Source organism: Ambystoma mexicanum, chromosome 10 (assembly GCF_040938575.1).
Source record: "Ambystoma mexicanum isolate Mex_15411 chromosome 10, UKY_AmexF1_1, whole genome shotgun sequence".
NCBI lineage: Eukaryota > Metazoa > Chordata > Amphibia > Caudata > Ambystomatidae > Ambystoma > Ambystoma mexicanum.
In genome coordinates, this window is record NC_090932.1 from 121265587 (window position 1) to 121337675 (window position 72089).

At 44.0% G+C, this 72089-nt stretch overlaps 1 pseudogene; it reads left to right on the forward strand.

Moving 5' to 3' along the window:
- The first annotated feature begins 35916 nt into the window (after nt 1–35916).
- LOC138492828 (small ribosomal subunit protein uS15 pseudogene) lies at nt 35917–43479 on the forward strand (annotated as a pseudogene).
- Nucleotides 43480–72089: the final 28610 nt, after the last annotated feature.

Below are 72089 nucleotides of genomic sequence, written 5' to 3' on the forward strand. Positions count from 1 at the left end.
TCTGAAGCCAGACTGAGTGTGGTCGAGGAGGAGGTATTCAGAAAACAGGCAATGCTGGGAGCAAACCATTCAGTCAGTAAGTTTGGCTAAGAAGCGGTTGTTAGAAATAGGTCTGTAGTTGGCTGATGGGGGCTTTAAGGGAGTGTTTTTAGAGGTGGGGTAGCCTTGAACTTTTCTGGGACTATGTCTGAGGTGAGGGAAGATGTAATGATAGATCTTGCAATGCCAACTGCAAAGGATGAAGAAAAGATGTGTTTGAGGAGGTGGGAAGGCACAAATCTCTCAGGGATCCAGACGGGTGGTTGCTAGCAATTACCTTCAGGAATTTTGGTTGAGAGATGGGAGAGAAAGAGGAGAAGATAGGGCGGAAGGTGGGAGGGTTAGAGGGGTGAGGCAGGGGTGTAGGTGATCGTGTTGGGAGTGCTGCTAGTTTCACACTGATGGTGCATTTTCTTTCTTACTGAAACGTTGTTGAAATGGTCTAAGAGGGCATCACAGAGGACTTGGAAGTTGAAAGTGAGGGGGAGTGCAGAGAGGGGCTTGAATTCTGAGATGATCTTATCGCGTTCCTTGCTGCTATTACAGGTGTTAGAGATTCTGTTCCAGTAGAAGGATTTTTTGATGTTCCGGATTTCTGCCTTGTAGGCATGGATTTGACAGGCGTAGGCTGCTCAATTATGGGAAGATGGGTCACATTGCCATCTGCGTTTGAGGGTGTGGTTGAGTGTTTTGAGGGAAGTGGTGAACCATTTTGGCAAAGGGCCTTGTCTGTGGGAGTCCGATCTGGAGGGAGGGAGAGGTTTGAAGGGGGAAGAGGGTAGACGTTCTATGGTATTCAATTGGGGAGGAGGGATAGGAGTCAAAAGTGAGAAGAAGATGGCTGCGTGCTTCATCTATATGAGTGGTCAGGGTGATCGTGGAGATAAGGTTGGAGGAACTGAAAATTGCATCTAGGGTATGTCCTGGAGTGTTGAGTCATGTTGAGCACTTCCAGGATGTCCTGGAGTGGTCATGTCATGGGGTTGTGCAGGGCATAAAACCATATGTTGAGATCTCCTGGCATGACGAGGGGGGTGGGCAACCAGGATGACCACTAGGGAGTTGCTTAGAGGATTAGCAAAGTATCACGTGGTTAACCTTAGCTGTAATGTTAGGCTTAGAGTTGAGATCAAGGGGGTGTAGGGAGAAGGATATGGGATAGAAAAAAAAGTTGTTACAAGGGGACTCTCACTGTAATGATGAAGTTATTGCTAGGAGAAGTAAAATACAGAAGTAAAGCTATGGAGAAGTAAAAGTGAAAAAAATGTGTGGCAACGTGAATGCATGGGAAGAAAAGACATACATTTAATTGTACTGTTGTTGGCATAGTTACCGTTTGGGACCCTCCAGGCATTATCGGCTACATGACATTTGGACACCCCACCTCTATCCCCAGATTTCAGCCCCTTCACACATAAAACGGTTGCCTGAAATCGATAAAACTTCAATGTGTTTGTAGAAGGACAGGATAAAGCTAATTGTAAGCATCCCAATGCAGGAAAAAAACGCAAGGTAACTATCGGGCCTTGAAAACCATGTTTCAAGTCCCTAGGACATATTGGGCCTCATTATGAGTGTGCCGGCCCAGGAACAACTGTGCGGGTACGCCTACCGGCATCGTTGTGTCTGGATATGATATGATATTTCATTTATATCGCGCTCGTACACAAGTGTTTCAGAGCGCGACCAGGCAAAGGGAGGGGAACAGGGGAGAAACAAAAACAACTATCTTACTAGGCCCAGTGACATTGAGAACGTGCAATTGCATGGGCAGGTAAAAGGGGGCATGTGCATGGAAGGGGGAGAAATTGGAAACTGCAGAACATAGGAGAGAACAAAATAAATAATAAGTCAAATAAATAAATAAAGGTGACAAACAGTGGTTGTGCAGTTGGTAGGTGACAAAGTGCTAGGTTAGTCAGATTGGGTGTATCTGATAAGTGCAGAGGAAGAGTGGGTGGGGGACTGTATGGGTACAGATACAGGCCCCAGTGCAAGGGGTGGCCCGGAGGCAGTGCAGGAGGGTGGCAGGGTGAGCAGGTACCTGGGCCCGAAGGACAGAGGGTGGCCAGGTGCACAGTGCCGAGAGAGAAAGCAGATTAGCAGGGGAGAAGCAGGGCAAAGGCAGAAGCGAAGAGGAAGGTCTTGAGGAGCTTCCGGAACCGTAGATGGTTCTCCTCAAGTTTCATGGTGGCAGGGAGGCAGTTCCAAAGGGAGGTCCCCAGCCGACGACAGAGATCTACCCCCAGCTTGTTTCTTTGAAAAATGACTGACCCTGAGGGAGGTAGATGAGCGAAGAGCTCGAGAGGGGAGGTATTTACAGAGGGATAGTTGAAAGTATTTTGGACCCAGGCCCCAGAAAGCCTTGAGGATAATGCAGAAGGACCGACACACTACGACTCTGCAGGGGGGTGCCGTCCCGCCCGCCAGGGTCAGACATAGCGGGCAGAACGGCACCTGCCAGCAGAGTTTCGCCGAAGCACCAGCACCATTATTAACGGTGCCGGTGCTTTTGTGGTCCCCATTCCCTTGGGAATGGGGGCTTACAAAATTACCGGCGCTTGACTTCCCGGCCGCCGGGCTTGTAATACCCCGGTGTTACAGAAAAGTCAGGCGCCAGTAATTTGTTTCGAGTCTGGTGGCCACCAGACTCGAAATGAGGCCCATTTCTTCTGGTATATTTGCACAACAATGAACTGTACTACACCAGATACATTTTAAAATCACTTTACAGGTTGCTTGTGAGTACGTGTAAATAGAGAAAGAAAAGATAATTGATTTCCAAAAATTGAAGGGAGTGTTTCTATTTCTATCTATAGAACTCGTGTAGAGTATGGGTACTTTTTGCTTTCTTTCTTTCTTTTTTTCTTTCTTTCTTTCTCTCTCCATGGGCATCTAGGTGCAGGTAACATTTTGGGCGGCACAAGTGGGAAGTTAAAAGAGTCTGACACAAGGATGTGGTTCTTAAAACAGTAACATCTATTTACACAAGAAAACAGAAGATGGTTTCTGCACCAAAGAATCATGAGCAAATTAAAGTTATTTTACACCATTCTTCACTTGGGTCCGTTCTGGCTTCACTGCAATATGCATTGGAACACCCTGGTATTTTTCTTCAGGTTCCAGGCTTTTATGGATGGTACAACTGTTGCCATGGGGTACGTTGCAATGGCCCTCTGAGGCCAAGAGATCAAAAGCTCAGCAAATATTTAATGACGCTTCTAAACGTAGTGGGCAGAGATTGATTGATTGATTGATTGATTGTTTATTTATTTATATAGCGCCTATACACAATGTGTTTCAAAGCGCTTCAAAGAGGGAGGGAACATAGGAAAATACAGTTACATTCAGTAAAAGTCCTTGAAACAATACAGAATGTGAAAAATAACTATCGTAATGGGCCTGTCGACATTCCTGATAGTGCAAGTGCATAGAACAAGTAAGGCAAGAGGTAATGGAAAAGAAGGAGAACAAAGCAAGCAGTAACATTACTATGTCTGACGACAATTGATGTAGTGCAGGTGGTATACAGGAGGAGGGGTTGGAGGGGGGCATGGGGGGGTATGAGTGGGGAGAAGGAGATGGACAGGGCACGCTACTGAGCAAATTTGTCAGTGACAAATTTAAAAAGCATGGAGGGGGGAGGAGGAAGTAGAAGAAGGTGGGGAGTCAAGGGAACAGATGATAGGAGTAAGTGCTAGGAGGGAGAAGGCTGAGAGGAGGGAGAAATAAGTAGAATGGGGCCTAGGAAGATAGAAGAGGAGGGTATTATGGAGGGGGGAAAGGGGTAGAAGGCAGGAAGGGGGTGCAGGGGGGTACACAGACACTCGCGGGGGGGCATGGGGGCACACAGACACTCACGGGGGCATGGGGGTACACAGACACTAACGGGGGCATGGGGGTACACAGACACTCACAGGGGGCATGGGGGCACACAGACACTCACAGGGGCATGGGGGTGCACAGGCACTCACAGGGGGCATGGGGGCACACAAACACTCACAGGGGTCGGCGATCCGGCGTACTGTGGTGGACAGGGGTAGACAGGGCCTTAGGAGTGGGCCTTGTGAGGAGGGCCAGCCAAGCCTGCCGGCCTTCCCATTGGCCCAGATGAACAGGGCTACAGCCAATCAAAGCCCCCCAGCAGCACCATGCCCAGCACTCCAGTGCAGGCATATAACACGGCCATCTTGGAATGGCGAATTTAGCAAAAACAAAATAAGGCACACAGCAATAGCAAACAAAGGATTCCAATAAAATGCACCCCAAAGATTGATCTTTCCGAGACAATGCCCACTTTCTCAGGAATCTGAGGATGGACTTGGGGGCCACCCTGGAACCTAACCATCCCATTGTTCAAGGTCATAGTTCCCACAACGGTCCACTCATTGCTATGCCTGATTTAGCCTCTCTGTGCCTTTGTGAGCTTGCACTATCTTTTACCTCCTGGCACCTCTAAAGTGTGCCCTGGACTGACCTGGTCCTTCAGAAATCCCCTAGTGTCTTTGGCTAATAGGGGTGTTTGCTCTCCTCCTGCCTGCTCAAGTCTTAAAACTCTCTTTCCGACGCTTGTGTGTCTCCTCCCCCCCTCGCCAGATAGTCAGTGTTCTCACATGCTCCCAATGTCTCCAGTCTTCCTCTCCAAGTGATACCTCTCTCCTTCCTTATTATAAATTTCTCAGGATGGCGGTAACTCTATTCCACTAAAATCCTCAAAATATCTCTCTCCTGAAGTTAACGCTACTCCTCCACTGTAAGTTCCTCCTTCCAAGTTTCAACAATTTCATCCTTTCTCACCATTTCATGGAGCTCTCACTTGCCAATAATCTCCAAACTGCTTCCTTCAGCTCTTTCTTGAACATTTCACACACTCTGACTGAGCAGAATAGCTTCTATGCTTTGTATCTCCTCCCCTTGTGGGGGATCAGAGACAAGTGCTGAACCTGTGCAGTGAAAGTGGGTATTTTCTCTCATGCACCTGTGGTCATGTGGGCTGTAAGGGATTTGGCCTGATGCCATCTTAGACATGTGTGAGGTCCCTCTACCTTACCTTTGGAACCTTGTTTAAATTGCCTGCCTTGTACTGTGTTCCTCTGTCCTCTCAGCATGTACATGAAACACCAATAGACCATTTGGTAAGCAAGGGAAACGGTTTGTCTACAGAGAGGGATCTTCAGTTGCAGGGAATTGGCAAGTTTGTAATTCCTGCAACAGTAGCAGGATTGGGAGAACTGTAACTTGTTTGGTTTGTACCTTGCACATGTAACACACGTATGTTCCACTTCATTTGTTAAACTCAACTCTCAATCCGCGGGGCTCTTGCAGTCAGTGTGAGTCTGACTCTTTCATTAATGTCCCCTACAGCAGCTGTGATAGATAAAGACATGTCCTTCCACACCTGACAGTGAATTCCAAACGCTGGAACTCTTTTTCCTTAAAGGGCAGGGTATTCATTTCGACCCTAGATGTTTTGGTCTCACTAGGTGGCATGAACGGAGCTGTCTAGAAAACACAGTTCTATGATTAGAGGGACCCTTCCAGGGGCAGGGTGTGTTGGGGGGGTGGGAGCCTGACGCATTTACCATCACTGTTATTGGTGTTTTTAGGTGGTGTAATGTTCATGTGACTGCCACCTGCCTTAGTGTGGGGACCCAGTGGTTGGTCAGTGGTATACCTGCCACCTGTCTGCATTAAGTAGCTTGGGCCAGCCGCGGCCTCTCTTAGCACCCCAGTGTCAGTTCCCCGGGTTCGACAGTGGATTTTGTTACACAATTTATTTTTTGCAAGTTGTTTTTGCTCTTTACGTGCTTAGAAATGACACCAGGAAGCACAGTGTGTGACATCATGTATGAGACCCACCGGAGTCTAGAAAGAAGGTCCATCTTGTCTCTGAGACTTATTTTGACTGAAAGGCATAACACCACAGAGCCCCTTTCCTCCTGGACCCTGCAGCCTTTGTACTGACGGTTTCTGAAGGTAATGACGCCAACGAAGGGAATGTTTGCAAATTTGATATCATTTTGATCACAGCATGGAACAATATTTGATGACTTCATGTTGATATTTTCATTTCGGAAATGCTTTTGTTTTGACTGAAAGACCACAATCGATATGCTACACAGATGTGCAAAACCCCCAATCCGTTGGGACGCCATCAGTTAGGCCTTTCTGGAAGTTCCTCAGATTCTTTGCTGAATGTGGACAGTTTTGGGATTCCGTTGAAATTTGGGAATATCCCAGAATCCTTTGCGGTTGTGGGTCACAGTGCTGTGCCTCATAACCCTTTGAAAACACCCAGAAATGTTTGGAACAATGTTAATCATATCCTTATAACTGTCACACACAGGCGGGATGCAAAGTTATGTTCATTCTTTCAATCATTACACACACACTATACACACACACATACACACAGCCAACCCCTCCTCCCCACACACACATACACACCCATCAGGTGATAGTGTACACTACAAAACAGGAGCGTTTCATGTTAGTCGAATTCTGTTGGTTTGTTTGTTTTAATATTTGTAGTGCGCGCCAGAGCCCTGGGTATCTTGGTTACATTGCTGTACCTTAGTTTACAATAAGGAATAGACATAGAAATAAAGAGGGCTTAATATACAATGAGGAATAAACATAAACGTAAGGAGGGATCCATATAATATATACGGCGAATACAAGTCATATGTACAGGATGCAGGGAAGAGTGTCAGTGTCGCATTAGGGGCCATTGTGACATAGGTCATTAAATGTGTTATCAGTTGTGCTAAAACGCTGAACTGCACAGTCACACTCCCAGAGTGAAAGTTGTATGCATGCTCAGTTACTCCATATGGGGTAATATTGAACCATCTATAATAACCTTGTTCAGTTCGGTGATGTTGGTAAATAGGCATTCATTCAGAATAACCTCAATCACCTCCAATACAGGCAACAGAGAGCCTAATGCACAGGCTCTCTTATCTGATGCCACAAAAGAAACATCTGTAACTAGACGTCAAGGGATAGTTTTAAAATATTAGGAAGCGTTGAAGGCATTTTCAGGTTCAGTTTTAACAGAGCAGATCATGCTTTCTTCATTCAAAATATCCCATTATTGTGCACTGTGCCTGGTGTTTACTTATTGAGGTTAGAAGCCAGACTTTGAATGGCGCCTTTGTTTCAAGAAGAGAAGAGCCCGGCCCTTGGGGATGTATGAAGGCGGATGCGTGAGATCGCTGTATGGTCAGGGCATCGGAAGTGTGGCCTGGCTGACGCAGAATGAGAAGTCATCCAAGTTCCGACGCTGATTCCAATGCGCACCTCATCCTGTGTTAGTGTCCAGCAAATTGTCAGTGTACATACACCAAAAAAGAGGTATGCCCATACCAAAAATATGAGACATGATTAAATAGTCGACACAGTATCCTTACACTAATTTTCAAGAAAGACAACCTGCAACAACGATCCATTCATTGGGGGTCATTAGGAGTTTGGAGGTAGCCTTGGCGCTATTAGCGCCATGGCTGCCTCCAAACCTGGGTCTGGGTCCGGTCTCACTGAATGGGGACATACCGGGTCATTCCAACCTGGGAGGACCAGGTAAATCCTCATTCAGTAAACCATTCCCCATTCCCATTTAAGCCCACATAGGGCTCAATGGGAATGGGGAAGGAGCAAATAACGGGCCCGCTAATACCGGGCCCGTTATTTGCTCCAAGGTCCCTTAACGGGTCCCGCTAAGAACGGGCGGTGAGACCAGCTGTTCCTGCTGGGACCCGCTAAGGGACCTTGGAATATGGCTGTAGGGGCTTAACAGCACTGCCATCCTTAACGGTGCCGTTAAGTCCCTACCGCCATACTTGTAATGACCACCAGTATCCTGGGAGGAAGATGTCAGCCTCCCAATCTTAGTGAGCTCAGTAAGTGTTGTAAAGCAAACTTTCCGAGGTCCTTTATTGACTAGGAAGTCGCTTGACCACACTTGCTGGGTGCTAATCCGATATACATCCTGTATGGTCTGCATCTTGGATAAATATCACTGCTGCCAAAAGAATATCATGAACTAGAATAGTAACCTCAATGGCCCTACACAGGAAGTTGGAGGTAACCATGCCGCTTTTAGCGGCATGGTTGCCTCCTTACCGCATTCCGGGCCCGGGTTCCTCAAATGAGGACTTACCGGGCCATCACAACCTTGGCGGACCCGGTAATTCCCCGTCCAAGGAACCCGGACCCGGTGCATCCCCATTCCCATTCGAGCCCCCGTAGGGCTCAATGGGAATGGGGATGGAGCTAACAACGGCCCGTTAATAACGCGCCCGTTGGGAGCTCCCTGGTGTCCTCGCGGGACCCGGTATGGACGCCGGGTTTTTCCAGGCGTCCATTGCGGGTCCTGCAAGGAGATCTCGTGGTAGGGCGGAATGGGTTTACCGGCACCGGCACCTTTACCGGTGCCGGTAAACCCATTCCGCCAACCTTGTGATGAGGGCCAATGTGTCCCAAATTCAACAAGCATGAGCAAAGCCAATAGTGATGTGTTTACTGCTGTTCTTTGCATTTTGCATTTACTGGGACCAGGGTGCAAGAAGGAGAGTGCAAAGTTTTAAAGGCGGATGTGTACGAGATGCAGTTGTGAAAGCGAATGAGAAGGGGAAAAGAGCAAGGGAGGAAGCCAATGAGAAAGGGTGCATTGATAATGAGCAAGAGGAATTATGAGCGAGAAGGGGTGAGAGTGAGAGGGTAAGAAATAAAGCTAAAGTGTGAGCAGAAGGGTGACAGGGGGTTGAGTGGCTGGGGGAAATGGTTTTTGGGGGGTATAGAGAGGGGGACAGGGTGGGTGGGGGTAGAGATTGGGCATAGGGATGGTGGGGATAGAGAGAGGGCAGGGTGGGTGGGGCAGAGAGAAATGTTATTGGGCAGGTGGATGTAGAGCGAGTGGGGGAGATGAAGGTTGGGGTAGAGTGAGTGTTGTAGAGAGAGTGGGGTAGGGTTGGTGGGTGAGGATTGACAGAGTGGGTGTGTTAGGCTGCAGGTGTAACGTCCTAAACATGAAGGGAAGTACATGTTATTTACTCACTACACACTTTTTGCACATAGATCGAGAAAGAAGGGGGTCTCAGAACAAGATTGGCTTGCAACTATGTGCATCGTAGTTGGGTTATATATTCAAAGTGCTGATTCCTGTCCGTGTTCTATTGCTTATTCTTCTTTGGACCTGCCAGCTGGTTATGGGTTGTTGCAGAAAGTTGGGGGCCAGTGGAATGTCTATGATGTCACTTAGAATAGCGAGATTAAGCATTGCATGGTTAAAGTAGAGCAACCGATTGGTCCACCAGGAGGACGTTCTGATCCACCCCCCAAAACAGAGAACCATTGGGAAGAATACATTGGGCCTCATTACGAGTCCGGCGTTAACCGAGGCGGTAAAACCGCCTGGTTAACGCCGGACTCGTATTACCATTCCGCCTCCGTGATTCCCGGAATTACCGGGGCATCACAACCCCGGTTTTCCGGGAATCACGGAGGCGGAATGGTGTAAATCCCCATTCCCATTGAGTCCTATGGGACTCAATGGGAATCGGGATCATGGAAACACCGGCAGCATCTTGTAATGCTGCCGGTGTTTCCTTGTCCGCCTGCAGGCGGGCGGTGTTAAACCCGCCAGGTCAGACCTGGCGGGAACATCACCTCCCGCCTGCAGGGGTCGGGATCAGGCGGTCCGGAAACAACGGTGGCGGCGGGTTTACCGCCACCGTTATTTCCGGACCGCCACGGTCGTAATGAGGCCCATTGACTGCACCGGGGAAGGAGATTGTCGTTTTTTGACGTGTACCCCAGAGGAATATGCAGAGCAAGGAGGCAACCTTTGAATGTTAGTAAGGTATGGGTATCAAAAATGGATTTTGACAAAATGAAAGAAGCGAGTAAGGTAGTTTGAATAAACTAAAGGGGAATGTTAGGATGCTGGTGCAATATCCCAAACGTGAAGGGAAGTACAAGCTGCGGAAATTCTATTAGCATGAAGATCTGGTCCTTTTTAGTGCCAGTGTTTCTGTCATTTGTCGCAGCATTTCAGCCATTTTCGAATTGAATTTAGTTTTGCCAAATTTTAGAGAGTACTGGGCTACCGAGTATGTGGTGGAATGATACACAGCAAAGGATATTGTTACTGGTTACCATTAGCACAAGGGCCTCTTTCCACATTAGCCAGAGTCCTGCCATATTGAACTGGGCCCCATCAGAATGTGTAGATTTCTGTCATTTGCAGCACTAGGCCACAGTTCTGCGCCTCTGTCTTTCCATTTCATTAAACTTTTTTCCTGCTTCCCCCAGCGAGTGTTCAGCATGCCAAGGTTCTTGGCTGAAGGGTGAGGGGCAGCACACATATTACTTATTGTTGTAGGGTATAGCGGTTCTCAGGAAGATTGAGCGAAATGTAGAATACCGGTTTGTGTTCTTGATGATAGATAAGTACAATAGTTGTGAAGGACATATTTTGGTGTGAATGAAGCTTTGATGTGGAGACAGTGCCAAAGCGTCAAACTAGATTGTGGTTATACTTCCCCCTAGAGAGTGTTGGGACAGTTGGGTCTGTAATAGAATGACTTGGTAGTAGAAATAAATATGAGAAATTAATTTCCAAGGAGTGGAGCTTCAGTTCTGCTTTTTTTGAGCCACCTGGTTCCCAAGAGATAGTCGGAAGGATGTGTACCAGGGATACCAACATGTTTCAAAATGGGATTTGCAAAAAGTTTTTCGGAGTAAAACTCCTATGAGTCCTGAGAACTGTCTGGAGTGCCAAGTTGGCTTAGCTCATGGGAGAGGATATTTCTGTGTGTAATTTGGTGGCTTCACTGTCTACCCTCCCTACATGATTGGGTCATTTTGGTGGGACTGCACGTCAGAAGTTACATGAACTTGTTTAAACCAACAAGGGTATGCCTTTTTGGTAAATGTTAGATGTATAGCTTTAGCCAGTCAGGATGATGTATTTTCTGCTGACTGCACAATTAGGTCATTCGTAGGGGGGGCTGCACTGAGGATGGGCACGGGTAATGTACTAACCAATGAAGCATACTAATATATATTATTTTTAGATTTCTATATAAGTAGGAGCCAATAGGGAATGTGAAATAATCATGCACTTGTACAGTATTCAAATGTTGTGGTTTTCGTCTCTTTAAATAATGTAACTCAATGTGGGCAGATCGAGAACAATGTCAGTGTCATTTGTAAGGAGCTGGCTTCCCTCCCAGCTGTAATTTGCATGTATTATACCTGTTTTTCTTACACATTGTGCAGTCCATTATTGCTTCTTTGGATTCATTTTTCCAATCAGTTTTTGGGTGCACTGTATAGGGATAAGGTGGGGATTTAGGGGTCCAGAGAGTGGGGTATGACTGATTGAGCGTAGCCATGGTGGGGTTGCCATGGGTAGAGGTAGAGAGTGTGTGGGTGACATAGAGAGAGTGGGTGGTGGTAGAGAGAGTGGGGTGCAATGGGTGGGTGCGGAGAGAGAGAGAGAGAGAGAGAGAGGTGGTAGGGCAGGTGGATGGTAAAGAGAGTGGAGTGGGTGGATGTTTGTAGAGAGAGTGGTGGTAGGGTGGGTGGGTGTAGAAGAGAAAGTGGGGATAGGGTGAATGGGTAGAGAGAGGAGGAAGGGTGGGTTAATAGAAAGAGAGAGGGGGTAGTAGGTGGGTAGGGAGAAAGAGCGAGGGGTTAGGGTAGGTAGGTGTGGGTAGAGGATGTGGGGGTAGGAGGGTATCTGAGGTTTTAGAAAAGGAGGTAGTAGGTGGGTGGGGGTAGAGAGAGTGGGGTAGTCTGGGTGGGTGTGAGTAGAGAGATTGGGGGTAGGGTGGTTGGTTGGGGGTGGAGAAAGGGTGTCTATGTAGAGAGAGTAGAGTGAGAGTGGGGGTAGAGAGCCTGGGGGTGGGCTGGGAGTTGATAGGGTATGTGGTTTGGAGTAGAGAGAATGGGGCTACAGTGGGAGGATGGGATAGAGAGAGTGGGTGTTGGGTGTCAGGGTGGGGGTATGGAGAGTGGGGGTGAGGTGGGTGGGGATAGGGACAATCGAGCGGTTTGGGTGGGGCTAGAGCGAGTGAGGAGTGGAATTGGGGTGGAGCTCGGATTAAAAATAGTGGGTGTTTAGTAGTAGGGTGGGGGTACAGAGAGTGGGGATAGGGTGGTTAGGTGTGACTAGAGGCAGTGGATGGGGTTGGGTGGGTTGGTAAGTGTTTAGAGATTTGGGGTGGGTTGGGATAGAGAGAGCAGGATGGTGGGTGAGTGAGTGGGGTAGAGAGAGTGGGATTTATTTATTTTTATTTAATTTATGAAAATCACAAATGAAGCAATACATTTTTGACACAAAAATGCTTACAAAATGTACCAGTGATAACAGAGTGTAGAGGACATGGCTCCTTTACAATGGGGTGCGAGAATTTAACTTAAAGACCAGATGTTGCAGGGGAAGATGGAAACATAAACCAGGGATGATGACAGACCAGACTGTCATAGGAACAGGATATGATATTATGTATTTATAATGTGCCTATGTACAAGTGGGATGGTGGAGGCATTGTTAAATTAAGGATGGAGAGTGAGGGAAAAGTGCTGTAGGGGTGGCTGTGAAGGGTATAGAGAGAGGAAAACAGGGTGGTGCAGTAGTGTATTGTGCTAGGAAACAGGTTCTTCAGATAAAATGAGGACTTTGAGGCTGGATTTAATTAGTGGTAGAGTTGGAGTAGTACACAGAGGGAGAGGCTAAGCATTCCAGGGTGGTGGTAGCTGGTTGGGGTCAGAAAACATGAAGAACAAAGCAGCCATTAGGAGGACTGTCAAAAGTAGCCCAAAATAGCTCAAACAAACCCCAACCAGTACACATAATGGGGGTGGGGTGGGTGGCTGGAGATAGAATGGGAGTGGAGGTAGAGAGAGTGGGGGTAGAGAGAACAGGTGTGTGGTTGGTTGGTGGTGGTAGAGAGGGGTAGGGTGGACCGGTCTGGGTAGACAGAAGTGGGTTGGGTGAGTGGGGATAGAGAGGTGAGGGCAGGGTGAGTGGAGATAGAGAGAGTGGGGGAGGGGTCATTGGGGTTAAAACGAGTGGGTATGTAGAGGGAGTAGAAGTATTAGGGTACAAAGTGTGGGGGATTTGTGGGTGGCCGGGGGTAGAGAGTGCGGGGCAAAGTAGAGAGTGCGGGGCAAGGTAGAGAGTGGGTGGGGTAGGGAGAGCGAGGTAGGCTGGGTGGGGGGTAGAGGGAGTGGTGTAGGGCTGGTAGGTGGGGGTAGAAAGCGTGGAGATGGTGTAGATGAGTGGGGGTAGAGAGAGTTTGGGTAGGATATGTTGCGGTAGATCGAGTGGGGGTTGGCTGGGTGACTGAGGGTAAAGAAAGTGGGGGTAGGGTAGATGGGTGTGGGTAGAGAATGTTGGGTGGGTGTGGGTGGAGGGAGTGGGAGTAATGTGGGAGGGTGCAGGTTTAGAGACCGAGGGTAGGGTTGCTTGGCAGGGGGTAAAAGGAATGGACATAGGGTGGGTGGGCTATAGAGAGCACGTGTAATGTGGGTAGAGAGACTGGGGGCCTCATTACGACCCTGGCGCTAAGGGATTACCGGTACCGGTAAGGGTACCCGTACTGGTAATCCCTTAGCGCCTGATTACGAGATTGCTTTGGGGGGTCCCACCTTAACGGCTGGTTTTACCAGCCGTTAAGGAATGGACCCGCAAAGGGACCTTGGTGCTAATTACGGTACGCCCTATGGGGCAAAAATGGGAATGGGGAAGGGCCATGGAGGAAGGGGGAATTACCGCCCCGCCAACCTTGTAATGGGGTGGTAATTCCCCCTTTCTCCATGGCGGAGTCGGTAAGTTACCGGCATGGACCATGGTGCTAATAGCAGCATGGTCCTCCGCCTGGGTCGTAATGAGGCCCTGGGTGTAGGGTGAGGTGGGATAGAGAAAGTGGGGGTGAGATAGATGTGTCTATGTGGGTAGAGAGAGTGGTAGTAGAGTGAGTGAATGAGGATAGAGAGAGCGGGGGCAGGGTAAGTGGGTAGGGGTCGAGAGAATGGGAGTAGTGTGGGTGGGTGGGGGTGGACAGAGAGGGGGATAGCATCGGTGGGTGGGAGTAGAGAGGGGTAGAGTGAGTGCATGTAGGGTTGGTGTATGTGGGTAGGGAGAATGTGGTAGGATGGGCAGGTGCAGTAGAGAGAGTGGGGTAGGAGGTTGAGTTGGGGAGACGAAGGGGGAGTATGTAGAGAGAGTGGAATGATGGTGTGGGTAGATACAATGGGGGTAGGGTGTGTGGTTGAGGGCCGAGAGAATAGGGTAGGTTGGGGCAGAGATAATGGCGTATGGAAGAGAGAGTTGAGGTTTGGTAGAGGGGTAGAGATTGTGTGGGGTGGGAGGGGTAGATAGTATGGGGTCAGTGGATGGGTAGAAAGAGTGGGGGGTTGTGTGGTAGTAGAGAGAGTAGGTAAGTGGGTGAGTGGGTGGGGTAGGGAGAGTGGGGTGGGGAATGGGAGTGACGAGAGTGGGGGTTAGGGGTGGCAGTAGTTGGTTGTGGGCAGAAATCATGAAGAACAAAGCAGGTGCAGGAACACTTGTCGAAAATAGTCCAAAATAACCCCAAGCCCACTCACACCTATAATTTCCCACACTGTTTTTTAGTAGCCCATTGTGTGTGAAATAGCCCAATATAACCCAATGTTGCAACTTTACAAATCACTGCGCAGCTTGGAAAGGGAAAGCCTGGCACCCAAACTCCTCACTGGTTGGTACAGCAGAGGTGTTTGGAAAAATAAAATTTTGTGATTTAGCATGTCATGCCATGGCATTTCTGGTTGCTATGCCAAACAGATATTCTCAGTTCAGAACCCTCTTACACTCTCTCTTATATAACAATGGTTTCAGCCATTTAAAAAAATTATCCAAAACTAAACATATAGCCGTGTCAATACTGAAAAGCAAAGGAAAGCGGGATGACTGGTAGTGCAATGCTGTGAAGCCAATGGTGTATAACTTGACAGAAGGGAAAACTTGCATGAATACGAGATCAAGCCTGGTGCATATCTTTGTAAGATCCATAAACAAGTGAACAGTCATTTTTGAATTGGTACCCTAAATATCATGAGATTGCAAACTTAGGCGGCGGCCATACTTGAACGGGTAAGGAAAACTACAAGATTAAGTAATGAAAGACCATGAGAGGATGAAATAATGTGGCGGCCATCTTTAACATGTGTGAACAATGAACGACGGGAAACTAGAGCTAGGGGCAATACAGGAGCAGCCTGCTTTCATGAGAAGTGGTGTAACAGAATATTTCAGTATAGGAACCACCAGGAAACAGCAATACATGCAGTGGGCAAAGAGAACAAAATGAATTAATACATTAATACTGCAGAAGGAACAGGAAATGAATGAACAACCAAGTAAACCAAACATATAAAACACTAAATGCAAAAGTGAAAGTGAAAACAAAAACTAATGGACAGAATGTAAAATCAATATTCCATCTTCCAAGATGTCAGACTCATTTAGCGAGCACATGTAGGCATTCCACCAATCACGACCATCTGGCATGTTTGACAAGTATTTGCAGGTCCCAAAGTAGCAAAAATGGGTCAGAAGGTTTTAAATGTGTTGAGACTCAGCAATACTGAGGAAGAAAATGGCTCTTGTGAACACGACAAAAAAGTTTCTGTGTGACCCTAGTGAGAGATCATGTAGGTAGAGACCATTTCACAGGAAACAAGACACAGACAAATCTATGCTTTGCTAATCGAAGATCTAGGCTCACCGTTTGCCCCCTCTGCCCCAAAGCAACATTGCCAATGAAGAGTACTCTTTTAAATCTGCTTTCCAGCTGCCTGGGGAGTCAGTGGATGTGTTAGTAACACAACTGCGCAAGCTAGTACAATGCTGTGACGTCCACATTTTTTTCAAAAGGTATTGCGTGTTCATACGGTAAGTAAAATTACTTCTTTGGGATCCTTGATGCTCATCCACATCCTCCTGATAACCATAACAGAAGCGAGAGTAGATTCCCAAGCACAGATAGAACAAGCATTGGCAATGCCAAGAGTGTTGGCTTTTGTGTAGCTATGGGAAAGGTATTGGCCAAAAATGGTCATAACGGTTCTAACTGGTCATTAATGGTAGCAGCTTGAAAATGGTGCACCTACCTGGGCATATGATAGCAGTGCCAGGCAAATGCCTGTGTAATAACTATACACAAGCTGAAACTATTGGCTTTGTTAATGTTAATGCTATTAACAGGAGTTCTGTGATGGACACACATACTTGCTTACAAATCAAGTAGCTAAAGGCAGACCCGGTTAAGACATTTTTATTACACCAGTAGTGTTTACAGCACCAATTAAACCATTAGCTCTCAGAAGACTGCTTTGAAAAAACCCTGCCAGACAATCCGAGTACACAGTTTGATTTTATGTCTTGATAAAGTGAGCTCAAAGAGAACACAGGAGGGTGTGTTTTTGCCGTATGGGGCAGAACGTGGGTTGGAATGGACATAGCAATTAGCCTGGCCATGGGCAGTCAATGAACAGGTAAATAACCAGACAACACCTACAAGCTTTGTGTTCTTCCTCATATGCCATATCCCCCTAGCTGTACTAACCAAAACTAAAAAGCGGGGGACATGACTATGCAAACAAGTGCTACAGATATTAAGTAGTCAACGCGAGAAACCAAAAATGCAGAGTATCGGCATGACATCCAATGGCCAAAATATCAGTAGACAGGGTGAAGGCAGCAGTTTCCACACGAGTGGCCGTGCCCTGCCATGGGGCACAGTTGTCGCCACTGCAATAGAATAAATCACTGCACACGTTTATGCAAATCAACTAAACGGAAGAAAAGGGATTGCAACAGGAAACAGGGTAGATTCACAGCGTAGAAACTCAAGATAAGGTAAAACATTACAAGGATCAGAAATGGACAACAACAAAGCAGAATGTGTCTACATGAAGAGAGAAGGAGGAGGAGAAAATAGATCTACTTACCAGAGACCACTCTGCCAAATGTGTAACTGACATGGGGCCAACAAGAAACATCATCTTCTGAAACTGGCTGAACAATGAGTCCACGATGAAGGTGCTATTACTAAGTTTTAGGCTCGTTTCACCTGCGATATGGGTACATCAAGCCTTTTGTCTTTTATTACTATCAATTAAATTTGTCATTTTAAAGAAAGTTCCTGATACCTGAGGGTTTGGCGCGCTTCACACATAAACATACAATACAGTACAATGGGTCTCATTACAAGTGAGGCGGAACGGGTTAACGGGACCCGCTAAAGGAGGCGGACCCGTTAAACCCGTTCCGCCTCATTACAAGCTCCCCTTGCGGGACCCGGTAAGTAACGCCTGGTCAAACCAGGCGTTCTTACCGGGTCCAGCGAGGGGAAGAGGGAGCAAACAACGGGCCGCTCGTAATGGGCCCATTGTTTTCTCTCTCCCCCATTCCCTTTCAGCCCTTTGGGTGCTGACATCGGAATGGGGAAGGTCCGGGCCCAGTTTCCTGGAGGGAGGAATTACCGGGCCCTCCGAACTCGGAATGGCCCGGTAATTCCCCATTCTGGGAACCCGGACCGGATTTTGGCGGTAGCCATGCCGCCAATAGCGGCATGGCTACCGCCAGTATCATAATGAGGTCCAATATCTTATTTTTCTCGTTTTTAAAACCGATTTTGATTCTGTTAATCATGATGTTCTGTGGTCCATTTTAGCCAAATGTAAGGTTCCTGCTGGAAACCTAACCCCCATTCATAGGCTTTATGAGTTCAACAAAGCGGTAGCCAGATCTGGTCAGAGTGGTGAGGCAACATAACCGTTCCCTGTCCCTAGTGGCATCCACCAGGCTAGCATCCTCGCTGCGTTACTTTTTCGCATAGACATGAATGACTTTGCGACCATATTTAAAATTTGAGCATAGACTCCCCTTTGACCGGCAACAAAAAGACTGCTACTCTTTTGGATGTGGAATGTGCAGCCCTTATGTCCAAGATAAGAATGATTCTGCAAAAACAACCTCGACAACAACTGCAACACATTTGTACAAGGACAAATGTCTCACTATCAACAGACAGAAATCTATTTCGGTGGTCAGCCGCCCTGCACTTAGTTATACGACTAGGTATCATCCTCGACCGACTAACCCTACAGGTGGTACATATTTATGGTTATCTTGGCATGGGATTAAAAAATGATATCAAATGGTCTAATCAAATAACCAAAGCAACCATACACTGGCATGTCGCAAAAATGCACTCTGCACTTTAAATGACTGTTTTGGGAATTGTGGGCCCTTGAGGCTTACAGAGCTCAGGCAATTCCTACCACACTCTCTGGGTGTGAGCTTTGGGGAACGAACAATATGAACCATCTAACAAACACTGAAAACAAATTCATAAAGCATATGTTTACCCTTCCCAATTCCCTCCCACAATTTCTTTACGCATCGAGGCTGGATTGTAGTCTATACATTTTAGTGCACAATGCAAACCTTTCCTCCACTGGCTCTCTATACATAAGGTTGCCAAATTATCTCACCATAAATAAATATTATGGGATTTCTAGAGTAACCAGAAAGTAACTCCTGGATCTAGTTCTGCCATGTTTCATCTACGTTGGCTATACTAAGGTCTGCAATTTACTAGACAGAAATGTTACTATAACCGAGGACATGCCTAGGGACATCAAGCAAAAATGTGATATTCTCAACATTGAAAAAGAAACGCTTGCAACTGTATCCCTGTCTAGATTTCCTGAATATATTGCCCACAAAACTACTTGTAATCTAGAAATCCTGTTTTTAACTGAGTATTATATACCAAATTTTGCTTAAATAATTTTCTATTTGCCTAGTTTTCGTATACATGGTCTGTAAATACTTCAAAATGCTGTCCTTCCTTTCCTGGTGTTATATTATCTACTCTGCCCTTCCTTCTGGCTTGTCCTCAATATTTTATCTGCAGAAAAGGTGGATCTTTCCGGTCCTCCTGAAATATCAGCCAGGCAGCCCCTATGATCCTCTGGTTATTTGTAAAATGACTGACCTTAAAGATGTGGTTTTTACTGAGTCTAGTTTTTTGGCTAAAGAATGGCGGACAAGCTCTAAAGATTGTATGTCTATTTTGCTGTGAGTTTTCTTTTATTATGCTTCTGTGTGTATATTTTGAGCGGTTTTAAATGATTTAAATGATCTTTTATAGTCAATTATTTTCACTAGTGCTGTGATCTAATTTCCATGATTGCTTGCTGTGATTAGTGTTATTCTGACTGCACGGATTGATATGCATTGGCACTTTTGTGTGCCATCCCTTGAAAGAAACAACTTTTGACTTGAACATCATCTTTGTCAGTGACTATAAGAGATTGTAAGAAAAAAAACACTCCTTCCCTCAAAGATTCAAGGGTTTGTGTGGGCTGCCAAATCACAACTGACAAACAAAGGTAAGTTCACCTCAGTGATGTACTACAATTGAGTGACAATAACTGGGGACATAAATCTGCTGTTTCACCGTGTTGACTAGGACCAAGGAGTAAACGAAGCTAAGTTCAACAACTTTCTTTTGGTGAATAATTAGGAATGGCCACCCTAAAATATAACGGTAACTAAAAAAAAAAAAAGCTAAGTATGGTTCTCCTCGTTGGTCAAATGGGTCTCTCCATGCACAGGAGACCCTGCAATGACCTCATCAGGTGCGTGGGCCCTCTGGCCTTCCCAGCCTTTAAATGTCCTTTCCAGTCCTTATAGCTCTCTGGAGTTGTGTCACCCCTTTTGAAGTTTCTGGCAGCAGCAAGCTATTCCTGAACCCTTTTCTTTATTGACTGCCTCATTGGGGGCTTTCATTGGTCCTCTTGCCCAAGACTCACTTTGGTGCGTACTCGCCAGAAGATGGATCAGTATGAGTAGCTGGCAGGAAGAGCAGAAGAAGAATCTCTTAAACTCTATCTTACCCAGGGTCCCTCCTGCTTCTTCTAGCTTTTCCTATCTGATCTTGCTGTAGCCTTCCTGGCCCAGTCTAGCTCCTCCTCCATTCGACTGGCCCTGCCTATTGCTTACCTGGTCCACCAAAATGTGTATAGCCTCTCTACCCAGAGCACCTTTTTTCACATTCCTCTCAGTCCTGCCTTCACCACCTGATGCTCCCAAGTCCACCCCTACTATGTTGCCTAAGTGTCCTGATGTCATCTTGTCCTTCTCCTCTCTTGATATCACCACTTGTACTGTACCACCCTCACCAGCTAATGTGACCAGCACCAAAAAATCATTTTTCATTTGGCACTATCTTCAAGCTACAACCCCCTCCCCTGGGTGTTATTCCTTCCACCTCCTATGTACTTCAGCCACCCCTCCGTGATCTTATGACCTATATCTCTCCTGTATCAATTTATCCAACAAATGTTTTCTTGTCCTATGTCTAACTGCCACTAACTGATATCAACTCCCTGTATCGTTGCTTGCCCATGATGTTACCACCTTATCCACATTACACAGGTTTGCACGACCCACTCCAAGATAGTCACCTGCCAGGCCCATAACCCGGATTGGTGTCACAATCATGATGGCCAACATCTGGTTCCCACTTAGGGGTGTTCATGGAACGTGTTTATCTGGCAGAGGTGGGCAGCAGAACATCCTGTCGCATCTCCACCGCTATTCCTCGTTCGAAGGCTCCCTATTCTCTTCTGCCTTCCTTGTTCTGGCAGAACCCTGTGATCTTGATGTCTAGTGTTTTGTCATGCTCCCCCTTCTCTCTGCTTTGTAGTACATCTTTCATATTCTCCAGTCCACACTTTGCTGCTCTAGTAACCTTGGCTCCACTGCAGTGTCAAATTCTGAAACTTGTGTCTCAAGTCCTCGCCAGTCACCTTGCATCTTTGCAAGACGTATCAAAGAGGTTTTTCACCACATTGAGTAATGTCATGCTCCCCCTTCTCTCTGCTTTGTAGTACATCTTTCATATTCTCCAGTCCACACTTTGCTGCTCTAGTAACCTTGGCTCCACTGCAGTGTCAAATTCTGAAACTTGTGTCTCAAGTCCTCGCCAGTCACCTTGCATCTTTGCAAGACGTATCAAAGAGGTTTTTCACCACATTGAGTAATTCCTCAGGAGGTCACCTAGTCTCCCAGCGGTCCATCCAGGTGGGCAACACATCCTAATTCCTCAAGCTATGTCTATCAAAGAATATATGGCAGAAACAGATGAATGCTGGGGCACATTGCCTCAAAGGGATCACCCATTATAAGAGAGTCACATAGAGACTGGAGCAGAATATTGATGTTGAGCAAAAGAGTCTGATCCCTCAGGCCAAGACTGTTAAGAAAATTAACAACAAACCAAATGCATGCTGGGAACTAAACTTGTGTCAATGACCAAACGAAAAATCGGTAGCGCTGGGAAACAAAGTCTTATTGAATATCAAGAGTCAAGTATGATATTCTTGATTGAGGCATGTTTGAGGTATGGCGGGAAACAATGTCTTATCAAAGACCAAATATCATTAATTTATTTTTTCATTCATTTATTATTGCAAACACTTAATCTTGTTTCTCATACCTGCATTGCTTCATACTTCTCAGACACTTACAGGGAAACTACATTTCATTTGACTATAGGCCTCATTACGACCCGGGCGGTAAGGGATTACCGGTACCGGTAAGGGTCCGGTGCCGGTAATCCCTTACCGCCCTATTCCGAGGTCCCTTTGAGGGTCCTCCCTTAACACCTGGCTTTACCAGGTGTTAAGGACAGGAACCGCAAAGGGACTTTGGAGCTAATAACGGTACCGCAATTAGCGGTACCGTTATTAGCGCCTTCCCCATTGAGCCCTATGGGTGGCTCAAATGAGAATGGGGAAGGGCCCTGGTGAATGGGGAATTACGACCCACGCCAACCTTGGAATGGGGCGGTAATAGCTCCATTCACCAGGGCGGAGTCGGTATGGGTTTGGAGGCAGCCATGGCGCTAATTGCGCCATGGTTACCTCCAAACTCGTAATGACCCGCATATATTTATATGTTTGTTTTGTTTAATTTTCGGCCATTGGTATACTCTTACTTCTGTGGGACGTGCTGGGCCCTTGAACAACATTCATGTGTGTGCCAGATAGAACCTTAGTGTTTTGTATGAATGGCCAGCCTGCTACGGCTTTGAAAGTGTCTGTAGGCATGTGCAGCTCTCTGTACTACACATTACCCCTTATCCGAGGACTCTGGGATCAATGGAGGGTACAATGCTCGCTTGAGTTAGGTTCTGACTTTGGTGGAGATGACTCAGTGGAAATGGGAATGGGAATGGGGAGGAGTTATTGTAGGAGACCCTGTGGATCGGAGATTCCAACACTGATTTACAATGCATGGGTTTCTCTTTCTTTGTCACACTGTGGCTTGGAGGGGTGGGGGCCTACTGCTTTTGCAACCTGCCTGTCCCTGGTGGGCTGATGGTGCAGGTGTAGTGAGTGTCTGTTGGGGAGGTATGTGCTTAATCAGGCATGGCTGGTTGGGGCTCTCTTACTCCATGGCCTGTCCTGACCGTGAGAGGGGGTAGAGAAGGTGAAGCAGGGTTTAGTTGAGTGGGATCAGGTCTATGACTGGGGACTGAGTATTTGGGCCTTCAAACATCACTGGACCATCAAGGGGTGTCTGGTGCTGTCTTGGCGTTGGCAGGAGAAGGCATGGAATTCATGTTGGGGATTTCCATAGCTTCCTGTCTTCTCTGTGTGTCCATTGATATGAGATGGAACAGGTTGTTATTTGCTTGGATCAGATTTTATTTGGTTTGCAGCACTTTTATACATTTTGAAATAAGCTACAGGCATGTCATGGTGAGAAGGTCCAGTATGTCACAGATATGGTCTTCATTGGGAGAGCCATACGCTTTGAGACTAGAGAGGTGAGCCAGCTAAGCAAAACCCTCTGTCCAAGAGTGACTCCCCATCAGGCGAAAGGGACTCCCATTCCGATAAGGAACTCCCCACAACTCAGACTTTGTCGGAATATATGGGAATATGAGGAGTGGATCTGACTGTTAGGTGTGGAGCTCAAAATAATGTAGTTGCCTTTGAACAGTTGTCTGAAGGCAATGCTGGCCTTTCAATGGGCTTGGCAGTTAAACACACCCCTGTTGTATCAGGTAACAAGAAAAAAGGACTTTCCACCTTGAATAGAGGAGAAAAGACCTGGCACATTACTGGTTGACCTCCTTCACCTCTGACCGACCTTCATGTCCAACTGGTCCCTTTTCTCTGCTCCACCTCACTCTCCACCTGCAGCATCCCTCAGGGCTCTATCCTCTCACTGTGGCTCTTCATCATCTACCTTGCCCCTGTGGCCCACGTGATCACCTTCTCTTCTCACGTCCAGTGTTATGCAGATGACACACAGCTCTCCTTCAAGCTTCCCCCCGCTACCTTCTCTTCTGGCTCTCTCATTCCTGACTGCATCTCTGCTATTCAGGCATGGCGCACTGCTAGCGATCTCTGACTTAATGCCAGTAAGACTGCGATCCTTCTCAATGGGACCCCAGCTCCCTCCTTCTTTCCAGCCATCCTCCATGGGTCCCCTCCCCTCACCCTCTTGTGAAGCTAAAAACCTTAGTGTCATATTTGACTCCTCTCTCACCTTCTCTCCTCACATCACTGACCTTGCCAATAAGGCCCACTTTCAGCTGCAGTTCCTCAGAGACATTCTTCCTTTCCTCACCTTCCCCGCAGAAACTCAATGTCTCCAGAGCTCTGGTCCTCTCTAGGCTGTACTACTGCAACATCCTCTTCATCAACCTGCCTCTATCATCCCTTTGCCCCCTTCATCTAATCCAGAATAGGACTGCAGGACTTATCCTTGGCCTGAAGCCCAGGAACCACATCTCTCCAGCCCTAAAGTCTTTCCACTGGCTCCTGGTGGCTGTGAGGATCAGGTTTAAGACCCTCTGCATCACCCACAAGGCATTCTGGGGACAAGGACCCCACTACATCAATCTCTCTCTCCCTAAATACCTCCCTGCTAGAGCCATTCACTCTTCCAAATCTAACTCTCTGCAGATGAGATGCATTTCTAAGCAGAGAGTGGGCGGATAGATCTGTCTCTTGTGCAGAAGCCTCACTCTGGAATTGTAATTGTAATTGGTTATTTATAATGTCCATGGCCTCCCTGCCCTCCTCAGGCTTGAGCTGGAACTTCTAAAGTTCTGGAAGATTCTCAAGACACTCCTTTTCTCCTCTTCCTTTCCTCTACGCCTCCACTGCTAATGCCCCCATCTGCCGCTTTGACTGGCTGCCTGGTTCCTTCTGAGTCTTACAGGGCATCAGGTCCTCCTTGCCCAGTCTAGCCCTGCTCTCTGGTCTCCCTGATACGCAGCCCCCTAAACTTGAACTTTCCCTCCTGGGCCCACCTCCCCTGACCAGCCGAGTGGGGTGTACCACACTACCAATCCTGGTCCACCCCATCCCCGCACTTAGCATGGGGTCCTCACCCCCTGCTTCCGTGGCACTTTTCCACCTGGCATCTCCCTTAGCACTTGCCTAGCCCCAGGGGCCCTCCCCTTCCCCCTTGAACTTGTTTGCCTCCCCCACCCTTCCTTCCCACCTTAGCATTATCCCTGCTGCCCACACCAGCACTCTCCCACTCACCTCTCCCCCCTCCCATGCACTTCTTGTGACTGCACTTGCACGATTCCGAATGACACAAGGCCTAGTAGTACCAGTCTTGTTTCTTTTCTCCCCTGTCCTCTCCTTTCTTTTTTGTCTTGTGGGACCTTGAAACGCCATTGCTGTGTAGGTGCTTTATAAATATCCAATATATTAACAAATAAATAGGAACAGAAATTAAAGGAATAGATCCCTACGAGAGACAACCAGGTCCAGAGAGGGAGACAGACATAAATAACAATAGGGTTAATGGGAGCCCTATAAACCCGAGCCCGCAATGTAGCTGAACGTCTCAAAGCCAAACACAAAAACCAAGAAAAAGATATATTGGGGGAAATCCATACCCCTACGAAACAAGTGAGAAACTGGGAACAAGAGAACAAAGAAGCCAGGAGCGCCCGCAAAAACAAGTTAGGAATCATCCCAAGGGGAAATCAGAACTAAACAAGACTGGAATCTTGTGGAGAAACACCCATGCAGTTGTCGGAGGATTAAAGAAATATCCTGATCACCGAGAGAATTATATTTTGTTGGATCTTGAGAGTTCATGAAAACCTTTTCTTTATTTGGAACACTGACCAGATGGACAAACACTGATAAATTCAGGAGACCTGTACATAATTTTGGAACTTGAAGCTAGGAGAGATGCCTTGAAATTCTGGGAGACGGCAAAGTAAAGAACATTGGGGCAAACCCATATTGCCAGCCTTCAATTTTAAGCAGTTTACTCTAAGTAGAAGGGCCAGTTTAGAAATTAGGATTTAGACAGAGCACAAGATTTATTATTTTGAGTAACATTAACAAGCACCCTCAGTTTAGTTTTTTTAGTTAGGGAACCTCTCTATTAGCAACATGGCCAGGAAGGCATTTTATTTGATTGAAATACACTTCTTGAAGTAAAGTATGTCTTTTGGTCCGAGTTTTTTTCTGGCATGCCAGAGTGTGACCAAATGGCATACAATCTTAAAATGGGAAGATGTCTGTGTTGAGATTTATTAGTAAAGGCGCACTTTAGGAATTCGTAGATCTTGTGGACCTTTTCAGTTTGGTTATGGTTGCCTATTCATCCAATGGTCACCCAGCACGCCGTCTGGGAACTGAGTTGTTCCGTCACCTGTGGGGTGCAGTTGGAAAAGCTGTGAGGCTTATTGGGGATTACATGGTACACAGAGCATTTTGCTAGTGTTTTTTTGCACCTGGATTCTTTTTGTGTGATTCCAATGTAGGTGATGCTCAGCCTATCAACGTTTGTCCTGCATTTGGTTGATTGCTGTTTATTATTGTCATGGTGGGGGCTCACTGGCCAGCATGCATTGGAGATACATCGGTGTTATGTTTACTGCCCATGGACATTGGTGATGATCACGGATAGGTCTCCAAACCTAACATCTTTTTACTTTTCAGTGATGGGACTCTTTTCAGGAAATCACCTGCCATCGCTCCTCGCCGATGGTCCAATTTTTTCGGATGTGTTCCTTGTGCATGTGCGTTGTCTGCCTCATATTTTGGAAGTTGGCAGCAAGTGTGGTGGATGGCATGCAATTGTGGTTGGACTATTGCCTGAGGGCCTATGGGTCATCCTGTAGTTGCAAGGTCATCCTGGCTGCCTACTATGGCTTCTTCTGCTCCAGCCCCTAGAGGCTCGCAACGTGGAGCTGTCTCCTCATGGTGGTATGCTGTGAGAGTGTGGACCTTGGCTTTGAGATCATTCCTCACAGTCCCAGGACGCTGTCGGCAGGGCCACCACCTTATTGCTTATTGATCTCTACATGGCATTCCTCCTCTGGTGGGTGGTCAAGCTCATCTGTGTGCAGCACGACCTACTCTCTTAGCACATTGAGCTCTGTCTTCGTTCATTTTTGGCTTCTTGGCTTTTGATTTGCCCCCTGACATGATGTGCAACTGTCTCAGCTTAGGATGGCAGCTGTGAAGGGGTGATTTTAGGTGCATTATATTTTTCAAAGTTGCTGCCGTGCAGCTTTCCATTTGTTTTGTGATTTATTTCTGACCAGCAGTAATTCTGCTCATGTCTGGAGGAATAACTGTTTGGTAATTCCACCATGTCAAACACGCAGTGACAGTAATTCCCCCAAATAATGACAAAATAGCACTCGGTAGGTTGTGTTGGTGATAATTCCTTCAGGCGGGTTGGTGAACAGCTACGACATTAGAATATTCCACCGGGCATGTCCGCAGCACCGGCAATTCTGTGTGGCGGAATTACCTCTGTTTTACCCCCAAACTTGCAATGAGGCACTGACCATAGATTTGGACAGCATCCTGGTTGTTTTGGCTTTCAGTTAAGGGTGTGAATTGGCACTGCACTCATTATGTTTTGCTTAGCATGTTGTCACAGAGATTTTCCTGTTTGTCTATGTTGGGATTTATATAAGAGTCAAATAGATGTTGCGTTCAATCCCTTGCTCCAATCAGCACATTCTACTGAGGCTGACCAGTTCAGAAAACTGGGTGCAAAATGGCGTCAACATTGACTAAATTCTCTCTCAGAGCTCCACACAGAGCTTCCCTACATGAGAAGACAGCCTGATCCCTGCACCGATCTGAAAGCTGTTTCATATCTTTGCAATGCACCAGGTAGGCCTCACTTGGTTACTCTTTGCTTTCGCTTTCACATAGCTGTATTCTGTATACACGTATTTTGGAAAATGCATCACTGGTATGGATTTTTAGTTTTGTCTATTAATTGGTGATCAAAGCACAGCCTATGTACCTACATTATTGTAAAAGGAAGTGACGACAGGAGAGAGATGATATGTTCTGGATGAACACTCAACTGTGTGTGTTGTTTGGTGATTTACCCCCCCCCGCCCACATCGACCGCCCATGGCCATGTTAATCTCTATGGCCATTCATACCAACTAACCACCCCTCTATACCCAAAACAGAGTCACGCTAGGGTTACTTTGATTCTAGCTCTGTGCTTTCTAAGGAGCCTCATCAAGCATAATGGATCAGTTGCAAACAGGTACACCAGCTTCTTATGTACCAAATCTGTCTTACCCAAGTATGCATCCGCCATTTGATTTATAACCAGTTTGAATGTCCTTGCATCTGCACCTTGCACTGAATTCCTGTTAAAAACAAGCACTTACTATGGCAGCAGTTTGGCTCTTGTACAAGCATTATATACCCGGGCACTAGCATCATTGAATATCTATTGCCAACTTATGGCAAGGTAACATCAATTTGGCAGCACCTGGAAATTGTGAATTCCATATTTACACAAAATCCAGAACTGTTCCCTTTGGCAATAATTGTTTGGTGTTACTGTTGTACATACTTTGGGGATCAACACATGTGCACTCCAGCTTTTATTGTTGCCTAGTGTTCGCTATGCGGGTCCCTTTCCCAATAACAGCACCGCATCACATACACACCTATCATTTATCAGCCACTCCCTTCCCTCATCAAGTGGCAAACTAGACATGGGTCTTGGAGGATTGAGATTATCCTCTGCTACCCTTCCTGCTTTCTAATTGTGTGTTCCCAGCATCCACCTTTACACTGACATCTGTCTAGCGGCTTGGCAAGCTCAGATCCCCCTCCTTCTTAGCGGAGATGCGAATTCAAATATCTTATCTGGTCAAAAGAAATGTATTCTATTCAGAGGGGTTATCTGGTTAAGAAGCTTCTACACACCAATGGCTTGCTTCTTGAGCACATCTCAAGGCAATCAGCCTACTACACATGTCTCAAAATCATGGGTAGGTTTTATTCCCCCTCTGGTTTATCAACCCTTCTTTGATCCACTACCAGTCATTGTCCATGCATCACTGCTGTCACAAGCAGACTCCTACCCCTCTATGCCTTTCCAATCTCTGGTCTGATTCTTCTCTTTACCATTCCTGCTTCTTGTATCCTCTCTCCTTTTCACTGTGTTTCTGTTCCCACACATACTATGGTCTGCCTTACTCCAAATGGGGGAACAATGCGGCATTACCTAGACAAGCTTTGGTGCCATAAGGCTATATTTGGGTGCACTACATATACTTATTTAGGTAACATAGCAATAAACAGACATCCTGAGAGAAAGGTGCATTCCGAAATCCTTATTGCTTGTCACTCCTGATGATGGAGGTCTAGGGAAGAAAACAGGTATTACATATGTTCAATCTATACACCTTTCAAAACTAATACCTGAATAGAAGGAGAATCACATCTTTCAAATGATTTGGGATTGTGAATATATTTTACACTCCAAATGAACGCCAAATTAGGCCTGAAAACATGTTCCTATCCCAGAGCAGATGTGTCTCTCCACTTACATTTTTCTAATGAAAAGCTATTTAACAATCACAGATTTCTTCATTCACTTATAACCGAGAACCACTTCCTGGTAACTATATTTTCCTTGCCCTGGTAGCCAACTGTTTCATTGCCCAAATGACTTTCCCAGATGTGGATGGGAAAGTCAAAGTTCAAACTAAAAGGAAACAGGGCTTCTTCGCCAGAGAACAAGCAGAACAGTCTGCTAAAGGAAGTTATGATGTTTTTATACACTACACACATGTTTAGAAGAGATATAAAATGCCATACATTCATTAACCGGGACCTTCATCTTTAGTGTTTAATCAGTGACAATACTGATTACAGGACTAACAACATGCCATATGACAGATCAGTGACCATATAAGCAGGCTGTGCCACAGTTATTTTCTCTTCTACGTCCTTATCTATCCATGTACCCTCCCCATTTTCCTACTCTCTATTATCAATATGATTCCCTTTAACCTCAAGCCCGTTCTTCCTAGCCATACTATTTGTCAAGATTTCCTCTCCCATCTGTTGCTCTCCTCTCCTCTGATGTCCACTGTTTTTCTTCTCTCGTCTTCTCTCCCCTCTTGTGTCTCCTCTCCTCGTCTCTCCTCTTCTCTGGTCTCCTCTCTTCTCTTCCTTTTCCTCACTTCTCTCGTTATGCCTTCAGTTGTCTCCTCTACTATCCTTGGCTCTCAATGCCACACCAACACTCAAGACCTTTACCTTCTCTCCTATGTTCATCAACTATGGTGTTTACCTTTTCACCCTCTCTGATTATCAACTCTTCACAATGGATGTTCGCCTTCCTTGCACTTTTCTGTGACACTAGCCTTACTTTTACTGTTCACACTGTTTGAATGTATTATTTCTTCTCAAATATGACTTATTCACTTCTGACATCATGGTCTCCTCTTTTTACTTTCCTCGTCCTCATCTGGTCGCATTTACTTTTACCTTCAACCATCCACACTTCTGTAATCTCCCATCAACTTTCCTACTCTAATAAATTTTCTCCTGATCATCTCCTGTTTCCTATCCCTCTAACCTCTTTCTGTCTCTACTTTCCACCTGTTCCTCTGTCTCTCTACACACTCCCTCCTGCGCACCTTCCACAATTTGACCAAATAACACATTTTCACTTCTGTTTTTGTTTACTTATCGCCCTTTCAATTTCTCCCTACTGACCTGCATATGCCCCACATATCTCCACACTGCATTCGCACCCTTCTTATTCTACCTTTTTTTCTCCTACGTAAGCGTCTCTTTCTGAGGTAAATATTGGGACATTCATTTTTTTCATATTATGTGTTAGATCATAACTTAAGACAAGGTACTAGGTGGAAGTTGCTGACCATGTCCATTTCCCTTTCTTTAGAGTTAAGACTGTAAGGCTGTTCATTCTATATTTTATAGATATCAGCTTGAAATCACAACATTATTAAATAAGCACAAGGCCCCAATCCACAAAATAATGGCAGCACACTCCTAATACATGAGATGATGCAAGATGTGCACGTGCAAATGTATCTACAAGATTTTAACTTCTGTCAGACATGGGCAAGGAATGTTATCCCTCACCCTTGCAAAATCTCACAGAAAAACTGATAATTTGAGGGACTAATTCAATAAGGCCCGACTTAGACCTTCCAATGTAATATACCATGCAGGCCTTAGAAAGCAACAGCGAAGGAACCCTAACAGAATGGCGCATAATATGTCAGGCAATCATAAATGATATGGGCGAATCGGACCCTTCCTTGGTGAGAGACCCAAACAGAATTAAAAGGAAGCTCTACATTAAAGACTGGATTAAGACTCAGGATGTAAGATCAATATTCAAACAGTATGGAACCCATTTTCTAGACGGCAGGAAACTTTACCAACGTACCTCCAACTAGTTCCGAATTGGTTCTTTAGATCCCAATTTATGCGTTTCCGTTTGAACTTGTTTCTTACAAGGGAAGTACTGTCATTAAGGAAAGGAAACACATTGGATCTGTCTTGTAGAATATGTGGAACAAATGACTGAAGGGAAACACTTAAACATTTAACCCTGTGCTGCCCGGTGCTGAAAGATACAAAATCAAGGTTGCTGGGAGAGGCGACCAATAGATACTTATCTCAGATGATGGATGAGTGGTGGCAGATGTTAATTGAAGGCGATAAAACCCACATTACCATAGCCTTGATTAAGCTGCTGTTGATTATATTCAGGGAAATTGACAGTTTAGACATAACTCGGGATAGTATTGTAAATTGATCATTGATGATTGGGAGGCAATGAATGAGTCTTTGTACATTTTATGATTGATGTTGGGTGTCGGCGACAAAGGTGTTCTATGTTGTAAAGCCATGTAAAATGCTGACAATAAATAAGTAAAAATATATATTGATATAGACCATGCATGCACTGCATCCCTGTTTGGACCCAATATCCTCATGCTGCCCCCTATGTCAAAGTAACTGCAGCCCTAGTCAAGAAGTATAGATAAGGCTGGACTGTGCAGATTACTCAAAGAAGATCCCAGCCTCAGCCCAAGGAGAGCCCTGCCACACACACCATTATAACAATCCTGCTAAAGTTCCAAGCAGGCCTCAAGAACTTTCAGGAATACCCAGTCAAGTGCTTTGCTCCCAGAGGAACAAGTATAAAAACCCACTCTCATTTAAAACATTTCTCTCAGCTTTCTTGTCTGTAGGACCTGGTCATTTGTTGTTGTTCGAGGCATCAGTAGTAAGACGGAGGAGAGGTAGAAGTGCTTTGTTCTCTTGTTTACTTGTGCATGGTTTCAATGTGACCTGGCTAGGAATACCACAGTGGAACTGTGGAAGACTTAACAGTCTAACCACTGCATAGCCAAAGACATGCAATGCCCGTAAACAATGTGCTCAAAAGGACAAGGGCAAGACTAGGTAGGTGGAAATTACGTTAGTGTTGAGTTGGCAGACTATAACCACTGTGTAACATAAAATAAAGAAACCCAGGGAGTTACAAAATTGGAAATGTGCATTTCTGACATAAAGCAACTCCTGACAGATGCTTATTAAAAGGGCTTCCAGGAGTACAAGCCACCCAGAACATCATTTATCTTGCTTCTGGGTCAATTGAGAAACATAATGGGCCTCATTACGACCCAGGCGGTAAGGGGTTTGCGGCAGCGTAAACAGCGCCGACCCTTACCGCCTGATTACGAGGTCCCTTAGCGCCATGGAGTTTTTAACACCTGCTTTTAGCAGGTGTTAAAATCCATGGCGCTAAGGGACCATGGAGTTAATTACGCCACCGTAATTTACGGTGGCGTAATTAACGCCTTCCCCACTCCCATTATGCCCTATGGGGCAAAAATGGGAATGGGGAAGGGTAAATGGGGATTGGGGACTTACCGCCCCGCCAAGGTCGGAATGGGGCGGTAAGTCCGCCAACCACCATGGCGTAAACATAGTTTACGCCATGGTGGTAAAGTCACGGCCCAGGCGGTAACTTACCGCCTGGGTCGTAATGAGGCCCAATCTCTTTTGTTTCAGGTGGAATCTCTTCACTTTGGCTGGATGTCTAAAGTGTGCCTCTGTGTGGTTGGTTGTTTACACTGGTGCTCATGTTGTTAATTTGAAATCATCTGAAAGATGTGCTCCCTGCTCCTCATTCCTGTGAGGCCTTACCATGGCATAAAGTGCTGTATAAGCAACAAAGTACCACATAGGCTTATTGTAACAATCAAAGCATTGTTGTGTGCTTTTTTGTTTATTGATTTGGATTCAGATCCAAACAACTACATACAGTTAATAATATGATATGGTATTTATAACGTGCTTAATACCCAGAGGTTTCTAAGTGCGGACCCAGGATCCAACCTGTGTTGCTCCGTGTCGTCCTGGTTCCAAGGCGAGCACGTTGCCAACGAGCTATCCTCCCAAGACGCAAATCTATGTACTCTAATACGTATTTGTAAAAGATAATATATAATAATGAATAATGATAAACAGCACTGTCAGAATTGCTTGTAATAAGTTTACAATATAGAATGTTGCGTGAGAACAACATATACATATACATTTAAAGAGCATAGTGTAGCATCATGTCAAGCCTGTAGATGTATCATTACTAACAACGTATACACATTTTTTTCTAATATTATAATAGGATCCTCACAAGAATCTGCTGAATTGTAACACTAAAAAAAGAAATATATAGGACACAAGGATAAAACATTACAACAAAACACAGAAAAGGGGTGAAGACAGATCAGTGTACTCATATAGATTCACATTCATCTAATGAACATAACTGTGATCACTTTATTAAATATGAACTACTCTAGACTTATTCAAATTATATTTTGAATTGATTATGGATTGGTGTTACTTAAATAATCAATAATCAATAATCAATAATCAATAAAGAAACACATTTATTTGCATTCTTGATAGAGAGAAGAGGTATTAGCAATAAACTTCTTTTTATTGCGACCTTTTTAAAATCCTTCAAGTTAGATGTTATCAAGTGAATTACGATTAGAATGAACAAATCAAAAATGAGTGGTTTAATCTTCATTGAGATGATGGCCAGACTTCCTAAACAAACATTGGAAATATTTAAAGGAATGGAGATTTTGAATTTATGCTGACGGGATTTCCATACCTGGTACCAAAACTTTTTCAACAAAGAGCACTCATAAACCATGTGTTTGAAAGAGCTGCTCCAGATATCATAAAGGTCGCCTGGAATACTTTGTACACTGGAAAGGGTTCTCTTCTGCAGAAGACTCCTGGGAACCCCTTTCGCATATTCAAGCCCCCTTGTTACTCAGGAAATTTCACAGGGCTCACCCGGGCAAGCCCGGGGGTTTGAGAGGGCATACTGTCATGCGGCGCCTTGGATTTTGGCGTCTATGGCCCTGTTGGAGTCGCTACCACACTTCCTGATTTCCAGCACACCTTCAACTACGTACATGCAGCGGTCTAGTTCTTTTACGTCGTATGTACGTAGTACTATTTAGGTACTCCTCCTCTTGACATCTGCGCGTTGCAACCTTTCGGTGAGCCGTGTTTTTTCCTTTGCTGCCGTTGTTGAGCTACGCTTTGTGTCCCAGACTCTTCTGGTTTTCTTTTCTTGTTATCTTTCTCTTCTTCCCTCCTCTCTGCTCGTACTTCTTCCTGTTTATGCTACTTTCCAGTGCATGGTCCTCGATACGGGTTACTTTCCTAGCGGCCTCGCCGCATCGTCCCTTCACTTTCTGTCCTGCTGCCTATGCTTTGGACTTTCGTTGTTGTCTGAACTCCAATTCAACCATTTCGGATTCCTGTGCCCACATTTGGACAAATACTTTCTTCCACTCGAATCCTGCATCTTCCAGTCCAGCTGCCACAATTCAGAGGTTTTTTTGTCATGTTTGGCTTTTTCCCCTAATTTGTCCCTCCCGGGAGGGGGGTCCTCAGGGAAGTGCTCTCTAGTAGCCTTCACTGTGGCTTCCTCTCGTGCGAGACTCAAACTTCAAAACAAAAAGGAGAAGGACTACAGATCCCATCGATCCTTCAGCCCAGTGGAAGAGGACACGATTTACTCAGGTGAGGAGGTAGAGGAGGGAAAGTGGGACAATCAGCCTCAACAAGAAAAGGAAGTTGACAGTTTGCAACGCCCAGAAACCCACTATGGCTACTTCAGAGCAAGTACAAGAATTGGTAGCCGCAGTACAAAGCCTCTCATTAGAGATGCAAAACATGAAGGCGGAAAACAATCTACTGAAGCAGATGGTAGCAGCACGAGAACCTCAGTCTACTGACTTGCCACCGATGGCCCTATCCTCGGGCAAATACGACGGTTCCCCAAAGACTCTAAAAGAGTTTCTTGATGCATGCAGAGTGTATTTTGCTTTTAGAACTCGCACGTTTGCTTCAGACCATGCAAAAACAGGATTTCTAATATCTAACATGACAGGCAATGCCCTAGCTTGGGCCACACCTCTTGTCATTGGTAACGATCCAATACTACAGGATTTCAGGTCGTTCTTGGAACTATTGAAACAGATTTTTGAGTGTCCAGAACTGTCATTTGCAGCCGGGGAAGAATTGTTAGACGCACACGCCAAGGTCAGGCTGATGTTAGGACTTACATTTCTTCGTTTAAAAGACTGGCTATGGAGACCGGTTGGTCTGATCAATCTCAGTATATCATCTTTCGTCGTGGTCTTAAGGAGGAATTGAAAGATGAACTGGCTCACTTTCCACGACCTGCTACGTTACCTGAGCTGATGACTGCTGCTTTACAGATGAAAACCAGAATGCAAGAAAGGGGTAATGAAAGATGGAAGCTAAGACCTTCATTCACCGGACCTCCCCCTCCTCTCCCACCTGCTACCAAACGCACAGACGAACCCATGCAGATAGGTTTCACCCAGAGATCATTAACTCCTGAAGAAAGAAAGAGAAGGAGGGAACAAGGTTTATGCGCCTATTGTGCTTCAGACAAACATGCAGTACGGAATTGCACCGAATTACCCACCAAGCCGGAGGGAAACGAAAACCCTCGATCGTAGAAGGGACGGGTAATCGATGGCCCTTTTGTAGTCCCTATGTGACCATGGCAATTGACGCATCCAACGTACCCGAAGACTCACGACTAATGGTGCTAACTGTGAAGGTTACGATCAATGGGACTCAAGTGGAGACATTAGCATTATTGGATTGTGGGGCCGCCGGTAATTTTGCTGACACCTTATGGGTGGACAAGGTCGGAGCTAAACGCATTGATCGAAGTCACGGTCAAGACGTCGAAGGAGTGGATGGCCGACCCCTGAGCTCGGGACCCATTCTCCAGATCAACATGTCAGAGGCATGGAGAAAACAGAGAACTGTGTTGTGCAGGGAAGAGAACCCCAAGCAAAGAAGAACTGAGTGAGCGGTGGCTTAACCTAGGAAAGGGGCCACACTAAAGAATCAAGAAGAGTCAACATGTCCGCAGAAGCTGTTCCGATGCCGAGTGCTGTCCCGATCCCAAAGAGAGATCCGCTGATGCTAGCCTGTGAACAAGAAGGTAAAGAGAAAGACATGCAACCTGGAAAGGGGAACAGGGAATAGAGACACATGCAGCCTACTCATTAAAGTGACACAATCAGTGGTTATATGGGTGAGAATAACTACGAGACTCAGCATACTCATTCCAGTGAAACAACCAGTGTTTAGAAAAGTAAGAATAACTGCAGGACTCAGCCTACTCGTCCTAGTGAGACAACACATGTTCATAAGTGTAAGAATAACTATGGGATTCAGTCTACTCATCCCAATGAGGGGCAAAAGTATCATTAAGAAACAGAATAACCCTATGAAAGAGAGTTGTACTGTAACTTGTCTCACTAAGCATTGCAAAACAGAAATTGAGGAAAAAAACCCTCACAGTGGTTTGGAATAGCTGATTCAGTCCAAAGCGAATGTCAGCTTAGCAGGCCAAGCAAAGAGTTGTGTAAAACATATTTCTTATGAGAATATAAGTAGTCAAAAGAATAGGGAGAGCCTAGGCCCAGAGTAGGAACATTTGGGGTCCTCAAAAGTATTGGAGAAAACAAACCTTACAGAGACACTTCCAGAAGGTGCAATCCAAAGGGGTGAACACCCACATGCAGCAAGGAGAAAAAGTTTATTGCCAAAAGGAAAGGGGACACCAGGAGGGTGGAACAGTTAGGAATTAATCTAAGAAATAGCCAAGAAGTTATTATTGCCAAACCGCCCATCTAGTTGAAGGTAGTCATTCTTCTGGACTTTTGCTGTTTTGCTTTAGTGGTAGAGACAGAATAGATTTGTTTTGTGATGGAGGATAGACGGTTTACTTGTTTTAGTTAACTACTGACGACAAGCACACTAGTTACTTTTGATAGGTCAGGAAACCCATTGAGTGCAGATAGATAGGCCATTTTCTTATAATTTTGAAAAACCACTGGTTGAATATGACAAAAACTAGCCTGTCTCCTTCTTCTGACTTACCACACATCTTACACATATTTGTAATCAAGTAGGCAAAACAACGTTTCTATGTGGAGGCTGGGAACACCCCACATGAGGGTGAAATGATAGGCACTACCATTCCCATGCCCACTCCTTATTATTTGAGTAGATAGAGCATACCAGATAGGTTTCAGACCTGAGGTTCATATGATTTTTAGTTCAATCATGTACCTGATGACTGCGATCCTGATTATGATTTGAAGTTTCCAGTTCCTCCATCTTGCATAGTCTTATAACGTTTTTGAGATCAGCCAGATCATCAAATGAAGACCTCTTGACTTTAATAGTAACCTTGAATGTGCAGGGGACCATGCCACATCTGGCATTAATTTGCTTCACAGCAGGTCGATAAGATAATAGTTATTTCCTCTGTTGTGCATTTGCATTAGATACATCCTGCAACATGAAAACTCTGTGGCCATTACATTGTCTGGGGCAATTAGGCATTTCTGGCGGACTCTAACTGAATAAGAGAACTCAGATGGTTAAGTCCTGCTTCTAGTCCTGCCTCATCGGCACCCCCAGGTCAATAAGTACAGATGAAGTCCGGTCTATCCCTGGGAGTACAGTGGCTTGTGCCTGCCCTGGTTGTGAATATATCTCAATTACATTGCCGATTGGGGAGCCCAGGGAATTAGAGCTATGCACTGGGATACATTAGTTTCCCCCCCTGCCTTCCCTCTATTATTCTCTGCTGTTCATTTGTCAAGGAGATCATCATCAGAATGTCTAGCACGCCGTGGGCCTGTGACCCTCATGTTGTCAGATATGACAATTTCTTCCCCCACTTTATCGTGCCCAGTGCATGTATACCCTTATCAAAAACTGCACAAATTATCTTGATTGCTTTTGGAGCCCCCCTGCTCACTCTACATCGTATAGCACCCCTTTTATTTCTGAGATTAATACATTTACCTCCTTGATAGGCTCAAATAGCTTGTAGACCCTTTTGGGCCCAATCCCCGGCTAGATGTAGGAGTTGGCTTTACGTTTAGCCATCCTAAGTGGCGATAAACTCAGCTATAGAATGCTATGGGGTCAAACACCCACCAAACGCAGTAAGCTCTAAACCAATGTACTGAACCAAATCACAGCATATGATGTCATATCACCATGTTTTCATCAAAGATCCAGTTGGCAGCCTCTAACAATGATCATGAGTGCAAACAGCCAAATACGATATTGCATTCAGCACTTCAAAGTGCAATGCGCCAATGTACAGTAAACAGTATATCAAAGTGCAATGTGCATTGAGCAAAGTCTAATGTGCAATGTGGGGCGTCAAAGTATGTGTCACTCAGTCTTGAAGTAAATGGCAGCCGAACAACCTTTTAAAACAATCAGTTTCTTTTTTAAAAAAGGAAACCCAAAATATATGATCTCTAAAATCTCATAAAAAGCATGGCGAGCGGGGGACGCGCAACCGCTTAGGGGGCATCCATAGTCCGTCACTCGTTCCCCGCCCCTCACAATGGATCCAGTACTTGAATGCTTGTAATGGCACAAGATATGCTCAGGAGGACACTCCTCGAATATGCAGAAATAGCTAGAAAGTCTCGCAGTCTCTTAATACATTAATAAACTGCAGAGGTGGGGTATTTAACCACTACTCCCACAAACACTAGAAAAAATCACCTAGGTTCCAGTTCGTAAGACACTGCTGGGGAATTAAGAGCAATTAACCATATGGGTGTACAGCTGAAAAGCTTGCAGACCACTCACAATTGTCTACTTAACACACTATTAAGCCCTTGTCTGGTCACCTGCTTTCAAACAGGAACTTAATTCCGCTGCAACATCACCCGTCCACCTGCTCCGCAGAAAGGCCGCCTCCCTCAATTCCACGCACAATTTGATAGTTTAACTGTTTAACATCTTTTGAGGTCGGGGACCCAAGGGTGCAGTAAATCTGACAACCCGGAACAGCAGGGAACAGCGGCACCCTATACCAAGGCGAAACCAAATATGTCAAAGATTGATTTACTGATGATATCCAAGAGGACTTCCTTTTGCATATACCTTACTCTATTGCTAAACTATTTGGCCCCAAACCACAAATGATGGTAATACACGATTTTGCCAAAAAAAAACATACCTGCTTCAGGGGTCTTTTTCAGCTCTAGGGAAATAGTTGGAGTCAAGACCACCAGCCACCAACCCGGTGGTCAGACATGGGTGAGATACTGCAGACTTGAGGCAGCCATCACCATCGCTTGTTCCTCCAGAACTTGCCCTCCTCATCTATTTCCAGTCGCATCAACCCTTGCGATGTCAGGGTTCCAGAACAGGCAGCTGGCCAGCAGGAATGTGGATTCTTCCTTTCCGAGGAGTTTTGTTGTAATTATTATTTAAGTTGTTAACATGTCTTCCATTTTTCTGCTAGAATTTCCAACTCAAACCAAATTGTTGGCCGTTCAAAAAAGACAATGCAAACCAGACGAATTTCCTGGCTTCAAAAATGAAAATAATATAAAATGCATATGTAGTGCTTCTTTACAGATTGCTCCCTCTTTTCAATATTTGAACAATGTTGCCCTCCGAAAGAACACGCTTGCCCAGCTGAGCTTCAAAGCTGTGAATTGGTTATAGCACCACCGAAAGGCAGCAGTGGGATTGGGCCATTAACAGACCACGTGACCAGACTCCACACGCCTGATTGGCTCTGCAAGGATAGGATGGCAAAGGGTTGCCTATTAGTTCGCACTTGCTGCCTATTCCAATTGTCTTCCACCATAGCAGCTAACAAGCTCCCTAATAACATACAGTATGGGCCTACTTTGCTTTTTTCCTCCTGCTCTTCTCCAAATGTATTCTTTACACATTATTGATTCTGGCATGGAAGTCTCCTGTCCTAACTCCTAAACTGCCCTGGCACCTAGATATTGATCACTCCCCTATTAGTTTCTCCTCCATGCCAAAGAATAATGGCTGTACTAAATGATGATTGACTCCACTGTACACCACCCTTCCTGCCTCACTTTTCTCCCCCTCTATTTTTTTTCTGCAACCTCCCTTTCTTCCAGCCATATCTAATTGGCAGGATCTGAATGCAGCCCTAGCAGCTTCTGCAATGCCCCCCTGATATTTTACCTGATATCTTGTTTTTTTCCTTTTCTAGTTTTACCCTATCCAACCTATCCTTCCCATCATGTGCACTTAAAAGCATTGCATCCACATTTATACGTGTTACACAGCTTAAAAATAAATTAGTACCCGATGGGGACAGGGCTTAGGCCTTCCAGCCAATGAGGAGGCTCAAAACAGGGGCTTTACTACACATATGGTCCCAACTCCAAGCCTCCTCATAGCTGAAGATCACCATCTTCACCTGCTGGATCACTGGTAAGTGCGTGTTCCCCCGTGTCCCCTTAACCATACCCCCAGCCCCCTTTCCCACATCTCCTCTCCCCCATACCCCAACCCCACTTACCTGTGCTTCTGTCCTTCTCCTGCGCCGGAATCAATAGTGTTCCAGCACGTCACCAACCCGGCAATGGGCACCATCGAAAGGGAGAAGGGACTACTTGGTCCCTTCTACGGATCCATGGCAGACATTTTTTTTCTTTCATTTTTAAGTTGAGAAACGACTGTTTCCGTTCTCAACTTAAAATAAATAAATATATTAGTATCCGGTACATCTTATCCTTGCTGGGGGGGGGGTGGGCATCACCTGGACTGGTAATGCCCCGGGCTGATGATAAAATCCCTCAGTTTGCTCAGGCTTCTACCTGGCCCGGGACATTATCTGGCCCGGTAATGCCCCACCACCCCCTCCTTGTGTAATAATGATTAATTATATGGAAGGTTAAAAGGGAAATATGCAGAGCTGATGCTTAAAAAGTGAACACTAATAATATAATTCATAAATTCTTGACAGATGATGACATGAAGCCACTTCAGAAGAAGAAACATTTAGGAGTGCAACACAACATACATGTGCCTATAGATATAAAAGCCAAACTTGACAAACCAGGGTTGTTCTGCTGCAAACCAAACCACCTCATATGCTTTATGTAGTGACCTACATTTTTTTTCAGAATACATTTATGATGTACGTCTTTAACGTTGGGCACATCCAATCAATTAAAAACACAGCAGAAAAAAAATCAGATGAAAAAGTGAGCACCAAAGCAGGAAAGGGGAAGTAAAAGAGGGGTGTGTTGGTCTGCCAAAGTTAGAAAAAATATATAAACTGCAAACGGTTTCATTTAATAATGTCAAAACGTCCCTGCATTTAGTCCTCTCTGTAATGTTACTTTTGGAGCAGTTGTATTAAATGATTAACCACTACCTCTATTGCTTCTCTCCCCCCTTTGTCCCTATTCACTTTCTCATTTCCCCCTCCCCATTTCACCTCTAGGTCCTCCGTTGCTGCTGAAAGGCTCAACTCTGAATGTCCATCGATGCAATTCAAATAACCTGTACGTATACCTACACTATATTTAACCAGACCCATAGTTTGAGATGACTTAAAATAAGAAGTCTTGGAGTGTGGTCTGGCACCCTACAAAGTTGTGTGAGGTCAAATTTCGAATTGACAAAAATCAAACTAATTAAAGAAGGAAGTGAGACGTTTAGAAATTGCTTCGATTCTGTAGAAATCCATGAAATAGGTCAAGCAGCTCTGTATGTGATAAGTGTTATTTTCATGTGACAACCATCTTTAATATTTAGTTTGTTAAGTTCCCAACTTCACAGCAACATAAAATCTCAAAGTTTCACTTTTTTCCCACCTGTACCTACGGCGAACTTTTTTGTCTGCTCTCTTCATTAAGGTGTTAAAATGTCATGCCAGTTCCATTTGCAGATACAAAGCATCACACACATGTATGTGCATGAGGCAATTCCCACAAATACAGTTGTGCTGGGGAAATGAGAACAGCCCCGTTCACAACGTTTATTACTTTCTAAAGTAAATTCAGTAAAAAATAATAAATACAAAAATGCTTAACTTTATTTGCAAACTTAATTTCTGGATAAAGTGAAGGCTTTTCCTCCCACCACCATCGTAGGTCGCATGCATGCTCCCAGAAAGTGCCTAAGCCAGTCAGCGCTTCCATACAGATGAAGTGTGGCAACTTGGTTAAAACTTGCATCCGATGATGGCAAAAAAGGGCCTCACTCCCTCTCAAATTGCTGCAGTTCTGAGGGATTCCCATGGTGTTGCTCAGGTTCTTTTTGTTACTGGCGACAAAATCCTATGAACACTTAAATCCAAAGGTCTTGCCCCAGACCTTCCTGGAGATTTGTATCACTTGATCAAGAAGACTGTTGCTGTTGAAACCGCAAGGATAATATCTTCTCCAAACTTCTATGTGATATGCTGCACTCTACGGGTGTCAGTTTTACTAACTACGCTGACGACACCCGGCTGGTGTTCACACTGTCTGGAAATTATGAACAAGACGTGTGCAGAGTAAGAGATGTTTTTTCAGCGATACAAACCTGGATGGCATCTAACTCATTGGCTTTTAATGAAGCCAAAATGTTGCTAATGATTATTGGTACGCCTCAGAGACTTAGACTTCTTGAGGATAAATATCTCAACTTTAAAATTAACAATAGTACTATCGAGGTTTCGGATCATCTTAAGACCCTTGGGGTCTACATGGACTCTCATCTTTCTTATAAAAGACACACATCCTCTCTCAAATCTACATGTGCATTCTTCTCTAACTTTCTTTGGCAAATTCGCCCGTACCTATCTAAATCCAATCGTCAACGCTAAACTCGACTATTGCAACAGCCTGATGATGGGTACTTCAAAGTCCAACATAAGAAAAATGCAGACAATCCAAAATGGAGCCGTTAGAGCAGTGAATGGACTGAGTAAACACTCCAAGGTATCAGTAGCCAGGAGAAACATACACTGGCTGCCCGTAGGACAACGAATCAAATGTAAAAGTGCTGTAACCATTTTCAAATGCTTGACCGGGATGGCTCCAAAATGCCTCTCGGATAAAATACTAAAAGCACCTATCGGGAGACAATTGCGTTCCAATAGTAACTTTGAGTTGCTATAACCCCGCCAAACTCTAGTACCAGGTTTACCTTTTGGGCTCCGAAGAACTGGAATTTGCTGCCATTGTCACTCAAAAACGCTGTATCCATCAACATCTTTAAAAAACAACTTAAGACTTGGTTGTTTGATGGTGGCACCGAGTAATCTTATGCGGCCCGTTTTCTCTTGCTCTATGTTCTGTCTCCAGCTATCTGTTTCTATGTATTGTCTGTCTTTGTGAGCGCTCTGGGGCCTTCGGGTGATTTTGCGCTATATAGAAATTAACATAGATAGATAGATAGATAGATAGATAGATAGATAGATAGATAGATAGATAGATAGATAGATAGATAGATAGATAGATAGATGCTAAACTCTGTCTCATTCTGATCGAAAGCAGAATTCCCAGACTGGCTCGCCATTATAAGACCAGGAGAGTGCGTCCCCCAAACTGGAAGTAGGAATCCTCAACCGCTTCAGCTCTGACAGCCTATAACAGTTTTTTCAAAGAATAAACTCATTTGAACTACACTAAAACGAAAAAGGAAAAAAAGAATTCTGGATACAGTACATTTTGTGGAGCTCAAAGCATGCCTAGCTTCATTGGCCAAAGCTTGTTCATGGAGTGTGCATTAAGTAGTCGGAAGTGACCGTCCATGCATGCACACAACACAGGTGACTTTCAGATGACACTTGGGTACGCCTGCTCTCCTTTGGAGAACGCTTCTGGGAGTTTTGTATTTCTGGTTCGGAGATGGCCCATGCGAGGTGCCCAAATTACATGAGTTGGTGAAAGCTTGGCTATGTTGGATTTGCATGCCAGGAATGCTAGAGTGAGGTGGGAGGGCATTTTCCAACTAAAAATGACATTCTGGGAGAAGGTTGATATGATATATTTTATTTATATCGCGCTCAAACACTAGAGCACGACTAGCCAAAGGGAGGGGAACAAGGGAGAACAAAACAACGATCTTACTAGGCCCAGTGTAATTGAGTACACACAAGTGCATGGGGAAGGGAAAAGGGGGAAAGTGCATGGAAGGGGGGAAGTGGAAAGTGCGGAACAGAGAAGAGAACAGAATAAATAATAAGTAAAATAAATAAATAAATAAAGGTGGTCACAAGATGGATGTGCAAACTATTGTGTAATGCACCCCCAAACAGGCACCTGATGTGTTGGGAGCAAGACCTACTTTCAAAACGGAGCGAGCCAGTCTTGGAGACTATGGTGCCCAGGCCTGCAAAAACAGGAGAACGCAGTGGTGAGAGCACACTACTTGTGAATTCTAGGTCTCATTTATCTTCTAACGTACTCTTTATTTATTTTTTTTTATATGGTTAATAAAATCAACCTTTCAAATATCAAGAGGTATCACAATATCAAAACACTACAATTCATAAAAATAGATTTACAGTTTGTTCATTCACTACAGTTAAAATTCAAATTTAGTGTATCTCAATTACGCTAACTATGGTTGTACACTAAATATTTCATCCAAAAATCGCACAATTGCTATTTTGGTCCTTAAGGCAGTTGCTGAAAAGATACAATGCCATAAGTTCTTATTAATATGTGCATTTTGGTCTTCAAAGAAATTTCCAAAGCATTTTTGTCGAATAGTGGCTAAATTTGTACAAAACACTAAACAATGCTCCAACGTTTCTCTTTTGTCAATAATCTTACAAAAGCGACATACATTTTCTGATTGCATAATTTGATTTCTGCGCGCCTGAACATCTAATGTCGGCCAAAGGTTCAACCGAAAACGGAGAAACATCTGACGAGTCTTTGAACAAGGAAATTTGGTCAAATAGTCAGACATTGTTCTACATTGCTTGTGCCCAAATAACGCTCAATCAAAATCCTTGTAGTTGAGACATTTATTTTGGGTCAGAATCCAATCATGTTGCTGGACTTTCATTTTGGCACGAGCTTCATTGTTCAAAAGTAACTCTAAATCAACTGAGGCATCAGCCATTGCATTCATAGTAAAAGTGCACCATTGTTTTGAAAAAGCCTGATTTTGTTCTAAAAGATGACAGGCCACCTTTCCCAAAATGTCTGATCGCTCTAAGGACAATAGACATTTACAGAAAAAGGCACAATATTTCCAAATTATGAATGAGAACATTGAAAGAGATCCCAATTCAAATCGAATCAATGGTAAATGTGTGCAAGCGGGTAGATGTAGTACTTGTTTCCAAAACAAGGATTCAATTCTATCCCACCACTCCACAGGTTTAGGACTGCGAGCCTCAGACCCATAGGTCAAAATTGGCGTCAACTTCTGAAGAAAGAAGGTGAGAATATGTTTACACGTGAATTTGCCAAATTTGGCCATAAGTATCTTTGCTTGCGCAATTAAGGACCGTAATTTGCCCTGGATCTCTATGTCAGGGTCAATACTTGGTAAAGTATCTACTATAAGGGTGCCCAAATACTTATAGTTGGATACCTGTTCTAATGGAACATTGTGTAATCGCCAACAAGAAGTTTTAACTTTACACTTTTCATGCCTCTTACAAACCATTATTTGGGTTTTATTAGTATTAATTGTCAAATGGTTTGTGTCTACATATGTTTCAAGGCCATGCAAAAGTTTCTGAAGACCTGTAAGGGTTTTTGAAAAAAGAATCAAATCATCGGCATAGAACAAATAAGGAACATTATGCCGGCCTAAACGAGGTGAGTCACTCACAATTTGACTCAAAGTTACGCCCAAGTCGTAAATAAAAAAGTTAAAAATGGATGACGCCAAAATACAACCTTGTTTTAGCCCTCTAAATGTTCGAAATTTCGAAGTCAGATCACCACTCAAATTAAGTCGAACCTGCATGGTAGTATTGGAGTGTAGTAGAATGATTAGGGATAGTAGAGAGGATGGACAATTATGCTTGATCAGCTCATGCTGTAGTAGTGATCGATCAATTGAGTCAAACGCAACCTGGAAATCAACAAAGGCTAGATACAAAGTCTGCCTTTGGGCTGCGTGATCAGAAAGGAGCATTTGTAGCGTAATGATGTTAGGGATGGTACCTAAGCCAGTCACAAAGCCTGATTGAAATGGGTCATTAAGTTGGACCTGCGAAATCCACTTCTTGAAGTCTCTTAAAATCAGTCGAGAAAAGATTTTTCCTGGCACGTCTAGTCCAATAGGTCGATAACTGCACGGCTCTTTCCTATCTCCTTTTTTATAAATAGGAACAATAATAGAATGAGTCCAGGACGACGGTAATTTTTGAGACTTCAAGATGAGACTAAAGATGGTAAACAGAATACGACTCTACACTTGTGGATAGGCTTTGAACATCTTGTTGGACAAATCATCTGGACCACATGCGCCTGAATTGCTCGCTTTCTTGATATATAAAAGAATATCTTCAAGATCAAATTCTAGATGAAATCTAGGAAAAGAATGAGAACTGTCTAAAAATGCATCATTAACAGGCAGTTTATAAAGATTAGAAAAATAAGCAATCCAGGCATGCTCTGAGACTTCATTTGCTTGAATTATTGTTTGGAAGCCAGAAGTCACTTGATTAAGATAAGACCAGGTGTTAGAGATATTCTTGCATTAGACAGCAGCCAAAAGTAGCTGCCTATCAGTGTGGTAAAGCTTCGCACGCCTTGCCTTCACCCAATTTCTATACTTTGTTTTGAGGTTGGAGAGATGTTTATGGAGAATATAAGCTGGAAGATTCAGTACATTTCTCTTCTGTTGTCTGAAAAGGCGCTTGCAATCTCTAATTTCTAAGTCAAAGACATGCGAAAATTGAACACAGATAGAATGTTTTGATGAGAAACTAGGGACTTGAGACCGAAACACTTGTAGCATATCAGAGTAGCAGACATTTGGGGAGTCAGCAGTGAGGGCCTTAGCAGCTACTGCCTGTGTCAAATAAAAATGAAAGGCCTCAACTGACTTCTCAGTCCATCGCAGGCTATTACCAGCATTGTTCACACAAAATTGACTTTGCAACATTCTATCTCTATACATATTACAACTGCTACTACACTGCCAGAAAGCTGTAAGTTGTTTATGATCACTCAGCTCTGAATGCACAATTTTGAAATACACAACATCATGGAACAGGGACACATTCGTATACATATAATCAATAATAGAAGCCGAAGCGCCCCGGGACCATGTTGAAGATGGAGGGATGTCGGAATGGAAAGCTCTGTTCAGCCTTGTGAGATTATGATGTTTACTAAATTGTTCCCATTGTTTTATACAAATGGAATTGCTTTGTTTAGTTGAATTAATGCAATCCAGATTAAAGTCTCCTGCAATAAAAAGTTTTTGAACCGATCCATCCAATAGGATTACGGTCAGCATATCATTTAAGGCCTTCAAGAAGCATTCAACCGTAATCCCCACTGGATTCCAGTAAAGGTTTATAATGGCATATAATGTTGTGGATAATTTAAGTCTTGTCATTTGAATAAAGGCATTAGGTGAGGCCCACGGATAGATACTAGCGTTATTATCTGCCTGTATTGCAGTTAGAAGCCCACAACATGGTCTGCCACTCAAACCTTTATTGGCCGCTAGAGAGATCACATCTTGAGCATCCCAAATGGGATCAGTGGTCAACCAAGTTTCCTGAAGTAAAACTAGCTTATAGCTAGCTAGAGAACTAAGATCATTATTCAAGAGCTTAGAGTGACCCCTCGTATTCCAACTAATAATTGAAAAATTACATAGCTCAGCAGCTTGACCTAGCTAATGCTGTTTTAAGGGAATCTGACAAAATCTTTCACCTTGCAGCTCATAAACATGATTTTTGTGGTTGACATGGGGAACTAATTGCTGCTGATTTGGAGCCCCTAGGTCAGTAACTTCCAATGATACCTCAAATCCTAGATCATGCAATTGTTTTTGGGCCGCCCAAATAGCGTTCTGGACGATACGTGAATCCATCCGAATTCGCACAACATTCGTTTTCGAAATGGTACAAAAGTCAACCAAAGCCAAGTCGTACGAGCTAATATCTTCTAGAGATGGCACATCAGAAAAAATGCTCAGAATAGAGTTACGATTTAGGACATATTGAAGGCTCGGGTATGGCTTACAACTGAGCAATAAGCTAAAATTAGCAGGACGCTTGGCCATAGGCTTAGTTGCAGGTTTATGGGCCACAGGCTCTGAGCCTCTGTTTCTTAGAGCTATTGCAGGCACTACACTGGGCTTAGACTCTTTTTGGCAAGCAGCCTGTAACAATTCAAGAAGTTCAGGAGCAATTTCAGCCAGGAGTGACCGTCCAACAGCACTAGTAGTACCCCGTAATTCAGTTTGCGGCATCAGTTTTGCACCTGACACCAATGGGCAAACTGTGGGGGTAACTGCTTTCGTTAAACTCACACCAGTATTAGGTAAAAATGGATTGTTTGCACTTAAGGGGTGCTTAGATGACAGAGCCTCAGGTTGAGTGGTGATTTTTTTTGCCATACCAATCTGGCCAGACATATATGCATCAACAGCACGACGAATCTCCTGTCGATGGAAATCCAGAGGCAGGCTCGCAGCTAGACCGCTTGAGGCATCATCAGCTCTAGGCATGGGTGTGGGCATGGGAGTGGCAGTCTCGGCTTGACAGTCCATGTCTTCTGCCAGTTCAGCCAATGCATCAAGTGGGGCGTACGCAGGCATAGTATTTAATTCTTGTAGAGTGGAAACGGGAGTGCGTATCAAGGCCATTTGATGGTATTTTTTTGCAACTGCAGATGATGCAATGAGCGCACTTTTTTTGGGTAGTGCAACACGGCGGAGAAAGCTCTTTGTTTGGGCTGTGCCATTTTTCGTAGCGGCTGGAAGGTTTTTGGATTTTTTGCACTGGGGAGTTTGAATCGATTTCGCACCAGTCATAAGTATTTTAGGGGTAAAGATGGTATAAGGCACACTTGAGGCACCTTTAGCACTAGTACAGGGTATGGAGACCATTGGGTCAGCTGGACTCAAGTTTGCCTGAACAATGGAATCCACAATAATACCTGCAATACAAGGCACTGCTGACGATGTAGGTAGATTTGCCACAGACATGGCAACATTGTTTACCCAAGGTCCTGAAAGTGCTTCAAAAGAAGTTTGAGAACCTAAAGATACTTTAGTGACAATCGGCTTATCACTAGTTTCAGTTGAAGCAAAAGATGAGTCTTTTTTTTTTTTGCTGTAAAAGCATGGGAGCACTCTCTTTCCATGTTAGAATTTGATCTAATTTACACGAATGATCACCCATCTTTGAGATTATTGAATCAAAGAGTCTGGACAAAGATTGTAGGGAGTCATGCATTGCCGATAGTGTAAGTGCCACCAAGTTTCCCGGATCCACTACCACCTCCACTTTACCAGTGGCTACTACTGGCATAGGAATTCGACGTGGAGTCGGTGCATGATATGAGTCTTCAATTTCCGAACACTCGGAATTATGATCAGAGAACATAACAGGAGACTGCGACAAGTTCAACATGGCTCTCTCAGGTAGCAATTGTTGAGAGAGGCTCGGGGATCCATATCTAAATTAACCACTACAGCATCATTGGTCACACAAGTGGGCGTAACAGCCTTTGCTCCAACAGGAGCTGTCAGTGGTAGGTTATGAAGTATCATACTATCGGATAAATATACTCGAGATAAGGAATTTTCACAGGGTGTGATACTGGTGTGCACTGAGCAAGCACCATCTGCGAAGCACACCCTTTAAGTCAGGACCAGGAGTAGAGCACACTTGTGAATTAGCAGGAGCTCTCATATCAATAGGAGCAGAGATTGCATGTTTGTCTTTACAGAATACCCTAATGTCAGGCAGTGGCGGCCTTCTAGGACCAGCTTTCATGCTGTTCCGACCGCGAGCACCGACTGGAGTCGAACAGCGAAAAGGGACAATTTTATTATTTGAATGATGTTTGGGCTTAGATAACAAGGTGTTAAGAGGACCCTTATGACATCCAAGATGCATAACTGGAGGCATCCCCATTGTCAACGTAGGAAATCTTGCTTGCATAATCCAGCCACCTGTAATTACTGATATATACAAAAAAGTCTACAACCAAACAATAATTTCAGTAACAGGCGCAATTGCGCTAAAACCAGAATTCCTTAAATGACTTTTTACACTTATTCCATGAGTCCAAGGACAGACTTACTAAATAACAGCAGTCCGTATTGTGTTCATTAGGATCTTCGCTGACAGACTCGATTTTTACCGAATCCAGCACTTGCGCCTCAGCGCCAAACAGCCGCACAACAGCACAGATAGCTGCCTTGCCACCGCCGGGCTTAGCGCCGCAAGGGTGAATATGGGCGCGTTGTAAAAGAACTTCTGGTCAGATGATGGGTCACGTGTCCACCAGTTGGCTCCGCCCCCTCCAGGGAACGAAAATCACACAGCAAGAGTCCGTGCTGACTCGCAGTGCTGTGGTCCAATGGGCACTTCAAAACGTTCGGTATGGTCAAAGAAAAGCTGCTTATGCAGATTGGTAAAAACGCACCGCTCGGCTGAATGCGGGAGCGTTTTAAAAGAACTTCTGGTCAGGTGATGGGTCACGTGTCCACCAGTTGGCTCCGCCCCCTCCATGGAACGAAAATCACACAGCAAGAGTCCGTGCTGACTCGCAGTGCTGTGGTCCAATGGGCACTTCAAAACGTTCGGTATGGTCAAAGAAAAGCTGCTTTTGCAGATTGGTAAAAACGCACCGCTCGGCTGAATGCGGGCGCGTTTTAAAAGAACTTCTGCTCAGGTGATGGGTCACGTGTCCACCAGTTGGCTCCGCCCCCTCCAGGGAACGAAAATCACACAGCAAGAGTCCGTGCTGACTCGCAGTGCTGTGGTCCAATGGGCACTTCAAAACGTTCGGTATGGTCAAAGAAAAGCTGCTTTTTAAAGACGTACTCTTTAAAAACATCTTTAAATGCAAATTGAAAAATCCTCACTTTAAACTCTAAACGTAGTAACCTCTAAACTATCTAACTTAATGGCAAACTTCAAGGAAGCCACACTCCACCTTTATTTGTTCCTGGTCCTCATCTCATCAAAATCTCCAAAAGGAACTCCCTGCAGTGTTTCGGCATCATTCAGGAAAACGAGTTTGGAGCTGCGTCAACACCAGCTGATATGGGCGGCTGATGGGAAGAGGGGTTCATGGTTGTATTGGCTGTGTGTGCTAGATCAGAGAGGTTTGAAATGGTTTGGAGACACTGGGGTATGCCACATAGAGAAACATGAAGGGATTCTGGCCTCTGCCTTGATCACCTGACAAGTGCTGTATTTTGCCTTATTGGCCAAAGTCCAAACATGCCCAGTGAGCACAGCAGCTGAACATGTTGGAGTGAGGTTGGCAATGGCTCTCAGCCTGCCAAAGTTTTAAACATACATGTAAACTGTGAACTGTGTGTGTCATTTTAATAATATCAACACCTCCCTTTATGTAGTCCTCGTTGTAATGTTACTTTAGTGACAAATGTGTTCAATGATTAACCAATCCCCCTATCACTTCTCTCCTTCCTTTGCCCCTATTAACTTTCTCATTTGCCCCTCCCCATTTCACCCTTTAAGTCCTCCACCGCGGCTGAAAGGCTCAATTATAAATGCCCATCAAGGCAGAGCTTCAAATAACCTTTACGTATACCTGCACTAGATTTAACCAGACACATAGTTTGAGATGAGTTAAAATAAGACATCTTACAGTGTTGTCTGGCACCCTACAATTTTGCCTGAGGCTAATGTTTGAATGGAGAATCAAGCCACTTAAAGTGGGAAGTGAGACGTTACAGCTAAACCTAGGTTTAGGGCTCTCGGTACTGGAAGCCTGATTGATTACTTAAGGGTTAACTATCTGTTCCAAGGGCTGAAATGGGTGGTAATGGCCTGTGGCCCGACTTAAAGGCCCAAGCATAGCAAGGGCCTTTAACGAGGGCCCCGGAACATTACCAGCCGCTCCAGCCCTTGGAATGGGTGCTTTACGCCATTAGTACCCGTTGCCTGGTGGGTGCTAAAAGGAAGAAGTATTTGCGTTCAATAAATGGACCACTTTGCAGTGTTCCGTTCAATGAAAGAAAATACTCACTCAACATGGCCACCATGGATCAGGGTAGTGGAGCTCCGTATGGAGCCCTTCTTCCATTTCCATGTTGGCAACAACAGATCAAGATCTGACGCAGCAGCGGCAGCAGCGTCTGCCGTCGCCACAATCACGTAAGGGGATTTAATGAAAAGGGAAGGGAGAGTATTGGGAAAGTGGCGGGTGTGGAAGATGCCATCTGGTGGCTAGGAACGCGGGCTTCAATCAGATGTTTCAGCCCATATTCCAAGAAACCTGATTGATTGCTCCCCTGCTCCAGTGTGCTAATGGATAATCAGCACCTCCCGCTGGCATCTGATTAAAACCTTACAAATTACACACTGCCCAGAAAGTGATCACAATACTTTGATGGTCATTCTGAAGTATGTTATACAGAACAACCTCTCTGAATCTCATGCTTAAGATATTGGACACTCAATCAATGGCCGTATCACAAAGTGGAACCCTTTAAATTGAACAATTCAGGGGTGAGTTCCATGGTGTAGTGGACCCAATGATAAGGGCATTTACCAATGAAACAAATGCTAGTGAGCATTTTGAACTTACTTTCTATGAGGAACTGGTACATGATATAAGTCCCATGTTTATTTGACCACCGCTAAACCCGGGGACATTACCATGAGGAAACATCACATCTGGTTTGATGAGGAGTGTAAAAGGGCCAAGGCTAACCTCTTAATTGCTATCAAATGTGAAAGCTGTAACAAAATAAACCTAATATAACAAAGAAAGAATGATTATAAAACTATACTTAAGAAAAAAAGGAAGATGAGATTGTAAATAGTTAGGAAAGCCTAAAGAAAGCAAATCATGAACATCATTCCTTTTCCCTGCTGATGCACCGGACTGCTCCGTGCACTGGTCACCTGCTACCCTCTGAACTCAGGCCCAGGCTCCTGCATGTCCAGATGCCCTCACACTGCCTTCAGGCTCTCAGCATTTAAGGGTCTGTACCTGCAACCCTACAGTCGCTTCTCTCTGCGCTTATGAGCCACCCAGCTGGCTGCACTTATTGAGTTACCTGCACTCCTTCCGTCCCCCCTGGCACTTCTTCCCTCCCTCTTCCTTGCGAGATCTGAATGACTCAAGGCCTAGTAAGATCACTGTTTTGTCCTCTCTTTGTTTCTCTCTTCTTGTCTTGTCGCTCCTAGAAACACTTGCGTACAGGCGTGTTATAAATGTCATATATCAAATCATAACCAAAATAGGTTCTGGATGAATGTTTAGTGTGGTAGTCTAAATACCGGCATGAGCCCTACTATGATTATCACTGCCTCTGTGTTGCATGAGCACTTTAAGCGACTTTATCAGGCAACACCTTCAAATAACTGTGCTCCACTAGTGCTTGAAGTCCTTTCACTACTAGTGACCCTCCCATGAGCTTCACAGAGGAAGAGGCCTTCTCTCCGCCTATTGCTGCTCAAAAGCACAACAAATCACTATGGCTGTATGGTGTGCCTATGGATCCCTGTTTTGGTTCCAAATCTCTTAAAAATGTTGAACCCAGCAAATAAATCTCACGAGCCATCAGCGTCATGACGTTCAGCTGTGAGTGTCCCTAATTTTATAAAGGGAGATAGTAATGACCATCGAATTTCAGGCCATTGTGTTCCTGGACTGTCTGTGAAAAGCTTACTCAAATATTCTTGTCAATCGTCTGTTGTTAAATATGGATGAGGCTTTTGCAGGGGAATGGGTACGGTAGGACCAGACTTTTGACTACCTCTGATAATTATCAAAAAGGCTTTGCCCATCTATATGGCATTTATCGAATTGAAAGCTGCTTTCGACAATGTTGAGTGGAAACTTGCAAGGAACACATTGTTTGAGCTGGGCCTCCCATTTCATTAGCCAGATCAATATGTTATTGACCATCTGACAGAAACCCAGGAACACTCCTAGGGTAGTCATTTCAGATGTATCTTTACGTTGAGTGGAAGATCTGTGTTCATGAAGTCTAATTGGACAGAGCCCTCCCTGGTATCAGTGTAGTCATATATTTCATGCAGTACCATTTCACCCTCGAAGGTGTCACAGGTTACATGCTCCACTCGATAGTACATAATGGCAAAAATGGGATTGAGCTATGATAGCATAGTTGCTCTCTCAGGCAACTCTTCAGTTCATGGCACATGCACTCTTACTCCCGCAGAGCATCCAGTATTGAATTTGCATTATTGTCTTAACTAGGAAAACGTGTATAAGCACTGGGGTGCATGACACTTGCATGCAACACTGGTTCCCAGGTTTCTGAGAAACACAATTGTGAGAATTCCCAGTACACCATGTTCAAGTACCTAAGTGGCCTGCTAGCACTAACTACTGGATGTGTGTCCACTCCTTCCTTGCCCAAAATGAACAATGCTGGAAGGACTAAAGACACGATGTAACAATTGTAATGTATTTATTTATTTAAAAAATATATGTTTATAGTGTTGTATCTTATGCATGCATGTACGTTTTTGTTAGGTCAATGCGTGATGGTCACTGTAATTCAATGAGGCTGTCACCACAACCTACCTATGCCAGTAATGTTCAGTGTAAATCACCTTCATGAACCCTCAGACACAATGTTCTATGCCAGTTATGGTTGTTGCAAATCATGAAGCTGTGAGCTGTGCCCACAATCTATCTATGCTGGTCATGAAAGTGACGTACTGAGACCATTAATGGTCCACGTAGATTGTGGTTGCAGATCAATAATAGTGATTTGCTCTTTTGTGTGGATCAGCTGCAGCCCCAATCCATTGGAGACAGTACGGCAATTGTAAATCACATTCATGAATCTGAGCACATACGAAACATCACCTATTGTCCTCCCACACCAACACACATGCATGTATTATATTCACACTCAGAATCATGCCCAGATATCAACATGCTCAGTCAGACAAACACATTGACATTAACATGCATAGACTCACTCATACCTCTTGCACACATTAACCCACAGCATCACTTGTATAGGGTGTGGACTCTGTCTGCAGCTTCATGAAAGTTATCTAAAGCCACAATTACCTACTTAGAGTGTGGCCACAGCTTTTTAAGTGTGATTAAAGGGACCATTACAGGCAACATAGTAGCATCAGCTTCATTCATGTGATGTAAGTTGGCATTAATGGCATAGATGTATTGTATCCACAGCCTCATGCAAGTGATTTACAGTTATGTTTACTGTCATAGCCTGCCTGCTCTGGCTGCAGATTCATTAAAGTAAATTAAAGTTGTCATTACTGGCACAGATAGATTTTGGCCACAGATTCATGAAAGTGATGTTAGTAGCATTACTGGTATAGATTGATTGAGACTGCAGATTCATTCAAGTCCTTTACACTGACTATTAATGGCATTGATAGATTGAGGCTGCATTCTAATGCATGTGATTTAGAGTCACCATTACTGGCCGGAGCCACATGCATGTATGGTAAAGTGACCAATACTGGCATAGATAGATTGTGGGTGCAGCTTCATGAAATTGGTTTACAGTGACAATTAACTAGCATACATTGATTGCAGAAGCAGCCTTATAAAAAAGATTTACAGACTGTTCACTTTTCTTCATGAAGCTGTTGCCACAGTCTATGTATGCTAGTAATAATCAGTTTAAAACAGCATGAGGAGTAGCATAGATTGTGGCTGTATCTGTTAGATTGGAACAATTCAGTGTCGGATTCAGTGCCTTCCTCCTCTTCCGCACCTGAACTGCTGTTGCTATGAAGCTGTTGAGCCTTCATCCTTCTGGGAAACCGATAATCCTTTTTTTTGTGCAGATAGGGAGGACACCACAATGGCAGCTTGGGTAATCAGCAGGTCTGTGGCCTCCCTCTAGAGATAGCCAGGAAGGGGACAAATCCAGGCTTGGCATCAAATACCCCCTGTACTGGAGGCTTGCAGATGTCATGGAGAGTCCTTCCCAGATATAGGATGTATGGAACAGCCATGGGATGGTAAGTAGATCGCACAGATGTGCTCATGGTTGGAATGGTGGGATCAGGGTCCAGGTAAGGAAATACGGAAGTGCTGGCAAAGAAACACTGGGTGCTTTATACACATAGCGACTCTGAATGCGGCCAGATGGTTGCGGGCTGAGGCAAAGAAGGCAGCCAGGGAGATGTTAGTCTGTGGCTGCAGAGAGGAAGACTGGTGGCAGAGAGAAGTCCAGCTAAAGAGACGCTATAGAGAAAGCAAGTGAGGGAACGGAAAGAAAGACCAGGAAGAAAGGACGCTCTACCATGAAGCTGCCACGGAAAGATGCATGGCCCATCGGTGAGCAAGGAGAAAAGGAGAAAGCCGCGTTGAGACGCAGTGGGGAAAGAGAGAAAAAACGCTCCAAGCTGGAACCGTAAGGAAAAAGAAAGAGAGCGGCCTGTGAGGGAGCAGGAAGCAGAACAGTGAAAGCCGCAGAGAGATGCAGAGAGACCAGAAGGGAAAGGAATGAGCTCAACAGAGCTGTAAACAGGGAAACTAGTGAGTAACCCAAAAGGCGAGTGGACACAAGGTGTTGCAATGCGCCAACTGCTGTGAGGACAGGGAAGATAGAGCTCCCAGCAGCGGCCATATTGGAAAAGACAAGGCTGCTAGAAACAATGCAGGAAAATGCGTGCAGGGAAATTCAATGGTGGCGGAACCGCCAGCACTCCCAGACGCGCCAGGTGTTGTAGGTCATGACAGTATGCCCCCTCTTATTCTGGGGATTTCCTGGCTTACACTGGTGCGCTAGATGGAATCTGCGGACCAACAAGTGTGCATGCACGAAAGATCAGGGTTCTCAAGAGTTTTCTGAAGCAGGGTATCCCTTCCAACTCACAAGGTATTCTAAACTTCCTCTTCTGTAACGGGAATCGCAGATGTGGGAGACTTTGTATTCTTTGAAAACAGCTGGGGACCGTGTAGAGCAGCTAGGCACGGAAGTGTGGCTGTGTCGGTCTCCACTGGGTGCATAAGAGACAAATGGAATACCGGGTGGATGCATGCCAGACTCTTGGGGAGCCTTAAATGGGACGTTATGGTAAGTTGCACTACATTGGTAACATGCACATTTCAATGGTTTTTCCGGTTTTACTTGTAACCACAACGTCGCAACTTAACCATAATGTCCCTTTAACAAAGTTTTTCAGTGAATATATATATATATATATATATTCAATAAATACACTTTGTTAAGGGGACGTCATGGTTAAGCTACACTAATAAAAACCTATGACATTCAATAAAAAACCTTTGTTAAAGGGACGTTATGGTTACAAGGAAAACTGAAAAACCCCTGAAATTCGCCAGTTATGATAAGCTAAGCAACCATAACTCGCGCCACCACCGTGCACTGCTAAGGCTAACACCCAGGACATCAAAATGACATCACAAATGTCATTGTTGACATCACTGATGACATCACATATCTGGCCCACTTGTTTTTGTTCACTGACATATATAGGCCAGGTGGTTTTGTTCACTAACAGTCAGAATATTAAAATTTAGTTTCCCTGCATGTGCCTCTGATTTGTATACATTGTGGTTATTCATATATATTGTTTGTACCAGCACAAGTCTTGAATTGTTAGCTAATTATTACATGTTTAACAATACTCAACATTCTGATAAGGTAGCATTCATTATTGTACTATCCAAAATTACAAGATTATAAATAGTGTACTTCTATGGGTCATGCTGCAGTCATTGCCTATGTTTATATATATATGATTCGGTTTCTGTACTAACAACACTCAAATACATTGATTTTAGATAAGTACATTCTTTAATAGATTAAGTACTTCACAATAGGTCTCCCGATCACCCCTGACATCTTGTTACCAACAATATAAACACAACTCCTTGTAGGGACTTTTCATCAAAATGTATTTCACATGTGATGTCATCAGAGATGTCATCAATGACATTTGTGTATGTCATCTTTGATGTCCTGGGTGTTAGTCTTAGCAGTGCACAGTGGTGGCGCGAGTTATGGTTGGTTAGCTTACCATAACTGACAAATTTCAGGGGCTTTTCGGTTTTACTTGTAACCATAATGTCCCTTTAACAAAGGTTTTTCATTGAATTTCATAGGTTTTTATAAGTGCAGCTTAACCATGACGTCCCTTAACAAAGTTTTTTCATTGAATTTCATAGGTTTTTATAAGTGCAGCTTAACAGTGACATCCCTTTAACAAAGTTTTTTCATTGAATTTCGTAGGTTTTCATTAGTCCAACTTTACCATAACGTCCCTTTTAACAACGCTTTTTTCAGTGAATTTCGAAGGTTTTTATTAGTGCAACTTAACCATAACTTCGCCTTAACAAAGTTTTTTCATTGAATTTCATAGGTTTTTATGAGTGCAATTTAACCATAATGTCCCTTTAACAAAGTTTTTTCATTCAATTTCATAGGTTTTTATGAGTGCAACTTAACCATAATGTCCCTTTGATAAAGTTTTTTCATTGGATTTCATGGGTTTTTACCAGTGCGTGCTATTTTCCTACAACTAACTAATATCATACTTACCCAATATAGCAATACTTGGGTCCAATTTACAAAGTGTCACCTTAAAACTCTGCCATTTCCCACCTTCTAGAATCATTTTTAACACTTCTATACACTTTTTGCAACTATTTCAACTAGTTTTGCATCCGTGGACCTCTACGAACATCTGACTTCATTGCGGACCTTCCGGACAGTGCCAGATGACCATATGCAGGCGCGCGGCATGATGACGTGTCCGAGAACCCGTCCGCACTTCGCGATAAGATCCGTTCTTTGCGGACAGTTCGGAACTGCATTTTCTACTGATCTAGGAACTTTCAATTTCAAAATTTCCCTTGTACAGCTCCAACACCTATTCCTACTCATTATCCATTAACAATCTAGTACACAGTACATACTTTTAGCAAAACTACTATTTATCTTAAAATGGCATCAACTAATGCCATCCCTCCTCTCAAGAGCCACCAGGACTGCTGTAATCAAGGAGCATGAGAGACACTGCCCCCTACCTTAGAAATAACACACATGCAACCTTTTCCCTGTCCACCTACCCCTCCATATTAGTGTTTGGTGCCTCTTCCCTCATTTCCTCTACACATTTCATTCTGAGCTTTCCTGCCAAAAAAAAAATACATCCAAAAACAACAAAATAAATGTTCCTTTAGGAACCAGCTTTCACAGTTAAAAAATAGAACAACAAAAAACACATAGACTCCATCTACTTTATATTTTTCAGTAAAGACTCAATAAGATTTTCCAACATTTCCATTTGCATTTTGTGTAATGCTAATGGGAGTATTGTGGCATTCATCCTCTGTTCAAGGGACTGGAATGGTGGATACCGGCCCAAGCGAAGCGAGGGCAGATAACGAGGTCTCTGGACCGTTATCCCCCCATTCCAGCCCCTGTAATGGGGGATGAAGGCCATTAGCGCCCTAGATTCCCAAAGGGGAACCCGGGGTACTGAAAAAAAGGATTTTTCTTCCTACACCGGGACTCTTGCGGCGTCCCGGTGTAGGAAGCAAAATCCTTTTCCAAGACGGCCACCAAGGAAAGGGAAGGTGGGGTTCCATACAGGACCCCTCTCGCTTTCCATGGAAGCCTGTTTCCAAGATGGCCACCATGGAAAGGGAAGGCCGGGTTCCATACAGGGCCCTTCTTTGCTTTCCATGGAAGCCTGTAGAAGGCGAAAAGAGAACCATATGACCTTATTACCAATTTCGAATAACTTCACCACAAAGCCAGTACCAGATGGTCATGGCCACTTTAACCCCATATGTTGTCCCTCGTGGTCATGGCCAGTAGCCAGATTGTTCGATCATGACCTTATTCCATCACCTGGACAATCTGGCCACTGCCCATGGCCACAGGCCACACCTCAGTGACCAAAGATATATCACTATTTTTTGTACCTACATTATGACACTTGTCAAAAAATAACACGGGCACATTTGCAAAACCACGCTTTCAGGTCCTTGCCAATGCTACTTACAGAAGTTTGCTAGAAATTCATCCTTGTTTTATTTTTTCAAAAGTGTCAAATGTATGCACATACAATCGTCATATAACCTAGCCCCCACTTGAAAAAATCCATTCAAACTTTACGAAAACATTTATATCTAGATCTATAATCTTTTTTGCAAAACTTTTTGTAGATTTGTCAAATGGCACCACATTAATAAGCCTGTACAATATTTTGGGACTCCCCCTCTAATGTCGCCCCTCTTGGCAAAATCCCACCAAACTTCCAAAATCATGTATATCTATAGGTATTATTATCAGTTTCCCAAATTAAGTGTAGATTCATCAAATGGCACATCATTAATAAGCTTTTACATCATTTTGGGACCCCCCTCTAGTTTTGCCCCTCTTGATAGAATCCCATCAAACTCTGCCAAGAGCAGGTGAAGTAGTTGCGTGCGTGCATGGTTTTCGTTTGCTCGTGTCACTAACTCTGCTGCAGTCTTCACTGACATGTGTTTCTTCTAACGCGTATGCACAGACTTCTCTGCTGCGTGAAATCTCCTATGCGCGTGCGCTTTGCAATGTGAAACCTTCTATGCCTGAGTGTGGTCTACACCGCTACGTGCTTCCTTCAACACGTGTGCGCGGTCTTCGCAGCTACGTGTTTTCCACAACGCGTGTGCGTGGTCTTCACAGCTATGTGTTTTCCACAGCATTTGCATGCTGTCTTCACAGCTACGTGTTTTCTACAGCACATGTGTGTGGTCTTTGCAGCTATGTGTTTTCCACAGTGCGTGTGTGCAGTTTTCACTGCTAGGTGTTTTCCGTTAATGCCTGTGTGCGGTCATAATTTCTGCATGTTTTTCTTCAACCAGCGTGCGTGTTCGGGTTGAGGCGCGTGTGAGCTCGGATTCATCTGTTAAGAGCGCCCTTACGAGTTTGAAAAGATACACTGATATGTGCTTCATTCAACGCGTTTGAGTGGTCTTCTCAGCTACCTGTTATCTACAGTGCATGTGTGTGGTCTTCACAGCTTCTTGTTATCTACAGTGCGTGTGTGCGGTCTTCGCATGCTACATGTTTTCTACAATGCGTGTGCGTGGTCTTCGCAGCTATGTGTTATCTACAGCGTGTGTGAGCGGTCTTTGCAGCTACGTGTTTTCTACAGCGTGTGTGCGTGTTCGGATGAGGCGCGTGTGAGCTCAGATTCATCTCATTTCTGTGTGTTTTTCTTCAACGCATGTGCGGGTTCGGATAAGGCGCCTGTGAGCTCGGATTCATCTGTTAAGAGCGCCTGTGAGAGTTTGAAAAAGATACACTGCTATGTGCTTCCTTCAACGTGTTTTGCAAGGTCTTCTCAGCTACATGTTTTCCACAACGCGTGTGCGTGGTCTTTGGAGCTACATGTTATCTACAGCGCGTGTGTGCGGTCTTCACAGCAACGTGTTTTCTACCACGCATGTGCGCGGTCTTCACTGCTACATGTTTTCCGTTAACTCCTGTGCGCTGTCATCATTTCTGTGTGTTTTCTTCAACACGTGTTCGGATGAGGCGCGCGTGCGAGTTTGAAAAAGAAAGTGTCTGCGAGTTTTGACCGGCACGGTATATGTCAAGAGCGGGTGAAGTAGTTGTGCGCGTGCGCTTTACCACGTGAACTCTTCTATGCGTGAGCGCGGTCTACCCCGCTACGTGCTTTCTTAATTTTCGGATGTTTTTTAGTTAACATGTTTTTGCAGCCATATTCCATCCCATCCTCATCACCCCTCACCTCCGCAAAGATTATTTGATAAGTTTGACGAGTGAATGTTGTGTTTTTTTTTAATATGTTTTACCGCGATGTCCACAGACACCGGGTTGCGAATCCAAGATGGCGGGCATCTCCAAAATCTGACGCACTTCACGCTTCACCCCAGCCAATCATAGAGCATGACACATGTCCGCGGACAGCTTGGCCAATCCATGTCCTGTCCGCGGAGCGAACAGGGAAGTGTGTCCGCGGAGCGGACATAAATATCACTAATTTTTTTGCCTTACGTTTTGGTCATTTTTAAAAAAAACGACTGGACGGATTTACACCAAATTAACACTTTTGGGACAAAGCCGCAGCTCCTGTCACAAATTTGGTGAAAATCCATCAAGCGGTTTGGGCTGAAGCCGTGAGCAAAGTTTTTTCCCATTATGTCTATGGGAAAAACAAAGGTTTTGAAATTTTGCAAAATTTGGTGAGGATTCGTCCCATAACTACACAGCCACTACCGCGGCTGTGTAATGTATATATATATATATATATATATATATATAAAGAGAGAGAGAGAGAGAGAGAGAGAGAGAGAGAGACATATAGGTGGATTTGAAAAAGAATGTTTGTAAGAAGGGTGATCAGGGCACCCTATCCCTGGGAGAGTGCGCGAGAGACTATATCCCTGGTATAGTGAGAAGGGGGCTATATCTGTAGATGGATGAGCATGGAACCATATCCCTGAGTACTGAATGAGAAGAGGGGTATGAGAAGTAGAGAGAATAGGGATGTAGAGAGAGGTAAGAAGAAGGGTATAGTGAAAGGTGGTGAGAGGAGTGCAGTGTTAGCCAAGGAGAGTGGTAGGTCAAAGATGAAGGGGAAGGGGAGTGAGAGTGTGTGAAGAACAGAGGTGTTGGAAAGGAGAGGGAGAGAGACAGCAGAGGAAGACAGAGGTATGTGGACAGAAAGGGAAAAGAAGATAGTAAGTGAGAGTAGAGAATGAAGCTTGAAGAGAGTAGGAAGGAACCGGTTACAGTGGGAGAGGTTCAGAGATATGAGAGACAGAGTAAGTAGGTAAAAGACGGCAAGGAACATGGTAAAAGTTTTGGCATAATGACTCTTTAACATGTCTCTTAACTTGAGCCATGCAAAATACTTGTGCAGAGTTAGGGCACCCCTTTGAAGTACAGTATATAGTAGGGCTTACTGATCACTAGCCAAACTAACCTGGGGTTAGCTATGCCTGAGTTAAGGATTTGGGAGTCCACTGGAAACATGAGATGGATGGAAACTAGTGTGCCAAAACCAAGGCAACCAACTACAGCTCTATCGTATTACGTAACAAAATACTAAATCTATCTTTGGGACTTATTGAATTATTAAGTCCGTCTTTGACATACTCCAATTCTTGTACAAGCATTCTATTTGCCACTTGCTAGATGCACTACCCCTGTTTATTGCTCCATTATCTATTTATTTGTATTTATTATTGTTTATCTGTTCTCCTCTGCACGTTCCACTCTCTCCTTCCATGCACTTTTCACCTTCCCCTTTCCCATGCACTTGCACATTCTCAATGTCACTGGGCCTAGTAAGATCGTTGTTTTGTTCTCTCATGTTCCCCTCCCTTGCCTTGTCGCGTTCTGAAACGCTTGTGTACGAGCGCGAGACAAATAAAATATCATATCATATCATATTTATATCTCCTTTCATGCATGATTGTGTTAGATGAATTGCGAGATGATGTTTTTCTTGAAACATCAAGTTCCTTTCACTAGAAATTTGGATTCTTTCATGCTTTGTAAACTTTAAACCATGGCAAAGCTAATACAGTTCATACTGCAAACTGAGTTGTGCCATCACATCTTCGCTTTCTTTATGGTCCTCAATATGGTATTTAAATAGTTTGATCATTCAACTTGATTCATAATTTGCCTACTGTCTTAAAGTACTGCTAATAATTGCAAGATATTCAAAATATATTATCTAGATATTCTCTTTGCTTCCTTGTGTTTTATCTTATCCAGCATCCCTAGGATCACTTGCTGTAGTTGCACTGAAGTCTGATTTACACCCAGAGAATTCTGTTCTCTTCTGCTTTGTTGCATGTGTATTGATTCTACCACATATGTTGGCAAGTTTCTTGCTATGTATTAATGTTGGCCTGCATGCCCACTAGTCTGACCTCCACTAAACTGAGGTGAAAAAACAAGTCAGCAGAAATATTTGCCAACATTAACCCTTACTCTTTTTGGGGGAATAGTTAAAGATTGCCTTTTTTATAACTGGTCAAATAGGCCATGTTCTTCTCAAATGTCTGCACCCCTGTGTTCAATTTATTTATTAATTTACTTTAGTATTATACATTTTGTAACACGGGTGGCAGGAATCAGAAGTCAGACCAAGACTAAAGCTTAGGGAACTTACATTTCCACTGAAGATTTATCAGTGGGTGGCAAAAGAACACATTTGGATAATAGGTTTAGTGTGGCCAACTCAAGATATTAGGTCTGAAAATGTCCTTAAGAGTTCCTAAAACTGGGATGAGATGGGATTCTACTCTTTTCCCAAAGTCTTACTACAATTCCCACTAGACCAATTTAGGTCAGGATTTAGTGTTGCCATATTCTTCATCTTTTAGCATTCTTCCAATCTTCGAACTGCAGGTTCTGGGATTCTGTGCATGCTCTTCCTCTGTCTCACTCTTGAGGTTTTACTGCAATATGTTCTCCCTCCCAGTCTCTCTACTTTTGGAGTTTCCTGCATAGTCATTTCTAACTTCCAGTCCCCTGGGTGGAATGATACCGTGCACCCTCTTCTCTCTCTTCCACTATATCAGACATAAGAGTTTTCCACAGTTTCTTTTATCTCAGTCGGTCTATTGGGCTTACAGTCCTGCTTTGGCCTTGGGGAATCAAGACATCTTATAGGTGCTAGTGTATTGTCTTCAATTTCCATACATTTCAAAAAACTTCTCCAAAAGCATTAAGTACAGCTGTTGTGCATAGACTGGTCTTACATTTCTCAATGACTCGAGAGTCTACCTTCCTGCCTATATCATTGTGCACATCTTGGACCTCCTTGATGTTGAAACACACTCTCATACCTCTATCCACACTGGGTCTGGCACCCTTAGATCCTGCCTAAATTTAACCCGCTACCTTCACCCACCTATCCACGGCTTCTCCTGCCCCTTTTCTTACTGTTCTTCAACTGCCTTGTGATGTTCACCCACATCCTCATCTTCGCATCTGCCACTTCCAGTTGTTGTTCACTAACCTCCTTCCCTCCTAACAATTCCTGCCCGCTACCCCTGTGGTTTTGCCAGCCCCTCCCAATTTGTCTCATCACGCCCCACCTCCCGAGATTTACAATCTACAATCTTCCTCCTCCTGATGTTTATACTTCAACTCCTTCACTTCTCATTTTACCTCCTTATGATGTTATTTACTTTCCTCCATATTTCCTCCTTCGACCACCTCTCCCCCTCTTTCTAACAACCTGGTCTCCCCACTTATCCTATCTCCAAACCTCCTTCAAATAGATAGACAGTTTAAAACCTGTCCAAAACTGTCTCCAAACTCTGACAATAGCTCCTTCACCAAAATCCCACACTGCTTGACTGCTAGCCTGAGCTTATTAACCACGCAATGGCAAAATAGTGGGGAATGTGATTAGGTGCAACTAATTTGTTCATCTGGGCTCACTAGTTAACAGGGGAGAAGGAGCAAGACAGTAAATGGCTGCTCTGTCAACCTGCATTTTATACAGATCATGGCTGTGGCCTGCCAGTAGCAGCGGGAGCTGTGTTGTTCTGCCCCAAGTGCGTCCATTATTTTTAAGCTGTGACTAAGCATGGAGTACATATTGTAATGCCTGTGTGTTTTTTTAGCAAATACTTTTCTCTTGGAGTGAGAGCTGCCAGCACTGGCTGAGGTATCTTCACTCTACTTTTAATTCACTTTATTAACAGTGGAAGTTTTTTGTAAATTCCTTCAGACTGTCTGATGCGCGAGTGAGGTCCAGTCGGCATCTGTAGTGTTCCCCCAATATCTGTGTAAGCTCCACTGTGGCCCTTGATTCTTTGTATTGTGTGCTCTGTGTTACCGGGAGTATGCTCTGAGTTTCCATTCCTTAGAGTGGTGTACAGATGAAATGTTCCTTCAAAGAAAAAATGTAGTACTTAGCCCTATCTACAGAGGTCTGATGGGTGGGCTGTTGACTTTTCCTGAGTACAGGTGTTTCTTTGAGGTGGCTAAAATGGTCATCATGTTGTTCCCTGTGATTGTCCCTTGGCCTGTTAAGGTAGCTATGTGGGGGTGACCAGGGGATCCTTGTCATAGGTCCCCCAGGCCCATCTTATTCTAACTTGGGGAGCTAAAAAATATTTCCATCACTCTACTAGTTTGTGTACCCCTTCTTCCATTTACTAGATTTCTAGCCAATTCTGATGAGATGGGATGGCGCTCCCACTATAACTGGCCTGCACTGTTCTCAGCGTCATGTCTTTTTCATGCACAAAAGTTTCATGTACCACTGATGCCCGAACCAAACATCAAATTAGGGGAGATCTGTACTCAGAATAACTTCTTCAGTAGTTGTGGGAGGACAGCCATTTGGGCTTATGTATTCTTTTGGCCAGAAACGCCATCTGGGCTGTAGTGTAAGCCTCCTGGATCTTTGGATACAGGTCATTTGGTGTGCAATGACTTTTTCAGCCATAATTATATCAGCACAAATGGCCCTCTGTCTGCTCACGCATGCCACCATGGATCTTATCTTCTGTCCCTCAATGGTAATGGGGAGGTAGTAGATTCTTCCGGTTCTAGCCTGTCCAAACTTTGGCTTGCTCTGTAGTTTGTGTGTCCTGATGTTTGGACTCAAGCCACCAAATTTGATGTCTTCCACCGTGGCTTCTGGCATGCAGATTTGATTTCTTCATCCGTGGCCTCTGGCATGCTATAGCTTATGCTCATTTGTTCCAGCTGAGGAGCTTTCCTTTTTTTAGTTTGGCAATAAATTGGCACTACCTCTTTTTGGTGATAGTTTAGTGGTGAGCTTACCTTTTATAACACTGCCCTATGATAATACAAACCTTCTCCCTTCATAAACATGACACACTCCGGGCTGACTGTAAACACCCACCCAGGCTTAGCACAATTATAGGGAACCCAGAAAGATCATAAATAATGTCAGTTATCACGTATAGATGTTGCCAATGGTTTATATACACCAAAGACCTATGCCCTTGGAGGGCTCTGCTCCCCCTTCAGCATGCAGGGTAGAGCACATTCATACCAACACCCACACTCTCTATCTTGCCTATGTATACATTTTCGCTTTTCTCTGATTTTACCTCCAGCAGTATCTTATTTTTACTACTGTGATTTGAACACCTCAGCATTTTCTAGTTACTTTTCCCCAGTTGAAATATGAAGCTTTGGAGACATAAAAGAAAAATCCTTACGTATGAATCCTTACACCAAACCAGTCTTCATAATTTTGATAACTATGTTAAGCACCATCTGATTTACAAAACATAATCCAATCAACAATAATACATTCCCCAAATGTTACCCACATTACTACTGCTGCAGTTCCTAAGAGAGGAAAAAAAATAAAACAGGCATTGCAATACAAGAAGAACATTTGTTAACATGGCACTTTGTCCCTCCGTCATTTAGCACATGCAAAAACAAAACATTGCATTCTGCTTTAGAAATAGACTCCTGTGCTGACTGATAATGAATCACATTCAGCCCACGCTCTCATCATGTTGAACTTCACTGATAATTATGTAAGAGACTTCTGCGCTTTGTCTGGACAATCTATATTTCTGCTGTGGATTATCTGCGCGGGAGTATTACAACTCCCGCACTGCATTTGAGTCGGCCTTGGGATCCCAGAAAACTTCAACGCCAGGGCCGCACCTCTCTCTGCACTTCCTTCTGCAGACTGCAGCCGAGGGAGACAGCACCCAGCCGGAGCAGAGGGAAACAGGCAAAAAGCCCAGCCTTTCGGTTCAACTCCCTATTTAATCAATCTCGCTGTCAATCAAGAATAGCCCTGCCTTTCCATTGACATCTTTTACACCTCCTATGCTTCCATGGAGAAATACTACGACAGAATTTCTGTCCGTGTTTACTGACCTGCATCGCAATGTTAACCAAGCAAATTAATTAGTTACTGGGGTTTTTAATAATAGGAACGTTAGTTTGTTATATATGTTATTTTCCCAATGCAGTTCTTCACAGATACAAATTCTCCTAATTTGTATATGTGTGCTGGACATTGAATCTCTTTCTTTTTCTGCATTCTGTTTTGTCACGGAAAGCCTAATTTATTGTCCCACCGTTCAAATGGCCCAATGTGGCATTTCACCTTCTTCATCTATTTCCCCGTCTTTTCTGCCTTTAGACCAATCCCACCAGCCTGCTGGCATGTATCCCTAACCGGCTCCCACTTGCACCCATTTGCATTTTAAAGTGATTGCATATTTTGTTGGGTGTTTCTTAAAGTGAGCACTCATTTTACCAGCTACCATTGAAAACATTGTCTTCTGCACACATTTTGCAGTAGCTGCTTTCAAAACACAACCATCAGCATTTACATGAATCAATGCCATGAATCAATACAATATATCCCTACAGGTTGATGAATGCAAGGGTGTGCTTATAATGATAATAAAGCTATATGTTGTAATCCTCTTAAACCATAGTCATGCTAAAGGTGATTTGTAGAGTAGGTATAATATCTACCAATTCATCAGAAAAGAGCATTGGAATCACCTGAAGGAATATATATTTGGTGATAACCATAAGTTACATGCTAAGGTTTACTATGCATTTGGAGACAAGGCTTTCAAAGATGGATGTGGCCATATCTGGATTTGTGCACCCTGTTGAAAGGCTGGATATTTGATCAATGTGTTTCAAGCATTTCCACCAGCATGCTATAATTGTCTACTTTTTCCAACATCCAACATCTTTTCCTTCAATATTTACACAACTTGTGTTAGCCTTTCCCCATTAAGAAAAAATACAAACATGCAATTAGCCTGAGTCTTCCGAGTGTTTTTGAGCATTGTTTGAGAAATTTCTGAGGCTGCATATCTGGCAACAAATCAAAACAATAACTGGTCATCAATAATCTGTCCCCATAACAAAGTCTTTCTTCAATGATGCAATGTTGTTTTCTCTGAAGATCGCAATTTTGCACCAACACACAGAACATTATAAAACTGACTTTTTGTAGTAATACAAATCCATATTAATCAGTTTTAATATGTTAGTGTTTTACAGACTATTACTTGAAACCATTTACTGAACCACAACAAAACACATATGTGATTTTGTCTAATAATGTGTGGTAATAAAAGTGCTATGCTATTATAAGTGTAGCTCCATTTATAATCTGCAATCCAACACCATCGTCCAATCCATGAGAAGATTTTAATTGGGAATTCCCAGTCAAGGCTATTTAATGCACCTCACCAAAACAAACATCAAACACTATTTATTTCAGGTCTTTTGACGTTTGAGGACAACCCAAATAACATGGTTACAAAATGCAACATTCTTGGCCCACACTCTGTGACAATAAACAAACTACCTTGTAATGACAATTTCATTATATTTAAAATAGAAAACATGACAGTGTTTTTAAAAGTCTGTTGCAGAAAAAAAAACACTGGAGCATAGTGCAAGCTAGTGGGGTTCTCTGATTCGGTACTCTTTCTACATCTGAATCTCAACAGGAACCAAGTCTGCCAGAAAACTGCAAACCAAGTCCTTCTAGGTTGTGGCTCAGACCCTCGACACTTGATATAAGCATTTGATTTTCCTCTGTTATGTTCCCATCTGACTCTGAATCTTTATTAAGGATGCTGATTCCCCAAACATAGATCTGCTTCCATTGCTATCTTGTTCAATAGGTCTGGCTCATTATCTGCCTACTTTTATTGAATCTCCATGTTGGAATTCAAGGTTGACTATATTTCTCACTAGGTTAGCTATTTTATATTCTATTCACCACTACCACTCCTATTCCACAAGGGTATTTCCCAAATTGATCTTAAAAATTCGAACGAATGGTAGATTTGACCGAATTCGGTCACTACATTAGTTTGAATTTTTGCGATCAATTTAAAGCTGAAAATACCAAACATGAAAAGCAGTGGTTGCGGGTGGTGTCCCTCTCGCCCCATGTTCAGTATCTTCAGCCTCTGGTATTGCATGGGGTGTCCCCCGCATCGTTAACGTTGACGGCTTGGGACAAAAATTGATCGGGCTTCCGTTTTTAATGAACAGTCAAAACAGGGGCCTGACAGTTACACTGCTGGCAATCCACCCGCTAACAAAACATTCACGGGCAAACAACCCAGATCCTCCAGAAGTACTGTGATGCTGAATAGTTCTATTAGTTAATTGCACACATTGTTTAAACTACCCAAGGTAATCCCAAGGTAATATTAGCAACATTTACCCAATGGATCCCCTTTATCCGTGGATGTGAGTATTCATATTGTAAAAGTTATTTACTTTATATTGCAGACCTCTGCTTTACTTTGAGGAAGGATCACAGGCTTAGTTTATACCTCGGAAAAGAGAGGGTTTGCTCTCACACTGCGAACACAAATGTAATCAATAGCACAGATGCTATATATGTTTGTCAATTTTTAATCAAGACTGTTGCAGCCTGACACATGTTTCGAGCTTCATGCTCTTCCACTGAGGCTGCATGTACAAAATTTAGAATATAATTGTACAGACAGAACCAATTGTGTTGCATAAACGAAAGTCAAACAGAAGTAACCCAGCCCAAGGACAGGGCAAACAAGGAAAAGGGTGGCAAACACCACCAAATTAAGTTGCACAGTTTATGGTGGGAAGCAAGTAAGAGAATCAACATTTCAATACAGCAAAGAAATACAAAAAAAGAAATTATCAATAATATACACCAATTGTAAAAAAAGAATATTCATTTGGAAAAAGGAATTGGAAGAAAAAACATAACAATTATTTAGCTAGAGGAAACTTGTAATGAGTGGCAATGCTGATCAGTCAAAAAGTCCATGAGTTAAAAGAAAATTGTATAATGGTACCTTAAACTTGGTTTCTCCGATCAATGGGTACTAGAATGGTAAAATGTGCACTGTGAGAGAAGAATCATAACTGCATTGTGATCGTGAACAAATGCTGCTGTAGTATTCATTTGTATAAATATAAAGTGAATTTATGCGGAAATGCCGCTTATGAAAGTAAAAGTAAACTCTTACCGAAATTAGGGTAAGTGAGTAAGCAAGTAAGCAGATTCATACATGGGCTCCTGGAGGACAGAAAGAAATTTGCCCATATTGAGAGTCACGGAGTACAAGGTGTATGTAAAACAGGGTTGGATATTTAATTGGGGATAAAAAGTAATAATTTGTAAAGAACATACCTATAGCTTGCAGTTGCACGTAAACCGATACGGGGTAAATTGTTGAGTTGCTGGAATACATTAGGTAATAATTTCAAAGTTGGTCCAGGACAGAAGGGAAGAGAATAACAAAACAGGTGTACATTAGTCAATTAATTGGCTTGCACCAGAGATCGTCTAGACCATCACTAAGTTAATGTAGACCCCTTAATTATTGCCACTTTGTTGAATCTAGTTTCCCTTTGAGGGTAGCCACTGTTTTAAATCTAGCAGCACTTTGAATATCCCCACTGTGTTGAATTTAGTTGCTTCTTGAGAGTAGCCTCTGTTTTAAATCTAGCTGTGCCTTCAATATTACCACTGTGTTGAGCTGAATTGCTTTTTGAGGGTAGTCACTGTTTTAAACCTAGCTGCACTTGCAATGTTTCCTGTGATTTAAATCAGCGCTTTTAATATTGCTACTGTTTTGAATTCTTGCCACTGTCTTTAATCTAGATGCATTCTAAGTGTAGCCACAGGGTTTAATTCCAGATCTGCCTTGTATACCGCCACATTCATTAATACAGCCTCCTTTATGTGTGGCAATAGCGCTTCAAGCCCATAGTCAGTTATCTATCCATTAGAGCAGAGGCAGCAAACTAGTCATTAAGCCAAGGAGCGCCACAGTTAGAGAGGCACTATGGCACACCAGAATCCTGGCCAACCCCACTCCCTGCGCTGTCCTTCCCCCGAACCCTCCACATGTCCAGCCATTGGGGGATTAATCCCCTCCCCTCGTATTCCAAAGGCTCTTCCCGCTACTCCACCCCCACATACCTCCCCACTAATATTCCCATGCTTCCCACTCCCACCATTGCTCCCCTCTTGCCCACCAACCCCATGCCACCAAAGTATTCACATCCCTAAGCAGTGCTTGTGCTTCCCCGGCCAATACCCTTCCTCTGCT